The sequence below is a fragment of the Podarcis gaigeae genome (assembly GCF_964106915.1).
Source record: "Podarcis gaigeae genome assembly, chromosome: 11".
NCBI lineage: Eukaryota > Metazoa > Chordata > Lepidosauria > Squamata > Lacertidae > Podarcis > Podarcis gaigeae.
Window position 1 is genome coordinate 5,965,701 of NC_139687.1, and position 72,089 is coordinate 6,037,789.

The window sequence follows — 72,089 nt, forward strand, 5'->3', positions numbered from 1 at the left end:
GGCTTTTCTCAAAAAGCTTGAGAGGAAATGGGATCCAACCCAGTGTAGTATATACCCTGCATTGGAAAGGCCAGAGTCTTTCATAAGGCAGCACAAACACTAACTCTATCTGCTAACCAAATTCACAACCTGCATATCCGCTCTAGCAGTTTCAAGAGCTTTTTGCTATGAGCATCCAAAGTGAGTCAGGCAGATCTTTTCTGCTCTCCATTTGTGATTATCTTTGACATTTACAATAATAATTTTGAGCCTTGAACAGGCACCACTTAAATAAATAAAGAACCGTGTTTTCGGCGTTGCGCTTTGGTGTCTTGTGTTTAGGGATGCCTGGGGGATTTTGCTCTTTGTGAAGTCTGAGGTGAGATGACATCGTCTCCATCTCCCCCTGCAACTCAGAATGTAGCTGTCTATGGGATTTGGCACTTCTATGAATGTTGCAAAATGCTCCTAAGCTCAAAAATGCATATTTTGAGGGTGGGAGCGCGCTCGGAAATACATATTTCATTGTGAATTTTCATGTGCATTAACAAAAAAACCCACAAAAACGAAGGGAAGTGAAAGCAGCAACAGGATTTAATGAACACAACTGGACATGGTGCAGCCTGCAAGTGGTCTGATATGTCCATACCTGCTTACATTCCATTTAAAAACCTGCTGGACTCAACCTTGAGAGAATGAAGAAGGAAATCTTTTGTTCTTCCCTTTGCTTGACACATATCCTCAGCAGCGCCTGACTCTCCCTAACAATGAGAATCAACCAGCTTTGGGTGTAAAAGGAAAAACGAGCTGCCGCCAAGTGTAGCTATCTCCTTGAGTAAGAGGTTTATTATTTATCTTCCCTGATGCAGTGCCCATGTGGCAGAATTGATATTGAGCAGCTGGACAGATTGCCCCCCGGAGCCACATCTGCAGCTATATAGATCAACACTACTTTCATTGCCTTAGCGCCAAGGAAGTTTATCTTCTGTCAGCGAGATTTACTACTACTTACTTCATGAATTGTTATGGATTCCCACCCACCCCTCCCCTTTATTTAGTTTTGAGACTGTATTAATGTAATCTAGTATGGATTGTTAACGGCTTATTTGTTAAGCGTTTCTATACTTTCCTCCCCCCCCCCCACTTCCCCGTTTAATAGTGATTTCCATTTCGATTTAACAAGATGAATGGGGAGGTGAGCAAACAAATAGTTTGTGGAAGTCAGAAAGAATAAGAACAAGGAAGGGTGCTTAAGGCACGGGACAGAACAGCGAGAAATATCTCATCATTAGCTCATGTAACCTGCATTTCTCATGGATTTCTGAATTTGTACAGCTAAGGGGTTGTGTACCCATTATGTTTTATACAGTGGCTTTGTGTTGGACTGTGATAATATGTAGAATTGTATTTTATACCTGCAAGTTCCCAGAGAGAACATCCTCCTATAGTGCAGACTAAACAAGAAATAAAAATGGAATGGATCCTGATGATGCTTATCTTTAAAGCTGCTAAAAATGCATCTTTACGCCAAAACTGTATGCCACAAAACGCAGGAAAAGGATCATAGCCCAGTCATGGAGCACATGCTTTGAAAGAGAGGGACACAGGTGGTGCTGTGGTCTAAACCATTGGGCCTCTTGGGCTTGCTGATCGGAAGGTTGGCAGTTCGAATCCCCACGATGGGGTGAGCTCCTGTTGTTCGGTCCCAGCTCCTGCCAACCTAGCAGTTTGAAAGCACACCAGCGCAAGGAGATAAACAGGTACCGCTGCGGCGGGAAGGTAAATGGCATTTCCGTGCACTCTGCCACTCATCAAGGTCCTCTGTGCACCAGTAGCGGTTTAGTCATGCTGGCCACATGACCCAGAAAGCTGTCTGTGAACAAAGGCCAGCTCCCTTGGCCTGAAAGTGAGATGAGTGCTATACCCCATAGTCTCCTTTAACTGGACTTAACCGTCCAGTGGACTTACCTTTTACTTTCGCTCTGCAAGCAAATTCTGCCAGTTTTAACCAGATACCTTCACTGGTTTTATGCCTGCTGGGAGGAAAAATCTATAGACAAGCCTACCCAGACATGTACTTGTATTATGTACATTTGTTTTTAAATCTGTTTTTATCTACATTTGGGTAATTTCATTATGCTTACTGATTTAATATGTTTTTATTGCTATTTCTAATGAGTTTTTTATGCCATTTTATGTAAGCAGCTCAGAGGGGTTTGTTCAAGCAGTATATAAATCAATAATAATAATAATAATAATAATAATAATAATAATAATAATAATAATAAAAATGGTCGTCTCTTGTATCAAGTGTTCACTTATATCTGAGCCACTCAGGCATTATCAGGACTTTTTAAAAAAGCCCAACTATCTATTTGCAAAATTATACAACCTTATACATGAAAAGAAATACATATATTTTACATATAATTCATATAAATGAGTCAAGTCCCATGCTGTGCTATATTTCTGCTGTATAACTTTTATAAACATATCAATATATCTTAGGGTTGCCATACATCCGGAATTTCCTGGACATATCCAGAACATTGCAATCAGAAGCAGTGTCTGGGAATGGAAATCACCAAAATCTGGGCATACAGCAACCCATGTGAACAGTGCTGTTTCTGGCAATTTTCCTTAAAAATACGGTAACTCAAAAACTTCGGTTTTCGGGGGGGCGATGTGCCAAAAAAGCTCAACAATTTTGCCTCCCCCCCAAAAAAATCCCACCAACAACTCAACAACTACAAAGCTCAAAAACTTTTCTGTCCGCATTTTCACTGTTTGAAATATGACAATCCTCATATATCTGTTTATGGACAATTATATATAGGTATCTGTTTATGTGCTGGTTATCTCTTTATGTAAGCCAGCCCTGCTGCGCATTCCCTGAGGGAGTCCATGCGCCAAAGTTGTGCAATGATGGCACCACAAAGAATGAACTCTTCCCCTGAAGACAGATTCACTTTGACTCCTTGGGACTGCTCAAGCAAACCTTTTGCAGAGCACTTCAAACATCGTTCTAAATTTAAATTAAGGAGGGGAAGTGTTTGCTCTCTGAAATTTAGAAACTCTCCTCTCTAAGCAGTGGCAAGCAGACATTCGCCAGAGGTAAGCAGTTCTATAGCAGAGGATAGTTATTTATTTTGCAGCAAGGTAAACAAAGAAGAGGAATGGAAACTGGATAAATGCACAGGTTTACATGCTCATCATAGCCAATTTGTTTGGCAGTCAAGAATGCCATTCCCTCTGCCCCAACAGCAAGCTATCCAGTTACCTTTGGAGGGGTCAGACGGGCAGCAGGAGCTTAATCATGTTGCACTGCTATGGAACTTTGAGGGACTCTGCATTGTTGTCAAGAGCATTCGCTCATTCGGGTAAGTGCCAGGGCACTGAAACCCAACACCGCAAGAGAGATCTCAATAGCTGAGGCAGGCAGGTGACTCCAGGTGCAAATCTCACTCTTTTGTGCTAGCACATAACACTCCAGCTACAGTATGGGATGCTCTCCCAAACTTCTTTCTGCAGATGGTAGCAGCAAACCACGCTTTCAGAAGCAATGGCAGGTGGGAGTCTCCCCACATCAACCGCAGGAAATCCTGTGCTGCTTTTGCAGGTGGGAGCAGCAGTATCTCAGTACTCACCCCTCCCTGTGTGGGAACATGAGGCACAAATCACCCACAGCAGTAAACTGACCGGCTGCATCACTTGTGCAATTGGCGGGGGAGGGTACAGCTCTGTGTTTGGCAATTTGGGGCCAATGCATCAGAATAAATTAGCATGCTACATAGCCAGTTGACAAGAATGTGCAGAGGCTTTTGTAGTGTTTCCTTATGTTTCTTGATGTAAGACTGTGCAACATCCCAACATGTTTAAATAAATGAATCTGACACCGATGAATGATTGGGGCTGCAGAGATCTTGTTTAGTTGCTTAAAGTCTTGCTCAAAAGTGTGCCTAAATTTCCTTATGGTTTCAGACACATCAAGTGACCAAAATGACTTTGGAGTCTTTGGATCTAGGCCACTTTCCTGGATACCTCCCTTTGGCCCTACTAAGAGCAGCGTACTGACATTGTTTCAGCCAGGGCATTAAAGGAACTGGCAATAAAAAAGGAGAATTTTCCACTGAATCTCCCTCTTTGATGTCAGAATTTGATCTTATAGTTCAAATCTATCCCTGGGAGATCCTCCCAATGCCATAGACTGTACCCTAAATTATTGCCTTGAAGTTACTGTCTGTGAGAGTTAATGATGTTGCAAATAAATTCTTAACATGCAAAAATATAACTTCTTCTCTTTGTACTGGTGGTGATAAATGCCACAGCATATGCAGCAGCATAAGAACAGAATACTGGTTTGCAGTCTGTAGTAGTGAAAGTGTTCATCCATCCAATTCAATCCAAATGACGCATCTACAACCTTTCTGGAAAAGTATCATTTTCAGAGCCCAAAGGGTTTTAGATTTTGCATCTCAAGTACATAACCAGGACATTATTTGAATTGCATAGCAGAGTCCACCACTGATTTGTCGGAGAGAATTAAGCAATCATTCCTGGCAAGATAAGAAGCACTTCTTCTCCTACTTTAAGTTCAATTATGGCCCATTTTTAATCACAGGTGGCTTCCATTCCCAGCTCGGCATTTTTCAAGTGCACTCTGCCTTTCAAAGGTTGGAACTGAATGTTGTAAAATACTCCTGAATTATGGTGAAACTGTGTTTTGCATGGCACAGAACCTTGTTACGATGAGATTTTTAAGCATAATAACATGGTCCCACTGATTTTTCTCCCCTTTTCATCTGCATAAGTATAGTACATGGGACATTTCTAATAAAGTGGATGTCAAGTCACCTACCCACCTTAGGAAAAGGTTACCTCTCTTTTTTAAGTACCCCATCAATCATTATGAATTAGCATGGATTTCTATGTGAAAAGTGCTTATCATTATAAATTCATGTGGTATTCATGAGGATGTCAAATGTATACCCAGAGGCCTTTATCTGTTAGAAAGAAAGCCTTACACATGACCTATCCCCAGTCTTCCTGCATATGACATTGCCTTTAAGCTGCATAAGACATATGAACACTGGACTATATAATCTCCTCTGTGTTTAAGGCAGCACAAAAGGCAACAGACGCCATCAATCAGAGACATCTTGATCTAGGAATGACAGACTATGATAACTTTTCTTTCCATATTAGCTTTCTTTTATATGAGTATACCTCAGCAGATTTCTCAGCCTGGTATCAATCAGAGGGTGGTGGGTGCTTACAAGGTGCTCTGAGGCTTATATTTCCTTCCTCTTTGCCTTTAATAGTAGCAACGTTAGTGATGGTGCCGTGGGGGGCTGAGGACTTAACGGTTGCCACGATGGCCGTGGGGCTGTCCCAGCATATGATCAGTGTACACTCTGGACTTTGTTTTCTCAGCTGGGCAAGAAGAGAAAGTGGGGACATTGACATCAGTCCTATGTCCTGGTCAGATCACTTCCTACTGAGATTGTAACAACAACAACACAATAGTAAGAAAAACGCAGATTAAAATGCTGCCATTTTCAGGAGGACTTGAAATGTTGCAAACTGAATTAAAGATGGGGAAAATGACAGGGAGAGAAACTAGCCACTCAGCTACATTTGTAAAGATAAAGCGCTTTATATGCGTTCTAACACTGTGGCACCAGATGCCGCTGGAGAGTCCCATCTTTCACCAATGGGATTTCCCTGTATGAAGTTTACAGCACATTTAACTGAATTGCTTTTTTGATGTGTCTAGATCCAGCCCAAAATGTATAGATTTGTTGATTCCTTTTCACAATTTATCTTTACAGCTTGCTAATTCTGTTTGCAGCCTCCCATCACTTCTCTTGACTTTATACCTGCATTGTAGGATCAAGTATTATTATTCTTTCAACTTTTCCGGACTAGTAGGAAGGAGCACCATCTTAGGTAATGCAAGCTCAAGGTAGAATCAGTGCTCATTGAAGAAGTACCCTTGTCTGAGAGCAAAGAATCGCTGTGTAATTATATGAGAAGATTGGACCTGAAACATGATTTTCTAAAACTATGCAAGTGTTCGGTACTGAGTACCAACAGCAGATGTCATTTTATATTGGTAAGAAGTTGTTGGGTTTTGCCACCTGCATAGCTGTTATTACAGTCTTGGTTTTAATAATTATTTTGATGTAACTGTCGTTCAGCGATATTTCAACAATTGCAGCCTTGACATGACACTAGATTCACAGCATGATAACATTACTAATATTTCAAGAAAGGGGTGCTTTCCAAGGAAGTGAGCAATGAAGCAACAGCTGCTGAAAGATTACCTTGAGAAATTCATACGAGAGATTGTAATTGAGAAATAGGCACGACAAATTTCTCACAGTTCTTCCTGTCAGTAATTAAATTGTTCCTTCATCCTTCTGAAAGAAAAGAGCCTTGCAACATGAGTTGTTGGTTCCTGTCACATAGCTTTGGTGAAAACACAGATATACAGTATGGTCTGTGACAGGGGTGGTGAACTGGATTCAGCTGGTGGGTTGGATCTTTATATCTCACATCTTTATCTGCCCCATATACTGTATGTCATATACAGTATATAATGTCAGGTACAAAGCAGGTGGATGTCTTGACTGAAATGGCCTCAGAGGCTGAATAAGGAGGCATGGGGGCCATATATTCCCTATTGCTGGTCTATGATATCTGGCTAAAATATCTTACATTTGACATCTGAACAATGTCAGTTATGTGGATGATAGGTGACTAAGTCACCTAGAGTAGACAAGGCTATTGATCACAAGTAGTCTACATGCTAGTTGTGTGGTTGTATATCATCTTGTGACTGGAGCAGGAGAATTTGCATGTCATTCACTTTCTCTTCTCTTCTCTTCTCTTCTCTTCTCTTCTCTTCTCTTCTCTTCTCTTCTCTTCTCTTTTTAATGCATCAATCTCTCCACATTTTACAGAACTGGGGTCTCTGACAAGTTTACCCCGCCCCCCAACACAGACTAGGAATGAATGGGTGAGAATAGCTGCTGGAGCTTGGTGAAACTGCCCACTTACCATGGACTGGCAACATATGGTCTCCTTCCAGTGGTCCTGTATAAAATAGGAGTGCCTCTATTTTTTCAGCTTATTTTGGAACACTTGGGACTGACCCTAGAGATGTGTGAGCCTGTTTCTAGTACATGTAACACACATCTTCCACAAGGGTTTAGTTCCAGGGGTCCACACATATCTGCAAAAATGTGTAAAGCCAGGAACCTCCAGAACTGCCCTCCCCCACAAGGGAAAGGGCTGCTTGCCTGGCTTTGGGAAGGTGGTCCAAGGGGTCTGAGGTCCTATCAGTGGGAGGGTGGCCAGGGTTTCATCCAGCATAAATTGTGCCACCCTGTTTCCATTAGAAACCAATATCATGTAGTCTAGGCAACACGGTTGAATCTCCACTCAGTCAATGCATGGAGATTAACACCCATTCCCTTGTCCTTTGAGTGGGTGAGGTGGGAGCACCAATACTTCTGCCAGTCTGCTTAAATGAGATGCACAACAAAGTGTTGTTTGATCCCAGTCTTCATGATAACATTTTAGCGCAAATTTCTCCTCATGTACATATTTTTGTATGCATAAGAAATATGTATATGAGGAGAAAATTGCACTAAAATACACACAGTTTTGGAATGCAATCTTCCCTAATACAATGCATTTGATATGCTATTGGGGGGGGTGTGTTAGGGGAGAGGTAGTACCTCTGGTGGGAGACATCTCATTCTTCTTCTGGGGTAGTTTTGCCACCTTTGGTCCCCACCCTGCACTTAACTCTCACCTGCGGGTCCTAGAAGCTGTTAGCGTGTGACAACAGCCACACCCCAGGAATGGTTTCGACTGGTTGGCTATTCCAGGTGAGGGTAGTCAATGGGTCTAAGAAACCCTCGGTGAGTTAGTGATTTCCACCGCATGCAAAGATAGGCTCTGGTGGATTGAGCGGACGAGACCAATAGTGGGTCCAACAGTCAAGAAGGTGGTTTCTGCACGTGCTGTAGAAGGAAGTGAGAAGCAGATGGGGCTTGACAACCTGGGAAGGTAGCCTATCTAGGAGAAGGAAAACTCTGACCTAAACCTCTGCTGCCTTGGGAAAAGAAAAGGCTAAGGAGTAAACCTGTCAGGATGCTGCCAGCAGCTCCTGGCTGGCTGCCCAGGAAAGTATAAAGACAAGGGAAGGTTTCTTATCATCCTTTTTTATTAAATATTTACAGATAGAGACTATAGCCTCTTGGATAATGGCATTGTCCCGAGTGAATCTCCACCTCTCGTCTCTCCCACTTCCTCATTCGTCACTTCTACGGTGTCCTCTGTCTTTGAGCTCTTTGCTCCCCTACTTTCAAGGCTCGCCGGGTTCCGGGAGATGGAGGGTCTGGAAGGCTTTCCAATGACACCATGTCCACCAGCTGTAGCCCTGCTTCCTCCTCCTCCCTTCCCATTATTCCCCAACTTTTCCCTTCATCTGCCTCTGAACTGTGACCTCCCACAAACCACTGTTGTAAGTCTATGCTGTCTTCCTCTTCCTCCTCCCTGGAAGAGTCAGGATGGGGAGGCGGTCTCCATCACCCCTCCTCCTCTGCCCAGTCCCTGACTAAATCCTACACAAATCCGGAGTGGAGTCCCTAAGATAGTTGGATAGTGTCTTGTCCCCCTTCTGGCAAAGCCTCTCCTCTTCCCAGAGGGGATGTGGTGTGAGTAGGAACCATTCCCGCACCGGCAGGGGGGGTGTTCGGCCCCCTGCATCATCTCCCTGGCTGCCGCCCCACCCTGCAGCAGGCCAGCCAATAGGGTTGGCCTGGGGGCGGGGTTTAGCCACATTCAAGCAGCCGCGGCAGCCTCTGCGCCTCATTCTGCTTCCTGGAAGATGCTGGATCACTCACCCTCCCACCCTCCAGGCTAAGTTTGTGTTCTTGACCTTGCTATGGACCTTGGTTGGTTGCCCAGGGGGTCTGGTAGGAGTTTTTGTCCATTTAGCTAAATTTGCACCAGCCTCTTGGTTTTTCGCCTACCTCATAGCAATTTGTCACAGCTTTTCTGGTTTTGGTGGTTAGGCATTGGAATATGTGTTGTGTGTTGGGGAGTGGGGTATGGCCATCACCTACCCCACCCCATTTTGGGTATTCCGTTAAAGGAATCCGGCGGTCGTGGATCCTGTCCGATGCCCTGGTGGTGGCTAGGGCCATGGCACGACCCCCGGTGACATCAGGGGAAGCTTCCAGTTGTATTTGCATCAACAAGCTCCTCCCACTGGTTGTTAACCTTCAAATGCCTGTGGGGGGGGTCGGATATAGGTTGTTTGATCCAATGCCTAAGCCAATACCGCTCACATGCTGTAACCAATAAAAGTTGTGGCCTTTTTCAGCCCATTAAACTAAAATACTTGTGTCCGTGTCCATTATTTCTCCACTACGCGGGTTAGGGTCCTCAAGGACTCACAGCTCCTGCAGCCAAGCCAGTGCCAAACATATTCCTCAGCTTTCCTTTGGACCACATCAGGAAGGCCGAGAGGAGGGTCCTATTGTCTGGGCAGCCCATGACTTCCATACAAGCTGCCCAGGCTTGCACCCCGGAGAGATCACTACAGTGCTGCTAATGTAATGGTTTGACTTCACCCTTGGAGGTGAACTCCATTGCCTCTCAAGACAGACGGATGCCAACAATGCTATTTTCACTAAAACAAAAGGCCTGTGTTAGCACCTCTCTTTAAGGCATGGGTATGAGGGTTTAAGTAAAGGAGATAAATCAGAAAGCATAAGCCTCTTGAATGGAGAGATTAAAAGCAGTGATTTATCAGAAATGCATCTACCTTTTTACCATTCTCCATCAAGTAATAAGGTGGGGGGGAATCAAAAGGGGGGAAATTAATTAAAATCTCTTGAGTGGCGTGTGGTGATCTGCCTTCTGTCGCCTTCCCCATTGCCTGCTCTTCCTGACAACTCAGTGATGCATTTGGCTGCCCTGTCCTATAAATGTAGGAAGGCACAGAAGTTGCCTGTCGAGCACCTGACAACTGCCAGTTATTTTTTAAGTGAACTTCTTCTTCTTTTACTTTAAAAAAATAACTTTTAATAAACTTTTAAAGAAATTGTTTAAGTTTTTTTAAAAAATAATAAACGGTAAAAGGGAAGGCTTCCTTTAAAAACAAAGTCAGTGAGACTGCCAATCGCAAGGAATAAGTAGCCTCAATCTGCAGTTTTCCCCAAGCTTCAATTAAAGCCCAGGGAAGGACACCATGATTTAACTCCTTAAATTTAATGGAAAGAAGAGCTCACACATCACCCTCAGCCATCTCACAAAGGCATGGTAAGCTCAATACTTCACCCACTGAAATTATAAAGTGCTCTTCCAATGAATCAGAAAAATTGAAGTCTTTTCTGTGGAGGAAGCAAACTTTTTTTAAAAAAAGAAATGTTCATTAATTTTTGAAAAGGAGGAAAAAAAACAGTACCAAAACTTTTGATAAATTGGAAGACAGATTTTGGCACAGCACTATCTAAAAGTGAAAAGGAACATGTTAGAAAAGTTTTCTGAATGATCTTTTAGTTGTAACCATAATATTCCAATACTCCCAGCAGTAACAAATTGCACATTGGAGCATTGTGTCCATCTGATGGTATGAAATTTTCCTGCTGCAGAATTTGGAAGAGCAAGGACATTTCATTACATTTAACTTTAAACGTTTGACTTCAAGTTCTGAACTGGTCAGCAATAATATCCATTAGTCGTTGCACATAATTTTGTCTCAAGCAATATCTGCTGCATTAAATGGAAAAGAAAAAAAAACTTGAAGAAGATACAATGAAAACTATGAATTAAATAGCTCCTAGCATCCCATTCAAAACCATGTGAACAAAAGAACCTCCAATAAAAAAATTAATTGAAAAATGAGGTGGGGGTGGGGACAGGAAAAGAAAATGAAAGGGACGGAAATTACTGTGTGTTACTATAAATGGGGACAGATTGTATCACAGGATTATTAGAATTTGGAGGAAAACATTATTATTTTCTAAATTGAATTGGATTATTTATTACTGTTCTAAAAAGTATTGAACACAAAGAAGATTTCAGGCAAATATTAGATTAGACTGGGAAATAATGTATATGAGAGAAGTGGGTCTGAGATAAATCTCTATATAAACATTACAAATATTAAATTCTCCTTCACATGGCTCCAGTCTGATAATACATTTTGTATTGTGCTCTCATACCATAAGACTACAGAAGCAAACATGGGTCAGCTCCTACTGCATGAACTGTAGATTCAATATCAGATGTGTAGGAGCACATTTCACCTCTCCAGTGCCATGGTATAGAAAAAGTAGTTTCTAGGGGGGAAGCTTTGGTTAGAAGCATCCAAATGGGTAGGAACCATCCACAACTGAGATCCATGCATGTAGGAGCCCAGCTCAGATGTTTGCCTGCGTATGTGTAAGCTCAAAGAGGGTATGGATCAGGGGCACATATATAAGGCAGGCCTCCAGTGTCCCTAGGTGTTCAGGCTCTCGCTCTCTCTCTTTCTCTTTTTTAGAGCTTCATGAGAAGGTATTTGGAGCATCAAGAAAATATGCTTAGAAATCACACAGAAACAGAAAGCCCAGCAAGATTCACTGCCACCAAATGGAGAAGGAATTACCGTATTTTTCGCTCTATAAGACGCACCCAGTTTTTTGAGGAGGAAAACAAGAAAAAAAATATTCTGAATCCCAGAAGCCAGAACAGCAAGAGGGATTGCTGCGCAGCAATCCCTCTTGCTATTCTGGCTTCAGCGATAGCTGTGCAGCCTGCATTTGCTCCATAAGACGCACACACATTTCCCCTTACTTTTTAGGAGGGAAACAGTGTGTCTTATAGAGCGAAAAATACAGTAATTCCCATCAGACATCCAACATTTGTTATGTGACTCAGATGTTGAAAAGGACTAGGCATGTGTGAAGATGAGCTATATCATGGGTAGCCAAACTAAGGCCTGGGGGCCAGATCCAGCCCAATCACCTTCTAAATCTGGCCCACAGACGGTCCAGGAATCAGCGTGTTTTTACATGAGTAGAATGTGTGCTTTTATTTAAAATGCATCTCCGGTTTATTTGTGGGGCCTGCCTGGTGTTTTTACATGAGTAGAATGTGTGCTTTTATTTAAAATGCACCTCTGGGTTATTTGTGGGGCATAGGAATTTGTTCATTTCCCCCCAAAAAATATAGTCCAGCCCTCCACATGGTCTGAGGGACGGTGGACTGGCTCTCTGCTGAAAAAGTTTGCTGACCCCTGAGCTATATGATAGATGCCTTCTCTCTGAGTTTCATGGAAATGGAATTCGGATAAATATATACTCCAAAAGTATCTAAAGGCAACACATTGGCCTGCCTCTGATTTAGTGCTATTTGATGCTGTCACAATCTCAGTGATCTATGCTTTTAAAAACTCAAAGGGAAAGAGAGTGTCTTTGCCAGATCATCTGAGGATACTACAGATGATAGGTCTTTGGAAGGTACCTTGTGAAAGCAGATAGACAGCAGTTCAGATTCACCATTGAACAAAATGATGGTAAATTTTCCCCAGATTCCAGGTGTGCTGGATAATACTCAGTACCCTGAAAGTGCATCTTCAACTTACTTAATATTCCCTCCTTCCTTACTTGCAATAGCAACTGGGGACTTTCCCGTCACATTCAAAAGGGAAGGGGCTGTAATTCTACCCCCTCCATGTGCAAGTAGGATATCCTTTGCGCCCACCCTTTCCCCATCTGGCATGCAAGGCAGCGATTAAGAAGAAAAGACACTGGACAATTAAATCTCTTAAACAGCTGCTGCATTTCAGGCTGGTGTTTCTATTAAACAAAATGCCTTAGGTCTGTTTCAGTTGTAGAGCAACTGCACAGACCTGATAGTATATTTCACTGCAGTTGTGGGGAGGGGAATGGGGGGGAAACGGCCTACGATATAAAAAACAAGGATGCAGGGGAGAATGATGAATTAGCACCAGGAGGGAGAGGCTTCAGAATATGAAACATGCTTGCTAGTTAATTTCCTTCTCCTCAATTCATGCATCACTCAAACAGACACAGCTGCCTCTCTTTCGTTCAGAAGTTGACTGTTCCTGAAAAGGTAAACCTCCACACGGCCAAGGGACAGCTGTAGTCGCCATTGTGCCATGAGTAATGTAAAGTTACTTGGAAATGGCACCTCATTAATTACAGTGAATTCTAAGTAACTTTCAAACTGCTCCTGAGATTATGCTAAACCTGCTAATGGATGTTTACGAATGTATCCTGAGATGGTGAGATCAATTTAGCTGTATAACACATACTAAGACTATAATAGTTAATAAGGTTGTCAACCAATTAAAGGTTTTCTTCTTGAGTAATCATCTGCCTTTTAACCAATTGATTAAAGCTTCAGTCCTACAGAAACCTACCTGGTAATAAATCCTGTTCAACTCAGTGAGGTTTCCTTGTGAGTAAACATTTGTAGGATTGTACTATATGTCTTTCTCTGTGTATGCATAATTGCATGTTTGAGACTACCAGCAGGTCAATATAGGTGCCCTTTTGAGGTGTGATAATGAAGCTAATCTCAAAAAGGGAAAATGTGCCTTTCAATTGCTGCCCTGCCAATTAAGAACTCCTTTCACCAATTTTTCAGCTTAAATTTGAGTTAATTAAAACAAATTAAAGCACTAATCTCTCATAAGTAAATTAATCTAACATGCAACATTTCATTCCTGCCTCAAGAAATAAAGAAAAGATATGAGTCAACGGCAATATGAGCTAAAACTGGGTCCCCATAATGGATCCTGTTCTATTAGGCATCCATGATTTTCATTAAGAAATGGCATTTCACCAATCATCATTTTATTTCATTTCACTTACATGAACATACTGAACATGATTTAATTGCAGACATCCCAGTTTCTCAATGGAAGCGTTAAAAAGGAATCTATTTACTTTGTTAGTTACCATTAGTTCTCCTAAATAATATCAGTGATTGTTAGACTCTAGAGTATTTAACGCATATTATCAACTGCTCAATTGCTTGCTTCTCCAATAAGCCAAATTGCAATACTCAATCAAATGTATGATATGAAGGCCACACAAACACACCTGCAGGAACTTCCCTGTGCTTTTCTATGACTAATTTAACTCTTGGCATTTCGTGAATATACGAACTTTACTCTCTTAGAAAAAGAAAGGAAAGGAGGTGCACTTGATTGAATAAAAATATTGCCTCTGTACTAGCTGTCTCCAGTTAGGATTCTTGCTCCATGTTTGCAGTCATGAGATTGTTGTCTATCACATGACGGTGTATGTTTTCATTCCACAGAGTGGGAATTTGACGGAGACAGGATGTTTTGTGTTACTGTGTTCCGTGAAGTGGGACTATTGTCCTTTGTTCTTTCTCTCTTTGCTGTCTGATGAGAAAGAGGAAGGAGCTAAGTCAGAATGCTCCGAGTGTATTCTATGTAAATAAAGTAGATTAGCCAAAATGCTGTGCTACTGAGTTCTGTTACACAAACTGCAAATACTCTGCAGGATTGTAAGTGTGCTGATGCTTTTTGGTACCAGTCACTGTGATGTTCGGGCTGAAGAAAGCTTTTGAAGCTCCCGAATGACAGACCAGAAGGGAGAAAACTTGCCAGTCGGGCATGTGTCTCTACCAGGGTCCTACACAAGTTTAGGGTGATCCAAACAACCTGATGCCCTCCAGACATTTAGGGCTACAATTCCAGTCCTAGTCAGTATGACCAAAAGCATCTGCTTAGGGAAAGGTGCTCTCCCTTTACAGCTTTGGGTCATGTTTCAGGCCTATGATGTGAGAGCACACAGAGTGGCATTGTTGTGGCTGATCCATAGATATGGACTTTCCTCCACTGGAAGATTTATCACAGTGTGTTGTGAGTACATAGTATTGAAACTTATAGGACTTCCAAGTAAACGTACTGTATACTTAATCTGGCTACACAACTTTCCTCTTTTAAAAATATAGTTGGTGTACATTTCTACAGCTGACCTTTGATTTCAGTATTACACTTCATTACTGTTGCGTGAGTCATATTGAACATACAATGAAATACTTGGGATACAAATACTGCAGTAATTATTCAGGCTTCTGAATAAATTATGTCATTTAACATCTGCTATTAAGCTATTCCCCACATTTATTGCATCATAACAATGTCATTACAGAGGAAAGCTGTGCAGATAAGCAGCATGGCAATAAATGCACAATATGTATCTAAATGTTTGCTCCTCCATAACTCCTTCTGCTTAATTGTGACAGCCAAGGCTCACCCTCCTTTTTAAATACAGCAAGTTCTAATCAATTGTCATATATAAGTCACTGTCCAAGCAATTCCAATACTGTACACCAATTAAGCTGTAGGGAGGGAGGAGTGGAGAGAAAAGAAGCAAGGAATGAGTGATAAAATCAGGTTTTCTTGCTTTATTCGGGGATGCTCAGCTCTGTGTGGAGCCTAATATCAAGGGGAATTGAAGGTCCTTCCCTCCCATCTCAAAGCACGTCACTAACCCCCTTCCCCCAAGTTGTATCAGGGCCTCACAAAACCTTCTGTGACTGTTTCTTTACATATCAGTGTCATAGCTCTGTGCTTGGCTATATATCCATGTTTCTCTAGGCTCATGGGCTCACTAAGAAGTGAGGCTGTCCGAATCCTTCTTGTGGAGCACTGAAAAGCTCCAGATAGTGTTTGTTGTTGTTGTTTAATTCAAGCACAGCAATGGAGATTTTTTTAAAAGGTTAAAAGCTTCATATAAGTTAAATAAAAATCGTATGTGTGGAAGATAGTATTCTCAGAAATAAGTCTGCTTAGGTCAGTGGGATTTGCACCCAAATGTGCATCTGATTGCTTCTGAAGGAGTCAAGGGAATTTGTACTCCTTAAACGGTCCAAATGTAAACAGCACTTCTTCATTTTCGTTTTCCTTGTAGCCTTAAAAACTTTCAACGAACTGAAGCACGACAGATTGAATCACTTAACCTTGTTTTGCTGCTTGTATTTTTCACACATCTGCGCTCAAGAATTGTATGCAAAATATGAACAGCCTTATTAGCCCAGAGAAGAGATGCTGTTGTAGAGCAATGGAATGAACTCGCTCAGCAAGTAGTTGTTTGAAGAGGCCCCCAGACATGAGTGAGCTTCAAGTTCTATGGTTTGGTTACATGATTCCAGATAACCAAGTCATGAAAAAGTGGCATACATCTGTGAGGATTCAAAAGGAATCTATTCAACAGAAAGTACCTCTGATGGTGGAGACAGAACATAGCTATCATGACAGTCTTTTCCATCCATGATTTTTTCTAATCCACTTTTAAAGCCATCCAAGTTGGTGGTTTAAAGCCAAGAATTAGGAAGGGTTTCAGGGAAGAATCAAAGTTCAGTAGTAAAGCACTTGTTTTGTGACCAGAAAGCTCTAGATTCCATCTTCTGCACCTCCAGGTAAGACTAGAGAAGTCTTCTGTTTGAACCCTGCAGACCTGCTACCCATCAGCATGAAGCCTTCTGAGTTAGACAGACCAATTGTATAAGATAGTTTCCTATGCTTCTATACATCTTATGGCTAGAAAAAACACAATAGACCGAAGTCCAGCAGGAAAATCTGGTTTTTGTGTTTCTTAAGCTGCGTGCAGACATTTTCAGAAACTTGGCAGCCAATCAATAGACTTACAACTGGTCACAGATACAGTGGTACCTCTGGTTGCGAACGGGATCCGTTCCAGAGCCCCGCTTGCAACCTGAGCAGAACGCAGCCCGCGTCTGCGCATCTGAGTGGGTCGTGATTCGCTGCTTCTGCGCATGCGCACGTCATTTTGAGTGTCTGCGCATGCGCAAGCGGCGAAACCTGGAAGTAACCCTTACCAGTACTTCCGGGTCACCGTGGGACACAACCTAAAAAGATTTAACCCAAAGTGTCTTTAACCCAAGGTATGGCTGTATACATATTCATTTTCTCCCTATTCTACTAAAAATGCAACTTTTTGTAGCCTGTTGTCTGGCTTGCTCATATTTTCAGCAAAAGTGTCGCCCTAGAATAAATGCTCATAATAGTGAAGCCTCCTTGTAAAGTCATAATTTTCTGTGGAAGAAACACTTATTTCTCTTATTTTCAGATTAATTTGTAGTCAAAGGTTATCTAAGTAAACATGAATTGTTCAGTGCATAGCAATGATAGCCTCTGTGGCCAGCCCTTTCTGAACAGCCTGAAACCTTTGTGCGACTGTTCTATTAATTTCCTGCTGCAGAGCAAGCAGAGGTTAGTACGCAATATTACTTGCTACACTGTGCAAGTCAGATCTAATCCTTCTCTGGCTTTAATAAGATAACAGAGGGTTGGGATAGAGATCGTCGTACCTTCCTATATTTTAATGGTGTGTAGATATGACAGGTGTCAGGGAAGGAGATTGACATATAATACTTTCGCACCTTACCACACTATAATCAGTACACCTTGCACAGACAATAACTATTTTCACATGAGAAGTCTCACCTTGGTCTTCTGAAAAATCACCAAAGTAAAGTTCTACTAGCCAAGCAAACCACTCTTCTCTGTAAAATCTATAGAATACAGAATTAATATAGCATTTCCTGAAGGATGCTTAGCTTCTGGTCCTGTGGAGCTTGCTTTGCTGACCATTCTCACCCCTCTGACTACCTTTGATTCCCACTTCAACCATCAAGAAAGGGTGATTAGATCCCCACCCTGTTCCCAGTGTAGATCTTTATTCCCCCATTGCTCCTGATGTAGATCTCCACTCACCCTTCTTCCCTGGTGGGTTTTATTCTGTGGTTTCTCTCAGGTGCCAAAATGTCTTGGGCCTGCGCTGGTGGGAGATACTCAGCACGGCTTCCATATACAGTAGTACCTCAGGTTAAGTACTTAATTCATTCCGGAGGTCCGTTCTTAACCTGAAACTGTTCTTGACCTGAAGCACCACTTTAGCTAATGGGGCCTCCTGCTGCTGACACACGATTTCTGTTCTCATCCTGAAGCAAAGTTCTTAACCTGAGGTACTATTTCTGGGTTAGCGGAATCTGTAACCTGAAGCGTATGTTACCTGAGGTACCACTGTACTACAAAGTGTTTTTTACAAAGTTTCAAGTCTAAATGAGGAGATAGAAAGGTCAGTACAATACGTAAAAGATAGAGGGATAGTCTGAGAATCTGACAGTCCCTGACTCAGAGAGAGGATTTTTATTTTTGTTTTTGCAAGCTGAGTTGCATTCATTCATTCATTCATTCATTCAATCAATCAATCAATCAATCAATCAATCAACCTTGATTGCAGCCAGCAGCAGAGCATATGCCCGCACTGCGAAGGGCGGGCGCGCTCCTGAGAGGGGCATAGTGCGGAGGATGCCCTCCCAGGCATGGGATAGCCCCTCAGCTGCCCAGAGCAACGTGCATGCCCTGCAGCTGGGGCAGAATGAGCTGCCCATGGGGGCAGAGCGAGCCACCCATGGCGGACATTTGGCGCGCCACCCACCCGCATCTCCCAAGCCTCCCCCAAGCTGTCAAAATGAAGGGTGATGGGGGGAATGCCACTGGCAAAGTGGCACAGCTCCCCTCTTAGCCTGGGTAGTAGGCTTGGGAGTTGCGGGCACATGGCATGCCGAATGTCACCCCCCCCCTCAGTGAGGGCACCTGGGGTGGTCTGCCCCCACCGCTCCCTTCCTACGCCCCTGATTGCAGTCAAAGACCAGACAGTGAGTTGCATCCAAACTTCCAGCGGATCTCATCTCAGAAATCCTGCCTAACAGACAGCTCTTTTGCAGAAGCATCAGATTCTCTGAATTAATCTCACAACTACCATAGCTCTTCTTCAGCTTTTCCTACTCCAAAGCTTAAATATAATATTTTTAAAATGTGGCTGGATTTCTGAAAACCTGTTGTTGAATCATAGCTATCTAACTGAATGAAGCTTCCTGAAAAGATTCTTGGTTTGCAGGGGAAATCTTCCAGGCAGCCACAAATAATACTTTCAACATAATCCTGGCAATTCAGCACACATGTTCCTGGGTTGCCTTTGCTCTGAAATGCTCCCTTCCGTTTATTCAGATCTCCTCTCCAGTGTCCCTTTCCTCTCCCTTCCCCTGAATACATGCAATAACCCTTCTAAGTTGGTCTGCACAACCTCCCAGATTTTTCCTCATCAATTTATTTGCAGACATTAGTCTTGAGCTCCTCATCGTCTTCTGCTAAGTGGGAGGTTGTTCTGGCCTTCAAAATGTGATATGGATCAGTGCTCTGGATAACCAGCATCTCCCTGTGCTCCTTCACAGCTGTCTCATTAACTACCACTTCTTCTCCAAATCCTCGCATGTTCTGTATTGTCTTTTCTATATACACAGAAAGCGCTACTGCACAGCTTTGCTCCACAATGTGAGCAGGATGCACGAGTCCCACCGAGCCTTTTCTACGTCTTCCTCTTCTGTTCTACCCGACCATAAAGGGGAAAGTACAGCAGGATTTGGTTATATATTCAAGGAACCAGAGAGCCATGCAAAGTTATTTCTTATGAGTAAATGAAAAGAGACCATAACTCTCCAAACATCTGTCTGCTCTACTCCAATCCTCACCATTTCGGGAGCCAATTTACAGTTGCCTTCTTGTTTAAATTATCTCCCCGCCCCCCCTTCCATGCTGCATAATGATATTGCACAGCACTCCATTTTCATGCCTCAGCCAGACTATTGTCTATTAAAATGAGGGATGGGGAGACAATAGACTGGTGGATCCTCCTGGTATAGATCCCTCATAAAGATCAATGGCAAATGCCTTCTTAAATACTATCAGTTGTATATAAATTAAAAATATTACTTGAAGAAAGACATCTGCAACTTCACTGTTATACAACCCTCTTCCTTTGGAAGCTTGCGAAAACCATCTCATAGGATATTTTGGGCAGGCATTTGGTGATGGTGGTTAAGCAGATGTGAAATTATTTAACATTGACTATATTTCATACTCTTTGAAAATAATAATTATTATAATAACTTGTTAGCACATTGAGCCTCTGGGCTAGATAGGGGAATAGGATCAAATACCTATTTGTAAGAATTATTATCATCTCTGTGTTAGATTTGTGCATTAATTATTTAGCCACTTACTTTCACATGCTACATTTTCATAACTTATCTATTAATCCAAATTAATATCATAAAAGAATTTTTTAAAAGGGTGTGCCAGGCCAAACACAGCCATAAATCTGATATTGATCAGAGCCGAGAGACATGCAATCAAGCTCTCCTTCCCAGTCGTGGTGGTGGTTTGGTTACATAATCATGCAATTAAGTCTACAAATCCACATCAAAATGTTTGGAATCTGAATTAATTACCTGCATATGACTCACTGACATTAGAACTATCTTCCCAATATTTGGCATTGTTGCCAAAAATATAATGGAGAACATTAAATAACTGTTGAAATAAAAAGTATTAAATAGAGGGATGATCTGGAGGAGAATGTGGCTCTTTTCCAGGTGTACAACTTGTAATTATGATGGGTGGTGTGTGTGTGGAGAGAGAGAGGGAGAGGGAGAGGGAGAGGGAGAGGGAGAGGGAGAGGGAGAGGGAGAGGGAGAGGGAGAGGGGGAGAGAGAGAGAGAGAGAGAGAGAGAGAGAGAGAGAGAGAGAGAGAGACTCTTGTATCACTGTGTAGATGAAACCCTCCCACCACCCAGGAGTTGGCAGTTTGGCCAGTTTCTGTTTGCAGGGACCCAAAAGGAATTTGGGCACATAGTGTATGTTCCAATGTCCCACATGCACACTCAAGTACAACATTGTATTCCCACTTATTCTCCACTTATACAGGAAAAAGTACTAAGAGACCACTGGGCACACTGTTGATTTTATGTGCATTTTTTATTTACCTTGGGTTACAGATGCTTCAGGTTACAAACGCTTCAGGTTACAGACTCTGCTAACCCAGAAATAGTACTTCGGGTTAAGAACTTTGCTTCAGGATGAGAACAGAAATTGTGTGGCAGTGGCGTGGTGGCAGCAGGAGACCCCATTAGCTAAAGTGGTGCTTCAGGTTAAGAACAATTTCAGGTTAAAAACGGACCTCCAGAACGAATTAAGCTCTTAACCCAAGGTATCACTGTACATCACTTTAAACTCCTATTTGTAAGTCACTTACAACTCCCCCTCTTATTGTGATCATTTACTATGTCTTGATTTGTTGAGGCAACAGCCTGTACTGTTGCCTTTTTAGACTTACTGAGTAGTGATGGAATGCATTTATGTTGTGGTGTGATGAGATAGGCTTGTTGTAAAGCATGGATGTGTTTTAACATTTGTGTGGGATGGCTACAAGTTTGGCACAAGTCTTGGTGTATTGTACCAAACATCTACTATTTTCAGAGCAGAAGCTGTTTTAGTCTGTCTTGTGGAATCTTAAAAACTAAAGGTTCTTCCAGACAGGCTGTTGAGTCACACACTACCTTTGATTCTTATACTACATTTTTTTCTTTTTTAAAAAAAGCTTAGATGCTTTCATATTGTCATGTGGTTTGGATATCATGGCGTTGTCTCATCATTGCTGGGGGAGGGGGGAGGGAGGTGGTGCCTTTATAATGAAAAACTGGAAACAAACAGAGAGGAGAACGACACATTCCATTAGACATGTTTACATACATAATTATCTTGATCAATCCAATAGAAATTATGTTAATATAAGAACATGCAAAAAATGCACATATAAAAAAGGTAAAATTTGTGAAAAGAGGTTGTGGGGGGGGAACTATTACAGTGGTACCTCGGGTTAAGAACTTAATTCATTCTGGAGGTCCGTTCTTAACCTGAAACTGTTCTTAACCTGAGGTACCACTTTAGCTAATGGGGCCTCCCGCTGCTGCCGCGCCATCATCATGCGGTCTCTGTTGTCATCCTGAAGCAAAGTTCTTAACCTGAAGCACTATTTCTGGGTTAGCGGAGTCTGTAACCTGGAGCGTATGTAACCTGAAGCATATGTAACCCAAGGTACCACTGTATTAACAAGAGAAATAGCATATCTAGGATAAAGGACAACATAGAAATTGGAAAATGAGGTGAAAATAGAGGAAAGCAAATAGAGGACAAAGAGTGGGTTATGAAGAGGAAGTAAGATAATTGAGAATAGGTTTTGAAGGGGAGATGTTATCATCTATTTGATTACATCACTCCAATAACTTATTCAAAGGACTAATCATTCAAATAACCTATTTTCTTGTTTAGACTTGCAATCGCTTCCAAATCTATCGCTTCTAAGAGATGTTTTCAGGGTGCATGGCAAGTTGGTTAACCCACACTTTCTAACCTAGTTATCCTGCCAATTTTTGAATGACAAAACTTCCAATATGCAAAGTGATGGGAAATAGCACTGGAAACAACCAAATACTGGCAAAGTCAAACAACATCCACACTAGCAGATCAGGATGAAAGCTCAGTAAACAGGTGACATTGTAGAACAACTGTACAAGTTTTATGCAAATGTTTCAGCATTAATGTTCATTAAGCAGTTGGTCTGGAAGCTCCCTAACAGGTTTATTACTTACTAGCTTCATTCATCATCTGCCAGCTTCACCAAATGACTTTTCAATCTTCCAGGCCATTTTCAGAAGCAGCACTTCATTCTCTTCCTGCACCTGTAATTCAAATGCAAAATGCACATTAGCTAGAGAGTGTATATGATGTAAAACTGACACCTCTCTGTTTGCTATCTTGCATGAACAACATTCATGAGTGACACATCCCAGTCTAATGGATTTTCCTAGGGCTGTTGGTGTAAGCTACTAAAATCAGTCATTTGGGCACTAGAAATTAAGCCATTTCACAATGGGCAGCTAAAAATATGCACCTAAATCCACTACCTGCTTTCCCCTTTGTAGACTCATTAGATCACTAAGATCATCAAGGGAGACTTTATTCATGACACTGAAACCCACTGATTGCCACCTGACAGAAACACAGAAGCAGACATTTTCTGCCATTGTGCCTGTACTTTGGAAAAACTCCCTCCCCCCCCATCTTATAGATAACACTATGTATTATGTGTTTCAGACATCTTTTGAAGACATACTTTTCCCCTCAGGATTACAAATGCACTGTGTGTACATGCACACATGTATTTCCAGGTGCTGCTTTATTGTTATACAGTTTATATTGATGATTTTATTGTATCTTTTATGTGTTTGCTGTGCACTGCTCTGAGATTATTTTAATAATAAGCTTGGAGATGTTCCCAGATAGATAAATAATTGTCCCTTCTTTAGTCATATCCCAGCACTGACAATTATATTTCAGAACCCCATAAGGCTCGTTTCTCAGGGTTATCCGTGACTGACATTTGGAAACAAACCGCCACCGTTCTTATACAGTGGTACCTTGGTTTAAGAACAGCCCTGTTTAAGAACTACAGTGGATGCTCGGGTTGCGAACGTGATCTGTGCGGGAAGCACATTCACAACGTGCCGTGTCTGTGCACGCGTGGGTCACAATTTGGTGCTTCTGCGCATGCACAAGCGCCAAAACCTGGAAGTAACCCGTTCCGGTACTTCAGGGTTTGGCGCAGTGTGAAACCCAAAATCACACAAGTCTCTAACCCAAGGTATGACTGTTTATTCAGTTTACAAACTCCACAAAACCAGAAGTGGTGTCCTGGTTTGCGAACTTTACCTCGGTCTAAGAACAGAATCTGAATGGTGGGAAGGCACTGGCTGTGGGAGGCCTCATTAGGGAAAGTGCGCCTCTGTTTAAGAATGGTTTTGGTTTAAGAACAGACTTCCAGAACGGATTAAGTTCGTAAACCAAGGTAGCATTGTAGTGGAAAGGTATGTGCATGTTAGTGCATCCTAATATGTAATGCAAAACATCTTTACTTCAGTATATGAATATTGCTGACATCGTTTCCAAAATTGTATTTAAGGTTTCATTTTGTTTTTTAAAAGAACCTGTGATATAGTTTCCTGAAAGGAACTCAGTCAAAATTGCATGTTGCATGAAGAAGTAATAACTGAGATATCTCTTCATTGTACAGGATGGTTTCCATCATGATTCTCAAATTACATTCTGCTTTCATATCCAATACCATCTCAAAGGGAACTTGGGTTTTTTTTTAATTGGGAAAAAGTACAATATTTCTGGAGATAAAAGCAAACAGCTGAAAACCATTCTCTCCTTATGGTCTTGGCCTGTATTATAATCGTTTCCCTTCAAAGTAAGGGTGATCTGAGTAATACCAGGTGTACACAGTATGTGTGCTTTATTTTATATCGGTCTGTTTTGCCCTCATTTTTTAATAATTTGTACCTTCTCCAGCTATTATGTATAATCCCCAGCAGGACTTCAGAAAAAGAGTTAATTGTTGTGGACCATGTAAGATTGGGCAATTGGCCAAAGGCAACTCGGGATGCCCAGATTGCACACTTCTGAACTAGAGAAAGAAAACAACGGCATGTTTTTGGACACTATACACACCTCCTGGAGGATGTACATATTGCCTGGAAAGTGAACAAACTGAAGTCAAGATATGCACATTCCCCAAGGCCTGCTGAAGACTGTATAATGGCTAGATGGTATACAAAATTCAGTACTGCAATGAAAATTCCCCAAAGCTAATTGGAGAGTTCTGCATATTGGCCAGAGAATGTACAAAATACAGTTAAGATATGCACATCCCCCCATGTTGAAGCTATGCATAATGACCAAAGAACATGCAATGTTGATAAATGCAAATTCCCCAAAGCTTCTTGAAGATTGTGTATATTGACTAGGAAATATGTACAATTTCCTCTCCGTGGACAGATTATGTGCACATTCTCCATAAAGCCTGGTGAATCTGCATAATGGCCAGTTGTTTTGCACTTTAATTATTCAACTTACATTAAACCTGACAACTACACTGTGCTTTATTTCTGCATTGGACTTTATTTTCCCTCCTGACTGGTTTTAAACTGCTAAAAGCCAGTGTCTTCTTGTCCTGGGATTTAAATAAGTCTTTCCCTTGCTTCCCTTGTCTTGCAAACTCCTCTAAGGGGCTAACTAAATATGCTCATAAATATGCAACAGGTCGGGGAGATTGCATGCAAACATGCCAATGAGGCTAGGAGTCTCAGAAAAACAAAAACTTCCATTGGTGCCATTAGACACTTTTTATCCTAAGCCATGGGTAGGCAAACTAAGACCCGGGGGCCGGATCTGGCCCAATCTCCTTCTCAATCCAGCCCGCGGATGGTCCGGGAATCAGTGTATTTTTACATGAGTAGAATATGTGTCCTTTTATTTAAAATGCGTCTCTGGGTTATTTGTGGGGCAGAGGAATTCATTCATTTTTTTCCTTCAAAATGTAGTCCGGCTCCCCACAAGGTCTGAGGGACAGTGGACCGGCCCCCTCCTGAGTAAGTTTGCTGACCTTTGGCCTAAGGCTCATCTTTGTCTAGGTTGGAGGCAATTGGTGACTTAAGAGTCTCTCTCTCTCTCTTTTAGCTTTATTAGTACAGTGGTACCTCGGGTTAAGTACTTAATTCGTTCCAGAAATTCGTTAACATGAAACTGTTCTTAACCTGAAGCACCACTTTAGCTAATGGGGCCTCCTGCTGCTGCCGCGCTGCTGGAGCACAATTTCTGTTCTCATCCTAAAGCAAAGTTCGTAATTTGAGGTACTGTTTCTGGGTTAGCGGAGTCTGTAACCTGAAGTGTATGTAACCCAAGGTACCACTGTGAATTTATTTAAGATTCAACAATAACAATAATTCAACAATAATTGATACATCAGCTCACTATTTGCTACAGTTGACCATCTTTAAAAAACTACAAAACATTGCTTAACAGTCTCAGTTGGGGACTTAACAGATAAGCTTCCCTATGTGCTGCCTTCGCAGGGATAAATGGGCTTCTCCAACTCTGTAGCTAGTTCAAGAAAACAAGATGCATAGCTGCCTGCTATGTATTTAACTGAATGCCTAGTGTGGCCCTGATCCATGCAGCTCAGGGCGAAAATGAAGCAAAGGTAAAAACAGTGGTGGGTAGGAGCAGTGGCGTAGCGTGGGTTGTCAGCACCCGGGGCAAGGCAAGTAATTTGTGCCCCCTAACCGTGGATTTGCGCCCCCTAACCCTAACCCCCAGATGTTGCGCCCGGTGCGGCCGGCCCCCCCTGCACCCCCCACGCTACGCCACTGGGTAGGAGTCCCTACGCTTGGAGTCTACTCTGCTCACAGCCTCAATTACGTGTAGTATGGAATCCTACAACCATCCACTACAAGCATCCAGAGCCCCCAGCTAACCCAAGTTGATGATCGGGCACATAGAAGAACAGCTAATGCAGGAGGAATCTACAAATACAATCCTGGTAAATTTGAACTGAGAAACTGTGTAATCAAAACAGGGATCTTTCTTTGATGTAATGACTGTGCCCACGCACAAAAGAAACTAAATAAGAAATAAGAGGGGGGAAGAGATTGGGATAAGGGGGGCAATGATTTACCAAAATGAGGGAATCTGGACTATTTGGGGCACATCAGGCAGCTTTTAAGGTACGGAGCTTAATTTTTTTCTAATGTGATCCTGTAGATAATAAACTTTTTTTAAAAAAAATATTGGGCAGTATCTCATAAGTTATTTATTGGGGATCATTTTAATATAAGTCCAGGCTGGGTGCCAGTTTATGGAGCTTTTAATGGTCTTTTTGCTTTTATTTTAAGTTCGATTTCCTACTCATGCAGAATGTCCTTTTATTTACCCACCAAATGGAACACAGTGAATGTTGAGCCAGAGTTAAACTCAGCAAACCCTGACGTTCTCCCATCACACATTTGTCAGCTCCGTCTAGAAAAAGAGGCGCTATGAAGACAGTTTTGCATTTCTACAAGTTTGCCATGTATGCAAGTAGATACTTGAGTGCAGAATCCATCCATTACACCTTCTATAAAAGCAACAACACTGGTCTCTTATCCTTTTTGGCAGCAAAGAATAGAAATTAATCAACCTGTCAATTTCAGGATCTATCAATATTTTCAGTCTTGTTTTCAGTTAGTTCCATTTGTGCATCAGTCTGTATTTTTTTAAACTCCATGTGAAAATTTATCCTAATAAGCATATTTTTAAAATCAATATTTTGTACATTCTTTTCACTGACGTAGGCGTCCTGGTATGCACTTTCCTCTAATTTACTTATTTTTAAAAATACAGATTACAAAATTTGGAGAAATGTAAATTTCTAATGTTTTGGTTCACATATTGGTTCAGGAAGTTAGAATTAGGCAAGTTCAAATTAAAACTACAGAGGTGAGGTTACAGGGAATCAGGCAGCGGGCCTTCTCAGTAATGGCGTCTACCCTGTGGAACACCCTCCCATCAGATGTCAAAGCAATAAGCAATTATCTTACTTTTAAAAGACCAGAGGCAGTCCTGTTTAGGGAAGTTTTTAATGTTTAATGCTGTATTGTGTTTTTAATATTTGGTTGGGAGCCACCCAGAGTGGCTGGGGAAACCCAGCCACATGGGCGAGGTATAAATATTTTATTATTATTATTATTATTATTATTATTATTATTATTATTATTATTATTTGAGATTCCGGTATTGCAAGGGGTTAGACTAGGGTCCCTTCCCACTCTATGATTCAACTAAATCATTTTACACATAGAACAACTTTTGTAATTACAAAATAACTCCACCGCCATCTCCTTCCCTCATATGCTCCCTGTACCACACCTAAATTTGCTGCAGAGGGCCTCCAGAACAGATTTGGGAGGTGTGGGCGGAGGAGATGAAGGGGAAGTTCCATTGTGCTCTTGAAATTATTTCCATGTGCACACAACCCACAGAGTTGGTATATAAATAGCTATTTTCTACAAGGGAATGGGTGCAGAACCTCCAGCTCACATGCCTCATTGGATCTGCCAGGCCTCCCCATTTGGTCCACCAGGCCATGTTGGTCAAGTTACGTCAGTTCTGGGGCAAGTAAAGTCATGGCACCATACTCAGTCCTCCATTTTGATGCCGAGCCATTCATGTATGGTTGTGTGTGGATACTCAGTCATTGGTGAATATACCTAACAGAAGTATAGATCAAGTCCCATTCTGCAATCTTGTCAACAAAGATATCATGGCAGACCTGATCAAACACTTTTCTGAAATAAAGATACACTATGCTCACAGCATTCCCATGATCTACCAGACAATTCTATAACAAAAGCAGAATAGGTTGGTTTGGCATGGGTTGTTGTTTTTTCTTGATTAAGTCATACTGGCTCCTGGTGATCAATGCATTGTTTTTCTGCATTGACTGCTATTGTAGAATTTTTCCCAGGATCACCTGAGGATGAGATATTTCATATCATCTGCTAAATTATGCAACATAAGCAACTATCAAAAAATAAATCAACTTGTCTAATTCGGTAGGATAATTAATTTGTCTTTTTCTTGGCACAGAATTTTGGCTATCTATGTGTGTTTCTTGTTTTTTATCTTTTTATCACAGAATAAACAGCTCTGGCATTACATCTGCCTTTTTAAAAAAGGTTTTCAAAATCAGTTATCTACCAATTACAGTCAGAGCATTTCCTGGGCAACAGTGAACTTATTTCATTTGTGGAGTCAGCCTGCAACAAGATAAGAATGCTCTATGCTTTCTGCATTCTAGTAAATCCCTGGGCAAATGGACATCATCACCTTGTGTGTCAAGTATAGAGAAAAGAGATTGTAACTGAATTCCTTCTATAGTAGATGAGGTGAGAACTCCTCTGGAATTCAGTTGCAAATTGTAAAACCACTGCTTGTGAGTATATATCCTAAGAGAGATTTTATCATAGATTATTGTACTGTGGCCTAGTAAAGGTAAAGGACCTCTGGACAGGTAAGTCCAGTCAAAGGCGACTATGGGGTTGCAGCACTCATCTCACTTTCACGCCAAGGGAGCCAGCGTTTGTCCATAGACAGCTTTTTGGGTCATGTGGCCAGTGTGACTAAATAGAGGACCATGACGAGTGCCAGAGTGCACGGAAACACCGTTTACCTTCTCACCACCTATTTATCTACTTGCACTGTGTGCTTCAAACTGCTAGGTTGGCAGGAGCTGGGACAGAGGAACAGGAGCTCATCCCGTTGCGAGCAAGCCCAAGAGGCTCAGTGGTTTAGGCCACAGCGCCACCCGCGTCTAGTATATGGTAATACCTAGTATATGGTAATACACTGGCAGCCATGTCAGGCAAATTGTAATAGAAACATATATAAGAGAGCAATCCAGAGGGGTATTGGAGGATGAAAGGCAGAGGAACTGCCAGATCCACAACCCTGCGGTGCTTGAATTTGTAGAGTAGAACGGCAGTGAGGGCAGCCTTTCCTTTTGTGTGTGTGTGTTTCTTCAGCTTGGTCCCAACAGGAAGGAAAATCCATCTGTTTTGGTGTCAGGGAAATGGTTCAACACCTCAATGACCACCTCTTTCCATATGAACCAACCCAGACACTGATCATAATCTGAGGGCCTTCTTTTAGGGTTGCCATATTTCAAACAGTGAAACTCCAGACAGCTTTTTTTGGCAGAGTTGCTGTGCCTCCGGACAAGCAGCTTTGATAACTGGACTAGGGTTTGTGTGTGACAATTTCAGGTTTATGTTCTGCTGAACTGGCACCAAAAGTCACAGAAACTAAGTGTAAACTGATTTGACAGAAGTAGTTGTGTGTGATCCAGAGGCAGAAGGACTCGAGTGTCCAGCGTTTTCCAAACAAGCACAACTAACAAAACAAGTAAAGAACACAGAAAAGACAAAGTGATCTATTACTTCCCCAAATCACTGTGGCTGGAGAGCCCAAGTAAAATCATTTCCTCTTATTAGATGCTATGGATGTCAGTCACAAAAGAGCCTTTACCCTCTACCCATCTGCCATTTTCCATACATGGCGAGCTTAGAAATAAATGTTTACTTTTTGCTGAAATACTGTATGAATATTTTTTTTTGTTAATGTTCAAATCTCATAATCACCTGAAATTACTTCAGAACCCCAAGCTCAATTCAGTGAGCTTCAGAAATAATCTGCTTCAGTTTGGACAAGTCCAAAATGTCTCTGAAGGGTTCCATTTGAGTTTTTGATTTGGAATTCTTCTAAATTTGATGCTCAAAATCTTAGTACATACATCAACACAAATATACATTGGTTCCTCTACACACAACCTGAAGTCCTTTTGCAGGGTATAGGATCATCCATACTGGAGCTTGTGCATGTTTAGGTGTATACATGTAGACTTCATCCTTGAATGCAGAATGGATGGAGGCAGTATTAGCAGACACAACCCTAAACAGCCAACCAGAACAAAACAATAATCTTCATCTGATAAGGAAGGCGAGCAAGACAGACCTGCTGAGGCAGGAAGATCACTGGGCCATTTGTGCATGTATTAATACCTGAATGGAGCTCTCTCTCTCTTTCCATATATAAACACAAGCCAAGCACAGGCAAGATAATTGGTATAGATCTTTCATTCACATCACTCTGCTGATAATAATGGGGAAATGTGCATTGACAGAATGCATTGAGCAAGTTGGGGAAGTTAACAGAGATGTCCTTTATGAATAATCTGATTGTGTGTGTGTGTGTGTGTGTGTGTGTGTGTGTGTGCGTGTGTGCACATGCGCGCGCACCCAAACATTCTCTACCTCCTTTAGCACATTTTTGCCTGACTGAGCTGTAAGTGTACATCAGGCAACTAGGGAGTATTATCTTCTACAGAGTTCAGTGCAAAAAGCCCTGATAAATAGCAACAATAAAGCTTTCAAGCATTACAATCAATACTTAATGGAATAATGTAAATCCAGCCCATGGGTGACTGGGGGATTCTGCTATCTAGCAAAAAGCAAGAGATTGATGCACAACTGCAAAGGTGCTTCCTTTTTTTCTGATGTAAACTGAGAGGAGGATACAATAATGCACTAAAGTTGCTTTGCTTGTATTGTGCAGATATTGCTCTTTTCATCTTCATTTTTAATGGGAGGGGGGAGCCCCAGAGACTCAGTCTCTCCCAAAGCTCTGCTTTAAAAAAGTTATGCTGTTCTCCTCTTTAGACACATTTACACATCTTCCATCAGCTTGGGGTGGGGGGTGAGGGGAGAGATTTCAGTAACAACCCCCCCACCACACACACACACACACACACACACACAACCACCACCAAAGAAACAGATCTGCCTTGAGGCAGCAGAAAATGCATGCAATAAGGTGGTGAACCATTCTTGAAAATGCAATAAGCTTGTTGTTGTGGGAAAATTGCCTGTTCAGAGTTGACCCAAGCCCACTTTGCTTGTTTCTCTCTAGAGGGAGAGCAGGGTCACACCTTGTAGCCCTGACCCTGCCATGATATGTCTAGCTGCCATGGTGGTCCATGCATTGGACGGGGCGGACTTTGGTAATCTTTATGCGCAATGAGCAGGATTGTAATTGTGAGAGGAGAATGACTGGAGAGGGCTACTGTCAAAAGCAGGGTTTAAATCACTGCCTATCCTGCTACTGGGAACATATTTGCTGGGGTTACATTTATGAGGAGAATCTCTTGTTAACCTGTCAACAGCACAGTGCAAGCCATCAGACTTTGCTGCCACCATGTAAAATGAGCTGAAAGAACTGGGTATACCCTGCCAAAAAAAAAAAGGCAAAACATTCACAAGGAAATAGTCTGCAGCCCCAACTGTGGCACTCCATTTCAGCCAGACCCCTTTCCAGACCTGAGAATTCAGACTCTCAGCCTGATGTTGGCACCAATTCACCATTATGTCAAGTTAGATGAAGTTCCACATGGAGTATATCATTATTTTTGCTCCTCTTCTGACTTTAGAATATGCCTTCATTTTTAGTTACCGCATTGGGATAAATATCTACATGGGTAGCTGATTTTATATTATTATTATATAACTAAAGCCATTTTAAAGAGGATGACATTCAGTGTGACATTCGGGGTGACAGGATTCTCGGTTAGAGTTGGCCTTGAACATGCAAGGGAATTTTGGGAAGTCAGCTATGAATTTCATTTGCAGGACCAGCTTTCAGCTCTTTCTTTCTGCCATGTTCCACAAACAGTTCAAATGCATATCTTAGTTCAAATGGGTACACTCTGCATTGTCTCCAACTATCCCAACCTACCAGAGATAACTTTAAGTTATTATGCTGGGAAGCCTTTTCAAAGTTTCATGCATACAATTGTGGCCATTGGTCCTACTTTACAGAGGGCAGTCCTCTCTTTGAAGCACTATCTAGTTCAAATCAGGGCAGTTTAATCTGGCTTGCTTATTTAACGTATATGCAGAATTCATCATGCGAAAGGCTGGACTGGATGAATCCCAAGCCAGAATTGAAATTGCCGGAAGAAATATCAACAACCTCAGATATGCAGAGGACACAACTTTGATGGCAGAAAGTGAGGAGGAATTAAAGAACCTCTTAACAAGGGTGAAAGAGGAGAGTGTAAAATGTGATCTGAAGCTCAACATCAAAAAAACTAAGATCATGGCCACTGGTCCCATCACCTCCTGGCAAACAGAAGGGGAAGAAATGGAGGCAGTAAGAGATTTTACTTTCTTGGGTGACAGCAGCCACGAAATTAAAAGACGCCTGCTTCTTGGGAGAAAAGCAATGACAAACCTAGACAGCATCCTAAAAAGTAGAGACATCACCTTGCCAACAAAGGTCCGTATAGTTAAAGCTATGGTTTTCCCAGTAGTGATGTATGGAAGTGAGAGCTGGACCATAAAGAAGGCTGATCACTGAAGAATTGATGCTTTTGAATTATGGTGCTGGAGGAGACTCTTGAGAGTCCCATGGACTGCAAGAAGATCAAACCTCTCCATTCTGAAGGAAATCAGCCCTGAGTGCTCACTGGAAGAACAGATCCTGAAGCTGAGGCTCCAATACGTTGGCCAACTCATGAGAAGAGAAGACTCCCTGGAAAAGACCCTGATGTTGGGAAAGATGGAGGGCACAAGGAGAAGGGGACAACAGAGTACAAGATGGTTGGACAGTGTTCTTGACGCTACAAACATGAGTTTGACCAAACTGTGGGAGGCAGTGGAAGACAGGAGTGCCTGGCATGCTCTGGTCCTTGGGGTCATGAGGAGTCGGACACAACTAAACAACAACAACAAAGAGTCGTACTAAAATCAACTGGTTACAATAATTGTGGTAGAATCATCCTTTCCCAAGCAAAGAGCTGCATTCGCCACAGGTTTGTGTATACCTTCTCATCTCATCTTATCACCACGATGCATAGAGGCCAAACAAAATTGTGGACAATGAATTAACATACCTCTAAACCAGTGCTTTTTTCTGGGGGTACTCCAGGGTGTACAGTACCAGCATCTTTTTTCTAGAACAAAAGCACTGATTTAAAAGTGTGGCACATCCTGTGACAACTTCATGCTGAGTACCGGCACGCTTTTAAATGGAAGAAATGCACTGATCTGCACTGTGGAAAAACAAAATCCACACTAAATAGTCTCCTTGAGGAAGAAAAGCCATACTGGTTCTCAAGTCATAACCCACCCTTATTATCCATCAACAGAGTTGCCACATGGCATTCTAGTCTCTGACCTAATTTAGCAGAGGGTTGTCTCGTGAGACTGCTTTTTAGTGGCTCTGAGGAGGAGGCAGGAGAGAGAGGGACCGGGGCTGAAATTCTGCCATATGCCATAACATATGTACAGTCAGCTTACACTGAACTGAATTTATGTCAACATGTGGCCTTCCCATTTAAGCATATCATGACAAATCCCAACCTCAGTTACACCCTCTGCAACCACATTGCCTTAGAAACGCAAACCACTGGGAAAGATTTGGGCTATAATAGCCCGTAGACGCTGCCAAACTATAAAAGTATTTTAAATATAAATTCAAATATTCTTCACAAACCCCCAGTCTCTCCCTCTCTCCCTTCCCCCATGCTGTTTCTCTCGCACACAAGCACAACATGTCAAACCAAGTACATTTTCAACCGGCTTGTGTATGACTCTTTAAACATGACCCAGACTAAGTCACTTTGGGATTTGGAAACGAAGTCATGGGGCCGCTTATGAGATAGAGTTTGGGCTCTGAAAAGAACTATTTGCTCACCAGCCTGTTTTGAGTGTAAGAAGAGGGAGACAGAAAGTAAGTGTAAGCAGTAAGGACTAAGTAGTATACATGGAAGATTATGGTGAGTGGAGGGGTAAAAAGCCCACACGGTTTAGTCCACTGCTGGGCACAAAATGATTCCTCAAGAAGCCACCTCAGATCAGAGACAGCCTCACTGTTAGACGATGGAGGGCACTTCAGGCAGCAGTTGCTAAGGGATGGAGAGTAGTGGCAAAGTGTTGGAAGACAGGACTGTGTGTGTTACAACGCCTGCCCTGTCCTGCTAGCCTGCTGCACTCAGGTGAGCTGGAGGACACTTCCCCATTGCCAGGGTTGAAATAAGGTTCAACAGGAACTCAATCTTTTATTTGCCTTGGGTAGGAACATATTTTGGTCTGGCCTTCCCTGTGAACCTGTTGAAGGGCAGAATGTAAACAATGTTATAGCTCTCACTGAGACCATTTACCAGCCAAGGATAAGCCATGATGGAAAAATGCAGGAATACAATGAAGACGAGAAGCAAAAATCCTACACCCACTTTCTATCTATAGCTTGCTAAAATTGCAGAAAACAAACACCATCATCTTTGTGAGAAATGGGTCTGGAGAGTAGTGTAGCTTTATGAATGTGAAGACTCCACACCCTGACAAATCTGAGGGAGAAGAAGACAAGCTGCCTCTACATATGTTACAGCATATGGCAGAAATTCAGAACCACTCAGTCTAAGTTATTCTTTGTCCTCAGAGTCAACAAATGTCTGTGTTAAATTAGGTCAGGGTCTGGGCAAATCTTTGTTTGCTCCAGCACCAATTAACTGGAGGTAAAAAATGATAAACCATGGATGACTAAATTGGGTATTTCAGCAACAGAAATGATTTAAAGTAGATTTATGGGGTATATTTAACTGTGACCAAAATTTCTATGCAAGTTTTAAGAGTTTGGCCTCAATTCCCATGATGTTGAGGGAAGCTCCTTTGTTCTTTTAAAGGGGTGTTACATTCAATAACTTGAACTGAAAATATTTAATATGTGTTTGACTAAATAGCTACAGTTTTTAAGATTTTGTTGAGTGCTTTGGTTGCTGCTGGACTATTTTGCATAGGAACTTTATCATCATTAGACGTACCAAGTACCAACCTTTTCATTTAGGTTATGTATTTTGTAATGATTACATATATTCCAATGGTGATCTGGTCATCATTATGATTGCTGTGGCACATTTAAAGAGTATTTAATATACCTTGTTCTATCTCAGAATAACAATATTTTTATGATATTCAACCTCACTAACCTAGATAGCACCTTTGCACCACCCTCTGCCTCTATTTCCTCTCAAACTTACCTAAGGTTGCTCAATGGTCCTTAATAGGAAGAGTTATGTCTAATGCTCATAGTGCCAAAGTTAGAAACTTCCTGGCAAACATTACAGATGCCCTTTTCACATGTCTGTGAGACATCCCAACATTTTCTATTTTAGGCCAACATTGAGACCTACAGATTTTCTCAACGGATTTTTTTAAAAAAAATCCATTTAACTGGACCATCTGAACAACTGCAGTTGGCTCCTAGTACATGCAAAGAAATAAAAATACTAAGGACAATAAAATACACAAGTAAAGTGACCAACGAAGGCATTAACTAAATGACTTTACATGACTATGAATACTCATTTCTTTTTTTAAAAATAGGTGGGGATTAGCAAAGGTACTTGGATTGTGAGAGTAATGCACAGGTCACAGTCAAATTTAAAAAGCTAGAAGCCTCATTTTACATTATGTAGAGCTTCAAAAAACTAAAATTACTTCACCAAATACTTAAAATACTTAGTTAAGTATGTTTCCTAGGAAATGAATCTGGTCTGGTTGAAGCAGCAGTAGGTATAGTACGAAGAATCCTTCAGAGTGGGGAAAAAAATATTTACAGAGAATGAGGAGCAAAGCTGCCTTCCAAGTCCCTCATTTCCTCCCACCTCCCCTGTTTTATAGATGGATTTTCTGCAGATGCTGGTCCTTTGTGCTACTTTAGAGGCACATTGGAGGCTATTCAAAATTTTATGTTCGCAGACAAAAAAAAAATCAGTTTTCTAAGACCTGAGGTTACAATAAATATTATCTTTCCAAACTCTACACCACAAAAGCAAGCTGCAAACATCAGCTGCTTCACGGAAGCAGTGATTTAAGGGTTTGTACTACAGTGTTCACTTCTCATAAGCCCCTTTCACATGTTAATCCTGTGATGGCAATCCATAGGTTTACAGGGAAGTGGATTGACTTTCAGTAGATCACAATGAGGGAGCTGCTCTGCTATGTGTTAAACCTGGACCCATAACTAAGTCATCTATGAATGATATAGCAAGACCTTTGGCCTTGACCCTGAGGTCACACGGATCCTTCCCATGGCCAAAGAATGAGTGTGGCCTTCTGAGAGAGAAAAGCTTATGCACCCAGGCCTCAATGTGCATATGCTTCCACAGGAGCTAGAACCCTGTGTGAGTAAAGGTGGACTCACCAAGACTTTTCCTTCCAGGTGTCCATGTTCAATGTGTGGACATTGGTGGAAGGAAGCTGCACAACATCAGGGCCAACTCTGCCATTCCATTGTGCCTTAACTTAAGTGTAAGTATAGTGAATTATAATTGCTGAGTTTCAAAACTAGTAAAAGTAGATTTGTCCTAGGAAGAGAATCCATGCCATCTGAAGATAGCACCCAGGAAGAGAGGGAAAAGTCCTAGTGTAGTATGCACAGTGTTGCAGTTCACGAGCCCATGGGTTCAGAGAGCTCTCTGGAAAGATAGACATGGACTTTGATTTTATATGCTATGTGTGCTGAAGTCTTGCCTTCTCTAGGTGAAAGCACATGATTGTACATCAAAGTAGTAGAACTGTCACAAACTGCATGTCATAGAGCAACCATAGGGAATCTCTTCCCCTTTCTGATGGAAGCAGCAGAAAATATCTTCTCTGATTTTGTTTTTGACAGGATGGCTTGTCTGACAGTAGTTCCAGAATAAGAAAGGCTTGATCAGATTGCACATAATTGATTTAATGTCATAGTTTCCCAATGTACTGCGAAAAAAATATTGTATATAAGAAAACACTAGGCCTCTTTTAAAAACAGATGGGTCAAAATAATTGAACTCATTAATTTTTATTTTAAAAAGATGAACCAGGAAACCCAGAAATAATTTATTACTGTTAACTTAGGCCTAGGTTTCTTTCAGATCACGTGCAACCATAATGCGCACACGCACGCACACACACACTCACTCTTCCCTTTATGAATTTTGTATTATCGTAATATTGAGCGAGGGAACCTCCATGGTGCACTGAATATACACTTTATAGAGTCTAAAGCATTTCATGGCAGTGACTGTTCTTCAGGCACACTGATTAATAAAAAAATTCCCAAGTTATAAGTCTTTGAGGCAGTATTGGAGTCTTATTTGTTCCATCATAGCTGTGAAGACTCAAAATAATAGGCTCAACACCATACCTCTTCAGTATATCTTTGAGGTTTCCTTTCTCATAATTCTGGGTTGGTGCCTTGTCTCTTTTCCTTCCTCTTACTTGATTTGACCTCCAGAGGCTCAGGTTAGGTAATGGTGCATTAGAAAACCTACAATAAACATAGTAAATAAAGACCAATCACCTAGGGAGGTATATTTGACTAAATAATGGTGTGAATGCATGAAGGCCACCACTGAAACAACAGAAAGCATGGTGGATACAAGACTCCCACCTATGGGAGAAGTAGAGCCACAAAATGATGGTCAAACCACCCCATCTGCTGTCCTGATGGCAGCTTCTTCTTCTTCTTCTTCTTCTTCTTCTTCTTCTTCGGGCAATCACTCGTAGCTGAGTAAGATTGTCTTCCATAAACATGGTTTTAACAACGAGTCCCTGAGTGACTGTGGAGTTGTGGTGCTCCACTGCTCGGCTCCCAGCTGATGTTTAGAATTGCTCTTTTGGGTTGCAATCCTATATGCATTTACTAGGAAGTAAGTTCCACTGACTTCAACAGCCTTATACTTACAGCATTATAGTGTCATACCTATGCATATCTTTTCAGATTCTATTTAATCTGTTCAGAGCAAAGCTGGCCCAGCCATTAGGCAGAGTGAGGCCACTGCCTCAGGTGGCAGAAGTTCCCAAGATGAGACCCCACAGCCCCCCATCTGTTTCAGTGGTGAAGAAGCAGTGTCAGCATCAGTGTCCATTTCAGGCAAAATTGTGTTCATTTGGGGTGAGATCTTGCCTGAAATTGACACCATCTTTGCCAGCAGCTGATGAGACAGGGCACATGGTGGTGGCACTGGCAGGGTGTGGTGGTTGCGGGAGTGGTGGCTGCAGCAGGGCAGAGAGGCACTTCCTGTTTCATCTCCTGTGGTGAAAAGGGACGTGTCACCCCTGATTCAGAGTCTGTTGAATCCCACACCTAATTACCTGCGAGTATGTCCAACTGAACTCAGTGGTGCTTACTTCTAACTGGATGTACACAGGGCTGTGCTATGAAGGTCCTAGATTGTGCTCATATTGTTACTTCTGAAAAGTCATCACTACTGCCCAAAACACCTTTATTTTTGCATTTCTATTTACTTTTCTGCCTTACTTTAGTGTCCACTGCAACTACTTATAACTCTTGTAAAATCTAAAGCTGTTTTCTTAAAAAAAATAATAATAATGTTGTTCCCCAAAGCTGTAAAGATAATCCTTTTTGTAAGGCTCTGGTGCAATTGACTTGCAGGGAGGGGGCACAGGATCAAGCAGTTCATTTAAAAAAACACTGCCTATATCTTATTTAACCAAAGTTTAATCGCGGATTTAAAAAAAAACAACGGAAAGGAAAGAATAGATCTGTTTGCCTTGAGAAGTTTTGGTTTCCCTGATTTAACAGACAGAGAGCTTCTATGGCTGGGGGGCTACTTTGTTCCCCTGAAAGTGGCTACTGAGGAACCTTGGAACATAAATACATTCAATAAGCCAATAATTCTGCCTGCATTTGCTGCTGCTCTTGAGGGTATCTCCATGCTGGCAAACAGAAGGGTAATGGGAATTAGAAGGAGGGGGGAAAGAGTAATAAAAATATAAATCACAAAAGGAAGGAAATCCATTTGGTCCTTGGCAGAGGAGACACCGCTCAGCTAATCCATGCTGAGTGCAATCCAATACTCCTTTGTATAATCCTGTGCTCGTGGAAGAAAATTAAAGTTTAATGCAATAACAGCTGACCCAAATCACTTTTGTTGCCCAGAAGCAGATTAAAGAATAGTTAAAAATCATACAAATCTAATTTCTTCAATTTTAAAAAACTTCACTCTGTAGCATCCTGATTCTTTAATCCATACCATCAGGTTTTGATTATTATTAAGCATATATTACCCATGCAAGACAGAGGAGGAGGGGGAGGGAGAGGAAAGAGGGAGCAACAGCCAAGATATGATTTCTGCACAAATGGTACACCCTAAAGCTCTTTGGAAATCTGTTCCTTTTATCATAGGTGTATATACAGGTCTCATTTTCTACCCCATCTGTGCCTGTGATACCTCCTTTTAAAAATTGTTAAATTTCCTGAAATAGTATACATTCTTTGGAAGCCACCCTTGTGAATCATAGATCACTGATAAATAGGATATGAATAACTTATGTCTGGATGATATCTAATTAAGTCAGGGTTGGAGAACCTCCATCCCAGGGCTCAATGTGGCCCTCCAGTTTTCTCTATCCGGCCCTCAGAACTCTCCCCAGCAGTAGTGTAGCATGGGCAGGGCGAGGGGAACCGTGGCCACAGGCTCAGAATTCTGAGGGGCACAATCTGGCGCCCCCACAACAGGCTCCGTTGCTGAGACCACGTGGCCTTCTGGAGCCATGGGGAGGCAAGCCACGCCTGGGCCGAGCCTCGGGGCTGCGGTGGCGCCTCCTTCTCCTTGCAGCTGGTGAACAGATGCCCGCCCATGAGTGTAACTCCAGTCAACCGGAGCGTGGATTTTCCCGACCCATGTCAGTCCTTCCCTGGGGCCTCCCTTCTGGTATGTGTCCTTAGGTGAGGTATGGAGCCACCCAATCATGCAGGATCCACCAGCACTCATCCTTGAGTTGCACAGCCAATGAGAGGCAGCTGCGCTTGGCACCTCGACCTGCTCTCCACTGTCCTCTTACTAGACCTGCTGCAGCTGTGACTCTGGCACTGCTGAGATGCTGCCAAGCCTACCAAAGAGTGCCAGCTATCGCTCCTGATAGGATCTGATTGAGCTGAGAGGGTGAACGTGGTAACCTCCATGAGGAGTAGGATCTGTTGACTCCCATACAACACCTGCAATAAGGTTAGGGGGCACACCCCTTGTCTTGCCCCGGGAGCTGGCAACGCAGCTACGCCACTGCTCCCCAGGCTACACTCCTCGCTGCCCCCCAAGTGTTTTTGCTTGACTAGAATGCTTGACTTGAACTCTGATTATGCCTCTGGTTTCCTCGGATGGAAGACAGAGAGGGTGAGTGTGTGTTTATAGAAATGAGCCTACTACACAAAGATAAACTTTACATTTGTTGCTTTTGCCTCAGGCCATGCCCACCTTGTGGATCTTGAAAGATTGCCCAGGAACCTGATTTTCAAGGGGAGTGCAACCCCACCCCAAGCAGGCGAAATCCCAGCACCCTGAACTGCCTCCCAACTGACAACGAGGCCCATCTGTCTTGTCTGGTTAAGTTTCCATTTTTTCATCCTCTTCCAGTGCATTTTCAATGCCAGGCATTGATTCAGAACATCAGCAGTTGGTGATGGAAAGGAGTAATAAGAGTTGAGTGTTATCCACATACTGATGACACTAAGCTCCAAAGGCCTGGAGAGCCTCCCGCAGTGCGCAGGCCACAGGATTGGCCTTTGCTATATGAAAAAAGATCATTATGTACCAGAGGAGATCTATGCAAATAGCATCAACCCAGCTCTCCCCATTTCAGGTTGCAGCTCAGGGCAACTTGACATCGGCTGAGCTATTTACTCATTGGCAAGTCTGAAAGTACAGCCTATAAATCAAGCTGCATTAGATTACTCACAGCACCCTGTGGAAAATCTAAGTGAAACTGCATGTGTAAATGTAGGGAGTGGGAAAAGCTTCTGTCTCTTGCCACTCCCACCCAACAGTGGTCATAGAGCAACCACATCCTTTATTAGCCTTGAAGAACAGTTATTGTTTCAATCTGTTCCAATGACTCTGAATCAGCCAGCAGTGGCAGCAATGCTCAGTGTACAAGTCTCCTGAGTGTCACTGGATCCCAAAGCCAGTTCCTGGTGCATTTGGCCACTTGTGCTGCCGGCTTCCTGGGCAGGCTGGAAAATATATTAAACACAGTTGTAGAGAGTCCCAGTTCCCTGCTCTCTCCCTGTCTAATCCCTTTGCAGGCTTCCAAGCTTAAACTGCAAATGTCATCACCACGAACGCAGTAGTTGAATCCAACAGGTGGGGTAATAAAACATGACATTTCCAGCCAGTTTAATTGTACAGGGTGTGATGGGATAGCTTTTCAGTACAAACAGGGGTTTAGTTTATGTCTGTGACAAGGCCACAGACCTACTCCTCTACCATGTAGCCACATGATCTAGGGTGTTAAGTTCCCACCTGCAATATACTTTATGACCTTTCAGGTGATGAAACTTCTGACCTATAGCATTCTCATCTTTGCTGGTTCAGCTGTTGGGTGGTGACAACTCGCTAGACTCTGTGCTGGGGCTAACTGTGATTTACTGCACATTAGAATTAAAGCATTAGCATGAGATTCCTGTCCACCCAACCCTAAAGGGCTTTGGCCGCCGTACAGCTGACTCTCTAGAGGAAATTACAACAAGCCAGGATTTGCTGTGAGCCTATTGCCGCCTAGTGCCAAAACAGTTCATAAATTTAACTGCAGTGCATATCTGCCATGTGTTGTGTTCCCTCTCCCCCCCCCTCCTGCTGCCCCCCTCCCACAGCCCTCTTTCAGATATTATGACAGTTTCACAGCCTCTCTGAAGGCTGCCTTTAACAAACAAAATGTTCTGGTTTCAAAAATAAATATACGGCGTCTGTACAGAGCTGCTTTTTAAACACTGATATTAAATATGAAACAGCTATTAATCTGGAAAAGCAAAGATGATGTGCAGAAACTCCATGATCAGCAACACAATAGTTCTAAGCAGCCAAGGAAATTGATTCCTTCATCGTATGAACCTCTGATGGAATAGTATCTGCAGGAGGGGCTCTCCTTCAAAGCACAGTGACTGGTTATAAAAAGAGCTTCAACAATCTCTAGGTATCCAGGCACCCATTTGTAGAGGACTTTGTATATCGGCTGGTAGCTGATTGGGAGCCAGTACCAATTGGTTTAAACTTAACCCGTGGTTTGACCCTCACGCGGGGGGGGGGGGGTTCAAGCTAAGTAGTAAAGACAAGAAGGACAATCCAGATTGCCCAAACCATGGCTGCTCCACTTATCTCATTAAGCTCCCCTAATGTATCTTTGATGAAGGGGAGCCATTCCAGAGCAACTTCTTTGCCTGACTCAAGGCTTTTCATTCAAGAATAGGGTACAAGAATGCCAACTTGAATAAAATTTGGGGGGGGGGTAAAGCCCCTCTCTGCAAAAACAATCACAATACGTGGTATGTGCACACCATTTGAATGGCAAGCCCATCAACTTTGGGGGGTGGCCCCCTCAAATATTTTTTGGGGGGGCAAAGAGGCCTCATCCCTAGGAGTTGGCTCCTATGACAGGGAGCCAATTTCTATCAAGCCCACTTCAGTTTTCAAACGTTCTGAAGCTTCTTGAGCAGTTAAGGGCTTCTGTCCAATCAGAGAATTCTACTTAACCCAAGCAATCTTTTTCTCTATCCTTTTTTAAAAAGGGGGAGGGGGCTGAAAGTATCATTTTCAGTATTCTGCTTTCATAACAATATAACAGTTGGTGGAAAGGCTGCTTTGTAGAACAATTCTATGCAGCTATCTTCATAATACTATAATATTAAGCCTTTTTGGTTTAAGCAAAAGCCCAACATGTACAATAGAATGTGATTATTCACCCACCACTATTGTCCTTAGAATCTATTAGAAGGTTGAAATTTATGCCATTTTTAAAGAAAGGCTGATGGTTGGACACTGCGGTCTACAGGACTGTGACAGCACCTGCTGTTCAGAAGTATTCAGGCGCACTGTAAAATTGCTTTGCTTCTCTGAAGTGTCTCTTGTCTAATAATTCTATGCCAGAGCTTAGAAAAATCTTAATAGACTAGAGACACTGGAATGTGGGTTGGAGGGCATGTCCATTGTTTTCTGATACAGCACGTTTTAGTTACAGTGTGTCTGGTTGACAACTGCAAGCATCATTCAAAGCCCATTGGTCACAATTTGGAGTAGACCAAGGTCACATTCACACCATGCATTCAAAGCACTTGAGATACCACTTTGAGCTGTCATAGTTCCCCCCATGGAATTTGAGGAGCTGTAGCTTGATAAGTGCGCTGAGAGTTGTTATTCGTTTCACAGAACTACAGTTCCCAGAGATCTTTGGGAAGGAAGATTTGATAAACTACAGCTCCCAGAATTCTTTGAGGGTAGCCGTGTGTGGGTAAAGAGGTATCCTAGAGTTTGTAATGTACGGTGTGAAGGTGGCCCAAGTGAATCTTTAAGAAAGAATTCTCCAAATTCTCCAAAAGAGCAAACACCAAGCACAGCCTGTACTGTCTTCAGCCTTCACTACCACTTTGACCCTCTTCCTCTCTCCCAAATGAAATTTACAAGGAGATGGAGCTCAATGGCCGGGAAGGCTGGATACAGCATGTTTTCATTCAAAGTGTTCTCAGCAAGCATCCTCAGAAATTCACACCTCCACTTAGGAAAAACTATAGATCCCAGCATTCTTTCTCCTGGATCTTTCCAAACCCCTCAATTGTTGTTTTTGAGCCTCCCAATTCCAGAGGTCAGCACCATCCATCTCTCAAATTTCCACACAAAATCCAATGTTAGGCATTGATATCAACATCCAGCAGGCTTATTTAGCTTAGACACTTAAAAGAATCAAATCAATGCTTAAAAATCACAAAAAAATTATTCACACAATTACTGGGGGAAAGCCTGTTCCTTCTTATTAGCTAGCTGTCCTTTTCTGATATATAGATAGGGATATTCCCTCAATTAGTAAAGGTAAAGGTACCCCTGCCCATACGGGCCAGTCGTGTCCGACTCTAGGGTTGTGCGCCCATCCCACTTAAGAGGCCGGGGGTCAGCGCTGTCCGGAGGCACTTTCGGGTCATGTGGCCAGCGTGACGAAGCTGCTCTGGCGAGCCAGCACCAGCACAGCACACGGAAACGCTGTTTACCCTCCCGCTATAAAGCGGTACCTATTTATCTACTTGCACTTAAGAGTGCTTTCGAACTGCTAGTTGGGCAGGAGCTGGGACCGAAAGACGGGAGCTCACCCCGCCGCGTGGATTCGAACCGCCGACCTTACGATCAGCAAGTCCTAGGCGCTGAAGTTTTACCCACAGCACCACCCGCGTCCCACAATTCCCTCAATTACTCATCTTTAAATAAATCCCTATGCTTAGTACAGTTATCTGTCTTTACTAATCAAAGTCAGCAAACGATGAGCAAAGAGGATATAGAATTGCTACCCGGAAAATCTCAGAAGGTGCAAAAAGCCCTTTTTTAAAAAAAAAAAATATCAAAAGGGTCTCAGGCATGTAAAACAATAATGACAAACATTATATGCCACTTTCTACCCTCTCTAAATTGAGTTGCACTCTAGGGTTTTCCTTCCCTTAAAAGAAAAAAATTCTTTGCTTAAAATATTTAATATTGGTGGCAAGTTTCATCTTGATATTCACAACTTATCTGGCTGGGCCACTATTGCCATGTATTTTGCTTCCTGATCCCACTAAAAAAAATCAATGGAAATGTTGCCATTGGCTGCAAAAGGAACTGGTTAGGCCCCCAAAGCCTGCTACAATAGTAAGTGTTCTTGCGGACTGGCCTCTGTGTGTCCAATCGGAATTGTTATGAATGGCCCTTTCAAAGCTTGATTGATGGGTCAGGACATGCCTGCCTTGTTACTACACAAATGAGGAACAAGGTTGATGGAATTCTAAAGAAAGCAATCCCTTATTGAAAGCCTGCTAACAGGGCAGCTATTTACTACAGCTCAGTCAAGCAGCCCCTATTCACAGGAGCAAAGCCAGGAAGACAAAAGAAATTACACGTTCATGGCTCTCAGGCAAAAGCCATCGCCAAGCCATCTCGGGGGCAGGATGAAGCCATTAAACAATGAGACATACCAGAGCAATTATGGTAATCACTTAGCGTGTTTGAAGGCAGGAGAGAACAGAAGATCTGTGCCATCACATCACTTACTTGCTAGCAACCTTCTGTTGTTTTTACCATTCTCTTTCCCTGGCCCCCGTTGAAATTCTGGGTTTTGTGAGATTTTTTAGTTGTCTTGCCAGGTTTAGTCGCACAACGGTACGCAAATTTGCTAGCAACCAGAAAAGGTAACCACTTAGGATATGATTGCTGCTTTAAAATCCCACATCACACATGATGGAAGGCAGTCCTCTGTATGCTCTGGCCACACACAAAGATGAGCTGCACCAGGCCTGCCCCCACCCCTTTCCACTTCCCCACAGCTGCAGTAACATGGTAGCACACTTGGCTCACGGCGTGGCCAGATCCTGCAAACAAACAACTCCCCACACAGTGTGAGCTGCCATGTGGGTCATTTTTTAAGCAGCAACTCCCAACTGTTTTGACCCTGAATTCTGGCAGCAGAATGATATGGCTTGATTGCATCTTTGGGCCTATATTGTTTTAGGAAGTGCAGTCCAAACACTGGAGCTGCATGTTATTCTGCTTTCAAAAGACCCTGCTGTTTCTGATTTCATTATGAAAACTCCCCGTCCAACGAGAGTTTTTCAGACTGTTTTCCTTATGGCATGCCAGGAAAGAACAGCTGTAAGTCAATACATACAATGCTTCATCAAAATTTAAGCAATCCAGGACCATAAATTTTTAAACTGGCTTGATTAACTTCGCAGTGAGAGAAAAAGTCCTGAAAGAGCTCAAAGGCAGCTCCCAACAAACATCCATCAACAGGAGCATCTTATTGTCACTGACCTGGGAAAACAGTGACAGAAAAGGGGACCAGATTCAAAAAGCACAGAACTCAAGCCACAGATGCAAAGGAAGAACGGGAGGCACTATCTAAGTCTGCTCCCAATGCTTCCTCACTAGCCAAGGTGTGAACATGTAGCGCCTGCTATCATATGTTGCCAAGTGATTGACAGGTGAGCCCATGAAGGGTTGCCCACCTTGGGATCCAGCCCTCCAAACCAAGGTGGTTGCTCACCTCTGGTATAGAATAATTTTGAAGGTAAACATTTCCTGCACTGTTCAAAGTTTTATATATATTTGCTGGTGCAGCAAATAACGTTTTTTTTTAGTGGGAGTTGCCATTTAATGGAGACTATCCCTCCTAAAGGGACGCGGGTGGTGCTGTGGGTAAAACCTCAGTGCCTAGGACTTGCCGATCGCATGGTCAGCGGTTCGAATCCCCGTGGCGGGGTGCGCCCCCGTCGTTCGGTCCCAGCGCCTGCCAACCTAGCAGTTCGAAAGCACCCTCGGATGCAAGCAGATAAATAGGGACCACTTACCAGCGGGAAGGTAAACGGCGTTCCGTGTGCTGCGCTGGCTCGCCAGATGCAGCTTGTCACGCTGGCCACGTGACCCGGAAGTGTCTGCGGACAGCGCTGGCTCCCGGCCTATAGAGTGAGATGAGCGCACAACCCTAGAGTCTGGCCAGACTGGCCCGTACGGGCAGGGGTACCTTTACCTTTACCTTCATCCCTCCTAAAACCCTCAGCATTCCACTCTTTCAGACATTTTTCATGCTTGTTTTCAGCCATTGATTCCCTCATCGACTGCTGCTGCTTCAGAGCCATTGTTTTTTTTTAAAAAATAATAACTTGAAAGGGATTTCATGATCCCAGCCAATCAGGGATCACACAGACAACATAATGATGTCATGGCCTTGTGTAGATAAATCAGATTTGGCAATGTACTAATGTTACTAAGGGTAAACTGCTGAACTCATGCATCTGCTTATCTCACCTTGACATGCTGAAAATGAGGTTTCTACAGGCTTCCTACCCCTCAAATTTAGCTCCTGAATTCTTACCCAAATTGGCTACTAGCACACAGTCACCCTTGTTAGTCTGAGCTCTTTTTAATGAAATAATTAAACAAATGGGTGTTACTTATCCTCTTCTCACACATCTGCTTAACTCTCCTTGACATTTTATCAGTTAGGGCTCCTCGTAGCATGTGGGTTCTCATGTGTTGGTGTTTAAAGCCCTACACGGCCTTGGCTCAGTATACCTGAAAGAGCGTCTCCACCCCCATCGTTCTGCCCGGACGCTGAGGTCCAGTGCCAAGGGCCTTCTGGCGGTTCCCTCACCGTGAGAAGCAAAGCTACAGGGAACCAGGCAGAGGGCCTTCTTGGTAGTGGCACCCGCCCTGTGGAACGCCCACCCATCAGATGTCAAAGAGAAAAATAACTACCAGACTTTTAGAAGACATCTAAAGGCAGCCCTGTTTAGAGAAGTTTTTAATGTGTGACATTTTAATGTATTTTTAATCTTTGTTGGAAGCCACCCAGAGTGGCTGGGGAGACCCAGCCAGATGGGCGGGGTACTACTACTACTAATAATAATAATAATAATAATTTATTATTAAAGCCTTATTGGGAAATGCAGAGCAGAATCAATGTGATTAGTTGTCTTAAAGTGATCAGAAATGGGGAACCTCTGTCATTCTGGGCACCACATTTATTCATGGGCAACCTTCTGGAGAAAGCATGCTGGTAGTAGGCAGGGCCAGAGGTTAAAAAAACAGCCAGTGGGACAACAGATACAACTCTTATCCTTTGTACAGCCCAACAAAAGTAAGAGGTGCATCTTTCCATCTTCCATCCAGGAAAGCAAGAGGAACTGCCTCAATTCAAGGACACACTCCAGCCAGGCATGGAACAGGACCAGCAAGGAGGCATCTGCCTGGAAAAGCCCTGAGGGCCAGACAGAGAACCCTGGAAATCTGCATTTGGACACCAGGTCCAAGGTTCCCCACCCCGTCTTAAAGTATTAATATTAAATGACTTGGGCAGGAATCCTGTTCAGCAACCTGCTGAATCTAATGAAGTTTTCAAGCAATTTTTGTTTATTCCCCTTTCCTCCTGATTCCCCCCTGCACCACCTAGAACACTGTTCCAGAAGGTGCGTGTTATGTACGCCAACCCCATGGAGGCATGAGGGGAAAGGGGAGCCAAGAAAGTACCTTATTCTATAAGCAGAATTCCACACACAAAACTCTGGGTCAAGCCCCTTATTCGTTGGGTAGCCCATGTATCAACTTTTGGTGAAATACATTGTTTTGTTTTTCCTCCGGTAATGGCAGTAATTTTGCTTTTCTTAGTTGTCTACGTCTGAGAACTTCACCTTAGTTGTCTACGTCTGGGAATAAGTTGCACGAAAGCTCTCCTCTAGATCCGATGTCTTGCTAAGGTGTTTTCAAAACCTTTCCATCAGTATGGAGGGTTATGTTTGCCTGTGTGACGTTTATGGAGAGTGAAAACACAGAATATCATAATAACCTCAGAGAAGCTCTTCAGAACAGTACTTTATAATGGATGCGGTCATTGTAACTTGTATATTCAGATTGAGGCCACATCATTTAAAAGTCTTCACTGAGGATGTTTAGCACAATATAGCTACTATAAGATTATCAAGAAACCAAGGCACTTTTGCTCCATATACTTTGGTGTAATCTTATTCATTTTGTGGTACAATATCTGTATTGTGAGTCACTGAATCACACAGGCATATATACCTCTATCCTATGCTGCAGAGAGCTTATGTTCTCTTTATTGTTCTTTTTGAAAAAATCTAGTTTTACAATGTGCCCAGAATGTGAATATGGGAGATAATTTGCAAATACAATGATTGCAGAACAATCATTCATTCATTCTTCTCCCTCATTCAATGAAGAGGGAGGGGGGATCATTTTTCCTCTGTGGAAACATCTGAAGATTAAATGAAATATTCTCAGTTCGTCATCATAACGTATTAGTTGCTTTATAAATAATATGTGCAACTTGCTGTACTACAGGGATGAGGAACCTGTGGCCCACCAGACGTTGTTGGACTCCAGTTCCCACCAGCCCCAGTCAACAAGGCCAATGGTCAGGGATGATCAAGTCCAAGAACATTTGGAGGGCTCCTGGTTCCTCATTCCTGCTTTAGAGAAAACACACACAAGGCACTTTCCACAGGTTCCCACCCACTTTATTTTTAAATGAGGGGAATCTTTGTACAATCTGAGAGAGAGGGAAAGGAGAAAAAAGTTAAATAATACAATAATTAATTTGGCAATAAGTAATAATCTCTGCACCAAAGCCAAACAGTACATGAAGAGGGGAATGCAAGGCAGAAAAGATGAGTTCTAAATAATTTCTGAAAAGTGAAACACTGAATAGGCCATCCAATATTACAAGGAAGATTATTCCACACGTACAGATCAAACCAGTACTCTACATTTATTAAAGCTAAATTTTCAGTAGGAAAGCAATAAGCAGTAATATCATGCCAAAACAAAAACATAACCTACACTCATTGACATATGGGAGCAGGGATAATTTCACTTAGGGTAACCACTGAATTTACTTCAAGAAATAGAGGACACCAACAATAGCCCCAGACATGTGGGCAAGCAAGCTGCTGTTGAATCCAGAAAAAGGCAGAAGTAATGTTGATACAGGGTTCTGCTCTACATACGGGGCTGGATTTTTGAAAGCCTAGTAAGTTCAAAACACAGCAATCAGGGAGTTGTATCCAATGCTAGTCCTACTCAGAGTAGATTCATTAAAAATGGTGGCCATGACTAACTTAGGTTCATTAATTAACTATGACTAACACTGGCTACAGCTAAAACAAAAAAATCCCTTCAAAACAAAAAAACCAAACAAAAAAAAACAAAACAAAAAAAAAAAATTCCTTTAATTTAACACTGGCTACAGCTAGCATTATAATAAAACCCCCGACTTTTGTCAGATCATATTACTCCATTGTTATTCAAGTTTCATTGATTTTCAATTTGTTTCCTGACCCAAATCAAAGTCTTGGTTTAAACCTACATTTGAGGAGGTTGTAGACCTGAGGGCCTTTGGATTCTGCTGGACTACAACTCCCATAATTGCTGACCACTGGCCATGCTTACTGGGGCTTTTGAAAGTTGGAGACCAACTACATCTAGAAGTCCATACGTTCTCTATCCATACCTTGTGTTATCTAGGACTGTCCCATGAAGTGTTTTCTTCCATAGAAGCTGACTGCAGGCATGTCTCATTCAACATCTGAAGTCCTGTGAAGTCCTGTGAAGTCCTGTGAATTGTCCTCTTCCTTTTTGAAGTAAGTGGGTGAGAACACAAAATATTATTTTAACGTGGCAGCAGATATGTGGAATGCCCTCCCTAGAGTGGCTACTTGCCCACTTCCCTACCTGCAATTCAACAAACAACAACAACATGGCGGTTAAAGAAGATGTTCATAATTGAGTTATTCATTGGCTGGCTGTGTTCTGTGACGGCTGTGCTTTCATGCAAATTGTTGTTGGTCTTTTTTAATGGATACTTTAGATACCTTGATGGGTATCTGATGGAAATAAGGGATACCAAATGTTTTTTTGGGGTTTTAATTTAAAAATGGAAAGGCAGTGGATGAAAGTGAAGTGAAGAGACACTTGAATGGTTTGCATGATAGGGCTGATTTATTATAAGCAAACCCATGACTCAGTCTGGCAATCTTGACTACTGCACACATAGAACAGGTGTTCCACAGATGCAACCTCTGTGGGATTCCATTGCCTGAGATGAAAAAAGAAGAGTACAGGAGGAAAGGAAAGGATTTGGAAGAGGAACCTTATTCCTTTCCAAAATGTGTGCCCTGAGAGAACAGCTAGTGCTCTGTGAGAAAAACAAGGCCTGGAATATTATAGACAGTATGTTATTAAAAAGGATTATTAAAACAGAGATGGTCAGTCAGCAGACCTCTGGCCCCCACCATTGTTTTCTTTTCTATAAATGGATGAAAGTAAGCTTAAGGCTTTTCTAATGAAAGCATTTAAAACTGCCCCTTTTGTATAATACTGTTGCACAGCACCCCAATCTCCAGGTGGTGTGAGATTGCAGGCATTCCAGGCTCTTACCCAGGGCTCGTGCTTCTTTTTGGGAATGAGGCACAGAGGAGATTGTGGTGTCTCTATAATATATGGTTTATTTACACATATATACCACCTGAGCCTACAATGCAGGGGTTCACAGCATTAACACCCCACAGAGGCAGAATTAGGACAGCAGGACCTGTTTTGCCGTATTGGGTGCTGAGCTTAGGGGGTGCCGCAGGGGGGTGCAGCTCTGACATAGTGAATTGAACATAATGGAACGTGAGAGGCAGGGAGCACCAAATTTTGACCAAAATCTGCCCCTGCACCCCAAAAGAGTCTTGTTTGTCCCAAAACCACAGCCTTAGATTGAAACTGAAAGCAAACATCATTCTCTTCCTCTCTGGCTTTTTTCAGCCTGTGTCTTTTCCATCCAGTTTCTCGGTCGTATAACACAACTCTTTCCTAAAACTCCTCTTTGTCCTACTAAGAATCTAAGAGGGGGAGGGGACCCACCCATTTGCCATGAGGCACAGAGCCCCCTTTCTTCTGTTCTCTTAATGGCCCATCACCTTTCCTTTGTTTTCCCTTAATGGTCCATCCCCCCAGGCAACCACCTCATGAGGAAGCTAGCCTGGTTTCTATTTTAACACTTGCTCACTTCAGAGGTATCTGAAGAAGTGTGTGTGCACATGAAAGCTCATACCAAGAACTGACTTAGTTGGTCTTTAAGGTGCTACTGGAAGGAATTTTTTTTGTTTTGACTATGGCAGACCAACACGGCTACCTATCTGTAACTGGAACACTTGCTCAGATATTTTAACACTTGTTGGGTCCAGGGGTTAGAATATGTCTGGCACTCACACACACATAACAATACATACATATCTAAACCACAGGCCTGTTTTTTCCTCCTAAGTGTTTCAGTAGCAACTATATTTCCAGCAAAGAAATCCTTGATGGAGGCATGCTGCTATATTGCAAAGATCACTTTGATGTCTGAAAATGCTAAGAACAATACTAGAACTTAATAATAAACAGATTTGTTCAATTACAAGGTAATTTTCCCTGTTAAAAAGCTATAAGTAACAGCTAGGAGTAGCAGACAAATTATTGTGTTTCTATGAGTAATACCCATCAAATTCATTGGAAGGCAATCATAGCTAAGTTAAAAAAACATTTCCCACAGTTCCATTAATAAGACAAGAAAACATTCTCAAGGGGTGTGTGAGAGAGAGAAAGAGAGAGAAAGGTGTCCTTATTAGGGATGGGTGAGAAATTCAATTCAGTTTGTATTGACTCTGCCTAAGTTGCACACACAGTCATCCTTTGAAAATCACACACCTCCAAATTTTGCAGTGGAGTTCCCCAGTCAAGTAATGTGAACAAAAAGCTGCATATATTGGGGTAAAATGTGCATAAAAATGTATAATTGCATACAAATCATAAAAATGCATTATATTAGGGAAATCGCTTTACAAAAACGTGTTTTAGGGGGAATTGCATACAAACATGTGCATATTAGGAGGAATTTACACTAAAACACTGACAATTTTTCATGAAGAGCGTTTCCTAAAAATATTATCAAACCAATAAAGAAATGTGGAGAACTGAAGAATGGAAAAATGAGAAACAACAATTGACTGATTCGCCCGTTCCTAGTCCACATTTCACTGTTGGATTTCTTTTTAGATTCTGCATTATGTACAGTAGGGTACATAATTGTAAAACACTGATAGATGGCACCATAAAGTTGCGTAAATTATCAGGAAGGTTTTAGAAAAAGAAAGTACACTTCTGGTCACTAGACAGAGAACAGGAGACCATCCATCCCCAGCTTGGCAACCTATAGCCAAAAGTATGGTGGCCCCATCCAAGCTTGAAATGGACTCTACAGGATCAAGAAGCAAGGTAAAAAAAGGTTGGTTTCTCCTAAGTCCTATCCTTGCAATATTTCCCCCTCCCCATTCCCTTCATCCACTGTCTCCTTTGTCCACTCCAGCACTTCAAGACGTTCAGCAATGAAAAGTGAGACCCTGAAAAGTCTACTTGCGTCAGGAAGGGAGAGGCATGCCCTACCCAACCATTGCTCTCATTAATTCTATGGATATTTGGGTTATCACCCACCCTTTCATGCAGTCCAATCCAATGAGATCTCTTGGATTTCAGAAGCAGGCACACATACACACAAGCAGGTATATAAACAATGTTTTGTTTTTAAAATGAAGCAAAAGCTTGTTTCTCAGTCCTGTGTGGAACCATGAGTTTATTTTCTGCTAGAATTATCACCACCCCTTCCCCAAACAAAAGGTCATGTGTTTCTGTTGAAACGAAAACAAAAACAAAGAGAAAATTATCTCATTGTAATTACTGCAAGACAAATGCAATCTTTTAAAAGGCTAACTGTATTATTTGTATACCCAGGGGATGCAATGGTACACATGTAATGCGGCCTAACCAGTTTGTCTTAGCAAGACCTTACAGTGTTGATTTGAAACAGCTGAACTAAATCAACAGCTACCTTGAGCCAGAGGCCTTTGGAGAGCAATTAGAGTCAAAGCTTGGGTTTTGAACCCAATATGCTCTGTCAGTCTCAATGATTTGTGTTTGTTGTACTCAGCCTCATTTCCTGCATGAAACATGAAGCTGTATAAAGAGGAAAAATTCCCAAGATTCAAAAATATTTGACCTCAGTGCATTTGCTAGCATGAAAGTACACATGTCTAAATGACCATTTTGGTTTGTAGTACAAAGTTCTATTGATGTTGGCAGACTGAGCTTCCCCATGTCAAAGCCACATGAATGGTTTCAGGTTTCAGCCAAAAAATGTTTTCCACATGCTTTAGTGTGGGCCAATTTACACAGCGGATTCTGCAGGGTTGTGGCCAAGTACTTCATAAAGGGCTGCCTTCTTTGGGATCAGGGAAACCACAACAGACACATTGCTAATGCAATCTAATTATCTGCTTGGATATTTTTCCAGATGTATCCAGTGTCTAAAAATACTGCAATAAAAAAGGTATTATTTGTTCTCCCTTGGACTGAAATAGTGGCATAAAGAACAACCTGCTTGTCTAGAGGGAAAGTTATGACAGTGTAATTCTATGACAGCCTTTAAAAATCAGTCAAACAAAACAGAACACCCCGAGGGCTGGCTATCTGATGCTTCTCATTTGAATTAGCCTCTGAAACAAAAGCCATGACTACATGCGGAGATTCTTTTTCATGAGAAGATGCATGCCACAATTACAAGTTCATTTCCTCCATTTGTGGTTTGTAATTTGATTTTGGGTTGGTCAATTTGATACATAACAAAGATATACAATGGTGTGTTTTGGTTTTTTTTTCTCTTTTGCTGGAACAAGCCCAGTGATTATTGTATCCTGTGCTGTATGACAGTGGCGTGATTTCATTTCCTCTACGTTGCTAAAACATGTTACCCAGTAGCCTCTTCGCTGCCATAGTCATTAGTTCTTTGAGCAATGAGGAAATGGTTGATTGTGATGAAGTCTTTCGGTGGATTGTGATGTTATTTGTGCACAAGCAACACATATAAAACATGGTTGTCTCTCAACTACCTGTAGCAGATTCCACAAGGAGCTGCTTTTCAAAAGGGCCCAGAAAGTGCAGCTGGTCCAAGATACGGCTGCCAAGTTGCTAACAGGCAGGATATATTAATTCCAATTTTGAAACAACTTCAGTGGCTTCCAGTTGGTTTCTGGGCACAGCTCAAAGTTAAAGTGATGCTTTTGATCTTTAAAGCCATACAAATAGTGGGACTGCCTCCTTTCATGTAAGCCTAGCTCAGATCATCCGCAGTTTCCTTCTCCATATTCCCTGATCATCAGAGGTGAGCAGGTGGGTGGGAAGGACAGTTCAACTCTTTCAGTAGCTACAATGAGGTTATGGAACTCCCTTTCCCAACAAAGCTCATCTTCCACTTTTTCTCTCTACTAACCTTTGGGGTTTATTTCAGAGGGCCTTTGGGATCAAGCAGGAGATATTTTTTTCTTATGATGATTGGTCATGGAGGGTTTGATTTTTTGTGTGTTTTTTTGCTGGTTGTTTCATGACAGTTTATGGGTTTCGAACTATGTCATAAGCTGCTTTTTTGGGCATACATGGTTAAAAAATGGAGCAACGTATTGGTAATTAGTTAGTTATTAGGAATTTGGTATGCAATGAGGTTCATGGCTGCTATTGTTTCATTAATCCCCATTTTTAGAGTAGCTGAAACTAAGGAATTTCTAAGTTGCCTTCATTCTCTGTGGAAGTCATTGTGTACAACAGCAGTTCCACTACAGTATGTGATGGAAAAATTCACCTCCTGGATCCATTGTTAGCAAAGGTTATGTGTGTTTTGCTCTGGAAATAAATTAATCACTTTGGGCAAAAGACCATGATTTATTTTAACTCCACTTATATCTGCATGTCAGGTTGAGGTAATGCACTGAATTATGAAGAAGAGATGCATCTAAATTCTAGTTCTCTTCTGGATTTAGGGGTTCTGGTCTACTGTGTCCTGGACACTGAGCAAGGCCGATATACTTCCTTTTTGTCATTCTGTCTTTCCAGAAATTGTAAAGATAACTGGTGGGGTTCCGGACTGATCTCTCCAAAATAATGGCTCTTATTTTGAAAATCTGATTGTGGAGATTTTATAAAATTGAAAGTATTACTACATGTACATCCAGGTTGGTGTACATACATCTATGACATATTAAACAACAACAAAAAGCCCTTTTGTTTTGCCTTAATGGTTGGTTTGGAATAATTGCTAATTGCACAATTAAACTGATATGGTCAGGAGAAAACATTATCTGTTTTGAAGTATTTTTTATGTATGTATGTATGTATGTATGTATGTATTACACTATCCTTGTAGCAAATGTCTAAAACCCATTAGGGCTCCTGCTGAAACTGACCAGATATATTAAGTTTACTGATATCATCTTTTCTTTTACTGCATGTAAAAAGAGAAGAATCATGTCAATGACAAACCTCCTACTCAGTTTCGTATTAGTCAACTACAAACTTCCTGCAGTCTTAAACAAATCGCTCTCAACCACACGCAAAGGGGTTGGTAGTTAGCCAATCTGAGGAAGGCTGACAGAATGCAAGAGGAGAAATCTGACCAGCCCTAATCAATGTTTGCTTTCTTTGAAGGATAGCCTTTCTCCACTTTTGTTTTAATCAGACTGGAGGCAATCTTCAATAGCTTTACCATGTTTTCTCGTTCTTTATGCCCACCTTGCTGTCTGTTCAATGGAGATTTGTACCCAATTTACATAAATTCACATTTTGAACGATTTCTCAGAAATGTGAAATCTTCCATTTTTTAAACCTAGAACAAATTCATTCCACATTTTGCATAGTTTATTTATTGAAAATATTTATATTCTGCCTTTGGGGCCTAAAGGGCAGCTAAGAAGCCCAACGTTAAAGACAATACATTTTGATATCATGAATAACGTTATCATTAGCAGGCCTGTAGACTTTCGGAGTTATACATGTCCATTAATCTGAGTCAAACTACTCTTGAGTATCTGTGCTAGGATTGTTCTGCCCTTTCTCTCATTCACACAGATGCACTATATGCTTAGTTATTCCCAGCTAGTTGTCAGGGAGCATTGGAACCCACATACCAGAAATTTCAGACTTCATTACTGTAGCGTTGCAATATTCTCCATGGTTTTAACCAAGGTTAGCTTTTTTAAACAACACCCATAGTTTCACTTACTGTCTGGAGTGAGCCAGAAGCCAAGAACCGGAAGTCCAATCATTCTGATCATAGAATCACAGAGCTGGAAGGGACCCTGTGGATCACCTAATCCAGTCCCTTGCAATGCAAAAATATGTAGCTGCCCCATATAGGGACCAAACCTGCAGCCTTGTCATTATCAGCTGCACTCCACGTGTCAGGAGTGTGTTCAGGAGCCAGGCCCTGTGACTGGTAGGGCCTTGCAGGACTGGGGCCTTTCTGAGTTTGGCCTGGAAGGACAAGGCACGGCCGCACAGGTGAGGCTTGACAGAAGACTCGTAGCACCTGGTGGCAAGGGCCAGGAGGGGTATATAAGACCAGCATTTCCCTCTGGCTCTTTGCCACAGCAACACACTACCCACCTAGCTATGCTTCGGCTTCCTGGCTCCTGGTTTCCTGATTTGTGGACTCTTGGCTTCTGACCCCTGGACTGCTGATTCCTGCTTCCCAACCTCTATCCCAGTCCTGACGTACCAAGCCAGGACTCCGACTGCCTGTAACCCGGATTGTGACACCAAGCAACTGAGCTTTCCAGGCTCAGGACAGGAGAAAAATCCAAGAATTGAATGGAAGGGCTGTCAGGATCATACCAGAAGCAGGACTGGAAAACAAGCCAGGAGTCAGGACTAAAGAGCAGTCACAGCAGTCACACAAAAGCAAAACCAGATACCAAGTAAAAAATCAAGAGCAAAGATGACTGGAAATATAGAGGCCCATGAGCACTCAGGTAGATGTTGTTGGCCAAGCAATGAAGCGGATGCTGCTAGGACTTTGCATCGTTTCAGCCACATCCCACAAAACCACTGTGAACATCATTCCTCATTTCCCCCATGAACCACCAGGTTGAGCAGAGATGCCAAAGTAATTGGACTTAAACAGGATCAACCGGCTACTGTGGTTGGCTTAAGTAAATGCCATACACGTAGCATGCCAAATACACCAGTCCTGGCAAGTTTGCTAGGAATATTTTTGGCATTTCAGCCCCCCTTGATTCATTCAGGCTGTTTCCTGGCACTAATGGTTGGTTATCTGGGAGCCAGACTTTGAGGTTTGTGGGGGGGTTTTGTGTGTGATCTTTTAAAAACATGCATTATAGACAGCATGTGCCAGTCTTGTGACCTAGGAGTGGTTAATGTCGGGTAAGGAAATTAATCCAAAAAGCATAGTGCCTTAGGAGATATTTCCAGAGCTTTATATTCCAACTACTATTTAGAAAGCAAGGCATCTTTTGGCTCAGCCTCTCTTACCACAGACATGGTGTGCCTTGTCCTTTTTCACTACATCATCATTATTGTATAATGTTACATAATAAACAGATTCTGGAAATCATTGAAAATGTTACCTAAACTGATGCTCAGAGTCAGATGCAGACTGAAGGCCACACACTAGGCCCTCAGCCAAGCAGATACAGAGTCAATTAAGGGACATTATCAAAAACAAGCTGACTAGCAGTTACCACATATAGCATGCCTGAAGTTTTCAGAAAATATATATGTTCAACTAAACTTTGGCATTAGCACTAAGGTTGAGAATTTCTCTCTCTCTCTCTCTCTCTCTCTCTCTCTCTCTCTCACACACACACACACACCCACACACACACACACACACACCCGCCCACCCACCCACCCACCCACACCATATGCCTGCATTGGGGCATTTTTACCATGATTTCAGAGAAGAGTGATCATACCAAAACATCAATAGTGTTGCTTTATCTTGCCCATAGAGGCAAGTGGCATGGGGTGCCAGGGCACCAAGTTCTGGAGGGAAGATGCAGAGGCTGGGCACAGCGCCTCCAGGCATCAGCTCACTGCCCTTGCCCACTTCGCTGAAGCAGCGCTGCGCTCGGAGCCTCCGCCTCTTCCCCGCTGTAGGAGCTGCCCTCCAGCTGCTGCCCGCCTCCTCCAGCCCCCAAAGCTGCCGGCAGTGCTGTAAAAAGCTTGGCAACTCTGGGAAACAGGGGGGGGGGGTGCCAGAGGGATCTTTGCACCATGACACCAGATATACTTAAGACGACCCTGCCATCAAGTCACCTTTATTGATGTGAGGATGATTTTAAAAGCTCTAAAGCAGCATTCTCTGATGGGCTGGTCATCAGAATGCAAGATCAAGCCAATCTAATCCAGCATAATGTTCTCACAGTCCAAACTATGGGAAACCTGCAAGCAAGTCCTGAATGCAATAGCATACTGCCTCCAGCAGTGGAAGGTCCAGTATGAATTCTTTTTGAAGGAATTCTTTTTCAACCTATGGCTGCGGTGGAGTGCACTCTTACGCTTTCGGTTCTTCCTTTGCAGCCCTGGTTTGAATACAAACCCCAACTGCGAAGGACAATTCTTCCCTTGCAGTAATAGCTTGAACTGCAAAGGAATAATCTGCAAAGAAATAATGATTTGGAGGAGAAGGCAATGCTCTGGCTCCACACTTGGAAGCAATAATGCCTCTGAATAAAAGGTTTTTAAAAAGTAAAGGTAAAGGACCCCTGGACGGTTAAGTCCAAACGATGTTGCGCTCATCTCGCTTTCAGGCCGAGGGAGCTGGCATTTGTCCACTGACACTTCACAGCTAAGATTCACCTTCTGTTGTGTTGGCAGGGTGGTCCCTCCCCCTACCTGGCCAATCTCCTGGAAACACCTCCCCAGGCGGGATTGGGCAACTGGCTGAGGTAGGCAGAGACCTCCAGGTATCCAGCCTGGGGAGGGCGAAGCCAGCCCGTACTGCCGGGAGCCACACTGGGATCTGGGGGGCTGCGCGCGACCACGCAAAAGGCACCCTCCATTTGATGTGGGGAGCGGTCATTCCGGGGCAAGTAGCCAGCATGACTAAGCAGCTTCTGGCACAATGGAAAACCATGACAGAAACCAGAGCGCATGGAAATGCTGTTTACCTTCCCGCCACAGCAGTACCTATTTATCTACTTGCACTGGTGTGCTTTCGAACTGCTAAGTTGGCAGGAGATGGGACAGAACAACAGGAGCTCACCCCATCGTGGGGATTCGAACTGCTGACATTCCAATCAGCATGCCCAAGAGGCTCAGTGGTTTAGACCACAGCGCCACCCACGTTCTGCTTCTGAATATTAGTTGCTGGAAAGCACAGGAGAGGAGAGTGCTTTTATGCTCATGTCCTTCTTGCACCTTTCCCACAGGCAACTGGTCAACTGCTCTCAGAACACGATGCTGGACTCAACATGACCATGGTCTGATCCAGCAGGCTATTCTTATCTCTCTTTTTTGTCTTCCTCTGCAGACTTTGGCACTTTTTGAATTTGGAACCTTTTCCAGCTGCCAGGAACCAAATTTTGAGTACAAAGGAAGAATCAGGAGTGAGAGTACTTCCTTTTCATCTGTCACAATCTGAACTTTCCTGCACCATGCCTGATTTCATATATGTCATAAGGCAGGCATAGGCAAACTTGGTCCTCCAGATGTTTTGGGACTACAACTCCCATCATCCCTAGCTAACAGGACCACTGGTCCGGGATGATGGGAGTTGTAGTTCCAAAACATCTGGAGGGCCGCGTTTGTCTATGCCTGTCATAAGGCATAGGAAAGGTGAGTATGGATCGTCCAAAACAGCTTGGTTGGCACTCTTCAAAGCCTAGTGTGCCTACTTAGGTCTGTAGGCCAGAGATCTCCCATCACTGCAATAAGATTAACCCAGGTCTTCTTTTCATTTACTTAGTAAACATACATATGCATACATTACTAAACTGCAGGATAGTGTGCATCTTAATCTCAGGGACAAAGGTTTGAGCTCCACATTGGACAAAAAGATTCCTACATTACAGAGCATTGGACTAGTTGATCTCACATATCCCCCAACATTTATCCAATGGAAATAGGGACGTCCTAAGGAAAAGCAGGACATGCCAGAATCAAATCAGAAACCAGGATGGATTCTGTATATCCAGGAATGGATATCACGTATATCAAGTGTCCCTGGAAAATAGGGACACTTGGAGGGTCTGCCTTCGTGTTCCCTTCCAACTCCACAATTCTGTTATTCTACTTACAAAATATACATGACATTAAATACACCTTTCCTTTTAAATGATTGGGGGGGGGTGTTTCTTCTTCAAAAAATCATCATTTAGGGAGGGAGGCAGATAATTAAATAGATCAGAATAGGCATAGAGGGAGAACTTAACTCTTTCCTCCACTAAAGCCCCTCCTCCAAAACAAGTGTTTTCATTGGGGGGGGGGGGGAATCCGAAATGCTCACAGTGTGGAACATTCCATCCAAAGCAAATACCAACACACACACACACACACACACACACACACACACACAAATATATATTCCTTAGAATATCCTCAGCAGGTGAGAAGTGAGTTAAGTGCCCCCCCATGCCTGCACTAATTGTGATAATTATTGCACACGCGCAAGGTGATGCAATTGCATTTCTAAAAAAAAACAAAAAAACCTGCAAGTTAAAGAGGCATTTAACATCACTTTCATCCTTCAGACAAAGTAATCCATATGCAGAAAATCAGTGCGTTTACAAAAAGAGTGTATGCCTAATTCTCAGAAAAGTGAGGATTTCCCCCCTCTATTGACTTTAGTTATACAAATAAAAGCGACTTAAATAAGATCAGCTCCTGGAAGCCATTGGGACTGTGTGTTGCAGGAGTTTTGGGGAAACTATTGTTACATCATCCTTTTTGCGTGTGTAGGTCCCCAGGCCACCCCTCAAATAACTTCACACATAACACGTAATTTTAGTTTTGGTTTTTGGGCACTATTTTGGCCACAATTTTATTAAAATACAAAATCAGTGAGTGGTTGTTTAGACATTGGTTATGACTATCTGTCCCCCTGCCTGGGACAGAACTGACATCCCGAGATCCGATCGGTAGCCAGTAGAAGAGAAAGTCAAACTGGGGGGTCATTTGAGCTGAGCGTCGGACCCACGCCGCTCACCCCAGCAGCTCCCCGAAAGCTTGCCTGCCCGGTCCTATAACAAGGATTCCCATAACAGGGATTGGACGAAATCGTGGCAAGCCCCAGGATTCCTTTAACGGAATTCCCTTCAGTGCAATAGGAGGGGCAGGCCCAGCCTGACCCCTCCACCACCAGCATATTATAACCAATGCCTAACCGCAACCTTACAAGTTGTGACGAATTGCTGAGTAGTAGGCAAAAACCAAATGGCACAGCCAATCACCAAATGGCAAAATTCCTACTAGGCCCCTGCGCCAAGGCAGACGACCCCATGACAGGCAAAGCAAGGTCAACCGGAAAGAGGGCAGGCGGGCGGGTGATCCGATGCACTCTGCAAAGAGAAAGAGAAACCAGAGTGCACCAATATTTAAAGACTATGGTCCCACCCACCCATACAATTTGCCCCAGCAACCCGGTTATCCAGTCACAATGCCAGGCAACAACTATTAACCTGCCTGGCAACAAGAGGCCTGGCCTGGTGGCCCACACAGCAACATGTGCTCTCATTTATTGGAGAACACACTTTACAAAATGGATACATTCCACAAACAAGTTTGGATGAACTGTGTAACATTTTCTTGGCTGTCCAATCCACTGCAGAACCATAGACCAAAAGTTTCAGCCTGTCATGTACAGTTGTACCTTGGATCTCAAACGCCTTGGCTCCCAGTCGTACCTTGGCTCCCAAACAATCGAACCCCGGAAGTGAGTCTTCCGTTTTTTGGACGATTTTCGGAAGCCGAATGTCCGATTGGCTCCTGTAGCCAATCGGAAGCCACGCCTTAGTTTTCGAACGGTTCCGGGAGTCGAACAGACTCCCAGAACGCATTCTGTTCGAGAACCAAGGTACGACTGTATTGGCAAAAATATTGTCCACACGCACAGTGATTCCAGGAGTACAGACATCTCTCTGTATTCTGGCATAGCATGGTAAGCACTTGAAGGCAAGTGTGGATCACATACTGTAAGAACAACAACATAAGTCCGCTGAAAGTAGCCTCTGCGCAGATGTCTCAATCCTGGAGAACTCCATTTTCATATACTGTGATGTTAGCCTCTTATTTCAAATAACATTTCCATGTGATTCGTGCCGTCCTGATACATTGTCAAACAGAGGGACAAGTGTTTTCAATTGCCACAGAGAAAGGCAGGAAAACCTTCAACATCCTCAAGCTATTTCTAAAGGCAGCACTTGCTGACACGTGGCACAGTTTAGAAGCAGACAGGCATACACTCCACAAGCCCTAGAGACGATTGACCTTCATCAGGCTTTTTCTTCTTCATTCAACCAAGCTTCCTGAGAGGAAGAGGAAAAAAATCAGGTTCTCTTCAGAGAAAGCAAATATATATAATGCTCGGTGTCACAGTAAAGGCCTAGTGATGGTGCTTAAAGCTGTTTTGGAACATCCTCACACCCAAGAAAGTTATCAGGCTTGCAGTGTCTTTGTAAAGCTTAGCTGTCATTTCATTCAAGAGGAGGCCTATGGGTAATCATTTAATCAAAACCAAGGCTGTGATTGCTACTTGTGATGAAAATTACAAAGCTGAGGCAGCTTCCAAACCGGGATTACAAATGGGCCTTGCTTTTTTTTAATCCCCTCCTTTTTCCCTTTTGCAATTGAGTAAAAACAAACTATAGTACCCTTAAATGTAGCAGGATGGGGTAGGGGAGATTTATCTGGACAAAAGCAGTATTCCCTCCTTTTTCTTCCCCAGCACTTAAGAGAAAATGGCATAATTGAGAATCCGTGGAAAGCATACCCAACGGCACATCACACAAATTAAGACTCTCTTGTACTAGAAGACTCTTCCAAGTGTTTTGCTGCTTTCGGTTATATCAGAACATGGCAAAAGGGTATGTAGCATTTAAAATTACAAACACACACACATACACATACACACAAAGAGAGAGAGAGCTCCTCCCCTTGAGAAAAAATAGAAGAAAAATGAATTTTTTAAAGCACTTAAATCAAGTGACTCAGAAGCAATAATGGACAGAACCAATACTCAGTCATGGATTCAGACTAATCTAGCATCATAACACCTGGAAAAGACACAGTGGATCATTTAGCCCCAACCTATGTAATAAAAAACATAGTGATGCATTTCCAAACTTTCTTGAGCATTTCAAAGAAAAATAAATATGCACCATCAATTGGCAGCTGTACCTTATTGCAAAATAGTTTTCCTGGTTTAGAAATTTCACCTACTATCTTATCTACGTGGAAGGCTCTATTCCGAATGTTAGATCAACTCTAAAGTCCTTTTCATGTGGTCAAAACACTTTTTGTAGGACTCTCCATATGAAATATATAGGGGTAGGGCTTGCCACTCAAATCTCATTGGCTGCCCATTGTGTGTTCACTCAAGTTGTTTTGACCATATGCTAAACCAGTGCTCTGCCCCCACCCTTATTTCCCAATGGGTAGCATGCATAATTCTTCTTATTTGCTTTACAGTATCCTCTAGTTCCTGTATCATCCCACACCTCCTCTTTTGGATCTTCTAAAAAAATGTTACTGCAGTTCCCAGAAGTGAAAACTGTGCCCCTGATGAGCTCTTTTCAATGTTGAGTCCCATTATGTACTGAGTTTTGGAAGTGACGCTCCAGTTGACGCAACCTAAGATGACCCTGGCCGATACTGCTACAACAAAAAAACATTCTTTTCTGCTTGTTACCTACTGACACCCTTCAACTGTTCTCTGAAGAGCTTGGAGGTCATTTATTTCTTTAACTCCAGCGGGTGCAGAATGCTGCAGCGAGGCTCCTCACGGGGTCTCTGCTATGGGAGTATATTCACCCAGTGCTTTTCAAGCTGCACTGGCTCCCGGTGGAGTACAGGGTCAGATTTAAGGTGCTGCTTTTGACCTTTAAAGCCCTTCATGGCCTAGGACCCTCGTACCCACTGGACCGCCTCTCCCAGTATGCCCCACGGAGGACCTTGAGGTCCCGGGCCCTAAGGAAGTTAGATTAGCCTCAACTAGAAATGCCCAGTGATTCCCTTATTTTATCTCCATTACCACACACAATGCAAGAACAACATAATGTTGATTATTTGTGGCATGCTTAACCTCGGTTAAGCTTAACCTTGGAGCCAGTGTGGTGTAATGGTTAAGAGCGGTAGTCTTGTAATCTGGGGAACCGGGTTCGCGTCTCCACATGCAGCTGCTGGGTGCCAGTCAAACTTCTTTGAAGTCTCTCAGCCCCATTCACCTCACAGAGTGTTTGTTGTGGGGGAGGAAGGGAAAGGAGAATGTTAGCCGCTTTGAGACTCCTTAAAGGGAGTGAAAGACGGGATATCAAATCCAAACTCTTCTTCTTCTTCTTCTTCTTCTTCTTCTTCTTCGGTGTCAGGTGCTGGGATAACTGCATTTCTCTTCAAAATGTCACAACTTTCCACTTTTGCTTCCCATTCTTGGTCTGCCCATCACCCCATCCTCAAAGAACACACATTTGGGAAGGTCCATAGCTTAATGGTGGAATAGATGCCTAAGTATTTAACAGGCTCAGTGGTAGAGCACATGCTATCCATGCAGAATGTCCCAAGCTCAATTCCTGGCATCTTGATACTGGTCTGGAAAATCACCTCTCTGAGCTTCATTGTAGACAGCACTGAGCAACTTAATACAAAGAAGTTTGCTTTGTCTTCTTCATGGAATCTACATGCATATAGTTGGACATGTATAGGGTTTGTGCAGAAAAGCTAATGAGCATGTAGAGCAGGAATGTTCAACCTGTTCCTGTGTGTCTCCCCCCGCCCCAATGTTGTTACACTTCAACTTCCATAAACCCCAGGCAGTATGGCCAGACAGTATGATTAGGGACAGAGAGTTGTAGTCCAACACCTGGATAGCAACAGGTTATGCATCTTTGAAACAGAGCTTCTGGCCAGCTTAGCCAGCAAGAGCTCAAATTTACCAATCCACCCATGCACTCAATCAGTAAGGTTGTGCATCTTAATGAGACACATATAAGGTAGTTCCTTGCCTTTATGCTATCCTGCTCTGATAAATGAGCTGACCATGAATATGCATATAGACACTCATTGCCTCACCCATATAGTTACAGGAAATGAGGCAGTCCCAGTCATAGGACAGGTGACAACAAGTAAAACACAAGGCAAGGGTTTACTTTGCAGTCATCAGGTTTGTTCACTTGGGAAGGTAATCCAGAACCAATTTGCACATTACCTTTGGTTACTTATTTCTTTCACAAGTTGTCTACATGCCTCTAACAAGGGAGCCAAGAACTCACACACTGCAGCTGCAGCACTTTCCACATCTACTAGACCATGGGTAGGCAAACTAAGGCCTGTGAGACGGATCAGGCCCAATTGCCTTCTGGATCCAGCCTGCGGACGGTCCAGAAATCGCTGTGTGGATCGCCAGCATGCATGTTCATTCCCTCTCCCTCACACGGTGGCGGCGCCTCCTCCCTCCCTCCTCCTGGCTTCTCCCCGCCCTGCCTAGAGGAGGAAGGAGGCTGGGCTTTGTTGGTGTCAGCAGCAGCAGCACTCGAGCGGCTGCCATTTTAAGCAGCCCCTCTCTGGAGCCCTTTCGTGCACTGCTCATTATCCCGCTGCCGCTGCCGGCCCCTACCGCTCGCAAGACACAGGTAAGCAACCACCAGGGCTTGTGGTGCTCTTGCATCACCCCCCTCCCAAAATATAGTCCGGCCTCCCACAAGGTCTGAGGGACAGTGGACCAGTCCCCTGCTGAAAAAGTTTGGTGACCCCTGGACTAGACAGATCCATGTTGAAGTCTTTATAATTGTAGATGCCACTATAGCTGCATAGAGCATATTCCCAGCTTACACATTACACTGCACATGAGTGTATGCAAATGAGGGAAAGGGATATGGACCAGTAGACAAACTATGGATATACTTTTAATATCAAGAAAGGGACTATTTTAGGTGGGCAAATGATAAAATATAGATCCATGACTAGTTGTTATTATTTATGGTTTGAGCATTCCGATTTGTTTTCACTGAGGTTATACATTGTCATGTTAAGCAATTGTCACCACATACATCCATGTTCCCATCACATTTTCTTATTGTAAAAAAGTCTGATTTGGGCAGAGCAATCAGCTTTAACTGAGCGTGATCTGTTGCATGGCACCGTTTTAAGTGAAGATGTCTGGCATTGAAACTGAGGACACCCATGTGCAAAGTACATGCTCTGCCCCAAAGTTGTGGTACAATAAAAGTCTGGCCATTTATTGAGCAGTGGGAGTGCACTATGTCTAGGTTAATCTGGAAGGACCATTCCTTAAATGCTCTAACAGATTAGAGTCATCAGTTGAATTGAAGCTGGGGTGTGGGTCTGTATTCATTGACATCAGGACTAGGAGCGCTGGCAAGATGGAAGAAGAGAGGCAGGTGGGGATCCTAAACATAGTTGCAGCAAGACCACATTTCAGGAGACTGACAGTTGCTGTGTATATTAGTATATTGTGGCATTTGCTGCACAGGACAGCTGTAGACTTGATCCAACGGTAGTTACTGGAATTCTTTAGTTCTGTGCATGTATTTGCACTAGGTCCACTCAGTGAATCCCAGGGTTCTGGTAAAAAAGAAGAGAAAAGGAAAAAAAACAGCTATCACATGCCTGGACACTGTCCACCCTATATGTTGCTGCCTCAAAATTTTTATGGATTCCCCAACTTCCCAAGATATTTATGAGACAGCGGCTTTCCATCTGTGGATCCAAGATCCTTCCCCTATTGAGTACCAGTACCAACATTCAACATATAGAAACAGGAGCTTTCACAGATAAGAGAGAGTCACAATATTGTTTCTTTAAACAAATAATAAATTATAGGGTTTTGTTTATGATACAAGATGGGAGGAGAGAGATCATTAGCTATTAACTATCCCCTGTTTTACTAATTTCTAGTCATCATTTTAGATGCTACAATTGTGGCTATTATCATTCCCCATCCATCTTATCATTTCAACTAAATCAAGCAATGAAAATTTTATAGCGCATCCCTAATTGTGCACCAGACTGGAACTGTTCATACAAATTCCAAGCAATTATAAGCCTTTCTGGGAAACATTGGCAGCAAACACTAGATTAAATGCTTGTAGCAGCAAGCCAGATGGGAAACACAGATAAAAAGAATCCAGTTTCATAAGATTCTCTACTCTAAAATTACAGTAGCATTCAAATTAACGTGAGATGGGGAAACATATTTTCAATACCCTGGAAAGAAGACTTTCCCCCTGAATGTAATAAACTAGGATTAGAAGTATGCTAAACGTTTGTTATTAACCCCCAAAACACATATGCATGTGGTACACTTGACACATTCCACCTTCTATTTTACCCTCATACCAGTCCTATGAGTGAGATAGACTAGATTGACAGTGAATGGGCCAAAGTCACACAGCAGGGATTAGAACCTGGCTTTCCTCATTCGTAGTGATCCTAAGAAGGGGTGGCTGATGTGTGGCCCTCATCATGTCACTGGACTACAATTCCCATCAACCAGCATGGTCAGTGATCAGGAATGATGGCAATTGGAACCGAGGAACATCTGGAGCCTCAAACATTAGCCAATCCTGATTTAGAAAGTTTGATAATATTACGGACACTGAATAACCGGATACTGAATTGAGCTAAGCTCAAAGGGCTGGTTTTGAGCCTGCATAGCTCAAACCTCCCATTTCTACAAGGACCACCTTTTCCCACATAAATTTCCCCACACCCTGATAGCTTGGTGTAGTGGTTAAGAGCGGTGGACTCGTAATCTTGTGAACCGGGTTCGCTTCCCCGCTCCTCCACATGAAGCTGCTGGGTGACCTTGGGTTAGTCACACTTCTCTAAAGTCTCTCAGCCTCACTCACCTTACAGAGTGTTTGTTGTGGGGGAGGAAAGGAAAGGAGATTGTAAGCCGCTTAGAGACTCCTTCGGGTAGTGATAAAGTGGGATATCAAATCCAAAATACTCCTCCTCCTCCTTCTGCCACCACCAGCTGCCACCACCACCTTTTTAGCACCAGGCAAAGCTGTATTTATTTCGGCATTGATAATGATCTGGCAATCAGTGGTTACTTTTTGGTGTTTGAGGGCAGGGGTGGACATCTTGGTTTAAAGCTATTGTGTATAAGAGTACTTTTAGTATATTTTCATTGTTTTTCTGGTTACACTGCCTTAGATTGTATTTTAGGCCACAATCCTAGCCTCACTTACCTGGGAGTAAACCCTAATGGAACCCATAAGACTTATTTCCGAGCAGATGTGCCAATGGTACTATGTGCCAATAGTATTATGTGCCAATAGTATTTTAATTCTCTTTTTGTAAGTTGCTTCAGGACTTCCTTTGCTTGTGGGAAGTGTTGAATAAATTTAATAAACTAACTTAAATCATATTGCTGGATGGCATAATTTGAATTGCATCATGTTGCTGGAGGGCATAAACTGGTCCTTGCAATACAATACCCTTGCTGCCACTTGCTTGACTTGTAGAAAATGGGAGAATGGCAATGGTGTTCTTTCTACTAAGATGAGTGGGGATGTTAGCATTGAAAAGTTTCATTTCCTGGAATCTCATGTATCTCCAGGGAGCATGGCATCTATTTAGAATAAGGACCAGTATGGTGGTTTGTACAGATTTTTTTGAGTGTTGAATCCTGTTAACAAATATCTGGGTCAATTAAATCATAATGAGAATATAGCAAACTGCAGGGGGGTGAATTTTGAATTCGTGGGTGGTATAGGAATGTTAAAAACATAGTAGTGGGAATGCAACTTATTTCAGAAAGCCTCTGTAATCCAGATTTATTTTTGAAGCTGACAATAGCCTCCCAGTATGTGTCTATTTCCACCACTCTGCCAATGACAACCATCCAACTCTGAGATAGCAGCAAAGTTGGAAGTAACCACAGGACAGGATAGGATACCATATTTGTATTGCCTAAATAACATGTCTGTTGTAAAAGGTAAAGGTAAAGGTACCCCTGCCCGTACGGGCCAGTCTTGACAGACTCTGGGGTTGTGCGCCCATCTCACTTAAGAGGCCTGGGGCCAGCGCTGTCCGGAGACACTTCCGGGTCACGTGGCCAGCGTGACAAAGCTGCATCTGGTGAGCCAGAGCCGCACACGGAAACGCTGTTTACCTTCCCGCTGGTAAGCGGTCCCTATTTATCTACTTGCACCCGGAGGTGCTTTCGAACTGCTAGGTTGGCAGGCGCTGGGACCGAGCAGCGGGAGCGCACCCCGCCGCAGGGATTCGAACCGCCGACCTTTCGATCGGCAAGTCCTAGGAGCTGAGGCTTTAACCCACAGCGCCACCTGTGTCCCGTCAACATGTCTGTTGAGGACATGGCAATTAACAGCTGCAATTTCCAGGCATTTCTGAGCTTGACTGAACATGGAAAGCCCTTAGCACAACATTTTTCAAAAAAATAATTTACTATAACACTTGCTTGACATGGGTCCCATGGCTGAGCTCCTCATAAATTTTCTCATTCAGTCATCAACCCTGCAAGATAAGCTCCTGTTATTTCTCCCGTATTACAGAAGGCAGGCTGACGCTAAGAGATAGAATTTTCCAAAAGCCACCCAGTGAGTTTCATGGCCAAAGGCCAACTTAGATGTGATGTTAAATGTGTCTTTGCATTAACATGCAGTATTTCTTTTTAACACAAATAAGAGATGCAGGGAGCAGGGAGGGTTCTGATAATTATCAGGACTGCAGCAGGTGCAAAGGGAGAGTTTAACCCTTTCATCCCCTACTGTAGTTTTGACGCAAATCACTCCTCCCTGGCTCATCAGTACTGTACTCTGCTTTGTACAGGTTTGTAACTGAAATAACTTTCTGTGGTTACCTATGTTGCACATAATGTTGAATTAAAATAATAACAATAGAAAAATACCAAAAAAGCAGCTCTTTGCAATGGAAAGAAAGCAACTTTGGCCCTAAGTGGAGATATGACCTAGGAGATTTCCTTTCCACTTTTATTCATTCATGTGAACCAATCAACATACATCTATTAGCAGAGGTCAACAGAGTTTTGCTTCCAGTCTTATTATTCATATATCCAAGCAGGGCTCAGAATCTTTGAGAGATAAACCAGACCTCCAACTGTCCCTATTTTCCAGGAACATCCCTGATTTAGAGAACCTTTCCTGGTTTCTGATCTGATCCTGAAATGTCCCACTTTTCCTTAGGAGGTCCCTATTTTCATGGAAGAAATGTTGGAGGGTATGGAGTTATCAGACCCCTGAGCCATCTGAAGGCAATCCTGTATAGAGATTTTTAAAAAGTGTTTAATGTTTTGTTATGTTTTTATAAATGTTGGAAGCTGCCCATAGTGGCTGGGGCAACCTAGTAAGATATGTGGGGCATAAATAGTAAAATTATCATCATGTAATGGGACGTCCCTATTTTCATTGGAGAAATGTTGGATGGTATAGATAAACTATTGCATGGTTATCATGGAATTCAGGCCTTTGTGTATTGCCTTGGCATTTCTCTATTGATGCACGGAAAGTAATTAGGAGATTTTCCCCTAGTAAGGTAACAGCACCACAGTTTAATACATTTAATAGTATTCATTGTTAGGGAAGTGAGCCAAACGTTGAGTAGTAGCAAAACGTCCATCATTATGACAAACAGAAACATGTAGTCAGTGTATGCACAGAATGCATATGCATTGAATGGTTGATGGAGAATGGATCACTCTGTGTCAAGAAGGTAGACAGCTGAAGCAGGAGATCCACTGCATAAGCACATATGTTCTCCTTCTGATGATTTTTCAGAAAAGGAGGCAACCCAGAATGAGGGAAATGCTTTCTGCTCTCACTCTGAATGGCTTTTGTGACCTCATAATGTAGTCAAATCCCTATACTGCTAATGGTGTTTATCCATCAGAATTAGGTCACAAAGCATTGTCCTCCCTCTAGATTGGCTTTGTAGTATTGGCTTCTTGACATCATGATGTTCATACATATTCTCTGACTACCTGTATTCACCTTAGCATGGAATATTTTATTCCCTCAAGCCCCACCTTATAGTTGAACAGGAATGAATAGCAGTCACACACATATTAAA

General features: G+C 42.6%; 1 long non-coding RNA gene across 1 annotated transcript; it reads right to left on the reverse strand.

The window, feature by feature from the left end:
* Positions 1-9,580: 9,580 nt before the first annotated feature.
* On the reverse strand, positions 9,581-50,532 carry LOC310826860. Its single transcript, XR_014556039.1, has 4 exons — positions 50,443-50,532; positions 37,592-37,714; positions 22,564-22,653; positions 9,581-9,688 (listed from the first exon to the last, which is right to left on the reverse strand). It is a non-coding gene; the product is annotated as an uncharacterized lncRNA (long non-coding RNA).
* Positions 50,533-72,089: the final 21,557 nt, after the last annotated feature.